Source organism: Pleurodeles waltl, chromosome 1_1 (assembly GCF_031143425.1).
Source record: "Pleurodeles waltl isolate 20211129_DDA chromosome 1_1, aPleWal1.hap1.20221129, whole genome shotgun sequence".
Taxonomy (NCBI): Eukaryota; Metazoa; Chordata; class Amphibia; order Caudata; family Salamandridae; genus Pleurodeles; species Pleurodeles waltl.
Genome location: NC_090436.1, coordinates 544,740,054 through 544,812,142, shown reverse-complemented (window position 1 = coordinate 544,812,142; position 72,089 = coordinate 544,740,054).

Below are 72,089 nucleotides of genomic sequence, written 5' to 3'. Positions count from 1 at the left end.
AGGAGCACTTGCATTTTAGCACTGGATAGCAGTGGTAAAGTGCCCACAATATAGAAAAACAGCAAAAACAGAGTCCAGCACACATCAACAACCTGGGAAACAGAGGCAAAAAGTTAGGGGAGACCACACCAAGGATGCCAAATCTAACATAGATTAATTGAGATTAATCATGAATAAGCAAAAAAAAAGTTTTTAATCCACACTCATTCAGACACTAATTAATTCACTCATACATGCACTCAGATACTCATGTGCCCACTCTTACACCCATCCAGACACTCATACACCCACTGAGACCCACTCATAGACTCCCACAACCACTTTCAGACTCACTCAGACACTCATGCACTCACTCACAAACCCACTCAGACCCTCATGCACCCACTTACAGACCCACTCAGACACTGACGCACACACTCACAGATCCACTCTGACACTGATGCACTCACCCACAGACCCGCTCACACCCTCCCGCACTCACTCAAAGACGCACACAGATACTCATGCACCCACTCAGTCCCTCATACACCCATCAGAGACCTACTCAGAGACTGAAGCACCTACTAACAGACCCACTCAGACACTCATACACCCACTCAAAAATCCACTCAGACCCTCATGCACCCACTCACTGACTCATTCAGACACTGATGCACCCACTCACAGACCCACTCAGACACTGACCACCAACTCACAGACCCACTTAGACCCTCATGGACTCGCTCACAAACCCAGCCAGACACTCTCACACCCAAAGAAACCCTCTCAGACCTACTCTTCCAGCAAGAAAAACAGACTGTTTGCCCGTGCATGGTGTTGGGTTGGGTAGTTAAAGAGGTTTGCCTGCTTGAGCCAGACCACAGGCCAGGCCATGTGGCCAACTCCTGCTGCGCACAGCCAAAGGCCATGCGCAGCGTGGGGTTGGGTGTTTTTTAGGGGTTGGTTGCCTTGAATTTACATATAGTAATGAAAATAACTTTATGTTAAAAAACCCTAGAAATTCAGTGAAAAAAACAAAGGTTACAGGGACGTCTTAGTTAGGAAATAGAATTGAAAAACCTTAGAAATTCACTTAAAAATCCAAAGGTTACAGGGACGTTATAGTTAGGCTCACAATTTAAAAACCATAGAAATTCACCAGTTATAGTTAGAGTTATCTCAAGTAACTATAACTCGTGCCCTAAGGAAACTATAACTTGCGTCCCAATCAGATATCTGCACGGGGACAGTCGGATCCACACAGGATCTGCGGCCCTATATATCTTTATTATTTATACACCAATTCCTCCAAAACTACTGAACGGATTAACACTATGGCCCTCATTCTGACTCTGGCGGGCGGCGGTAACCGGCATGGCGGCCAAAATACCGCTTCCCGCATTCGGACATTCCAGCTGGGCGGGCGGGCGCTAAACAAGTTAGCGCCGGCCGGCCCAGCGGGAACGGGGGCCGCAACACAGGAGCTGGCTCCGAATGGAGCCGCCGGTGTTGCGGCGGTGCGACGGGTGCAGTTGCACCCGTCGCGCTTTTCACTGTCTGCTAGGCAGACAGTGAAAAGCTTCATGGGGCCCTGTTAGGGGGCCCCTGCACTGCCCATGCCAGTGGCATGGGCAGTGCAGGGGCCCCCAGGGGCCCCAAGACACCCGTTCCCGCCAGCTTCTTCCTGGCGGTGACAACCGCCAGAAACAGGGTGGCGGGAAGGAGGTCAGAATCCCCATGGCAGCGCTGCTTGCAGCGCTGCCCTGGTGGATTCCCCCAGGCAGGGGAAAACTGGCGGGAAACCGCTGGAAAACCGGCGGGAAACCGCCGGTCCCGGTTTTTTGACCGCGGCTTTACCGCCGCGGTCAGACTGGGCATGGAAGCACTGCCAGCCTGTTGGCGGTGCTTCCGTCATTCGCAACCCTGGCGGTCAAAGACCGCAAGGGTCAGAATGCCTCCCTAAATGACAAAAATGTGCTTTTGGGACCAAGATCTAGCTTTCTGACAAATTTGGCGTAATTCAGTTTTTCAATAGCTGGGGCTGTAGTTTTGTTCATTTATTTGAAAAATCCCATTGAGAGAGAATGGGGAAAAAGTGTTTTGTGACCCACTTTTTCTCAGCCACCACTTGACAGACCACCCTGACACTTTCTAGACAGCACCTGAATTGACTTAAGTATGAGCTTTTAAACTTTTGTGAAGATTCATCAAACGGTGCCAAAGTTATAAAGTTATTGACAAAAAAACCTGTGTCTATGGTAACAACGGTCCTAACTATAACTACTTAGTGACAAACACCACTATGGGGGTCATTCTGACCTCGGCGGTAAAAGGCTCTTACCGCCGGTCAGAAGTCCGCCATTCTACCGCCGCAGCCGCGGTAAACCGCCATGGGCATTCTGACCCACAACTGCCAAACCGCCAAAAACCCGACATCCACGGAAGGCCGCCTCATCAGCGGTCAGCGATAAACTGGAGATGGCCAAACCTCCACCGTCACGCCAACACAAACACGCCCATGCCATTACGACCCACGAATCCACGCGGCGGTCTTTCAACCGCGGTATTCCTTTGGCGGTACACACCGCCGCAGTCAAAATAAACAGACCTTTACAAAACACAGCCACATTGGACAATTCGAAATACACACACCTGATACACATACATACACCACTCCCACACATCCAATCAACTATAAAACACACACCCTCATCACCCACAAACCCCCACTACTAGAATTTCGGAGAGAAGGCGAGAGAGAGAGAGAGAGAGAGAGAGCACAGCTATCGAAAAACCCAACACACACAGGAACACAACATCATCACCCACACTACATCCACACACAAAACACCACACACCACCACACACACCACACTCATCACCACAAACACCACCCCACCAAGAACTCAGGGTCATGGTGGAGGAAATAATAAGGGTAGAGCCCCAGGTATTCGGCACACAGGTGCAGCACACCACAATAGCTAGGAAGGCGGAGCTATGGCAAAGGATCGTCGACAGGGTCAACGCTGTGGGACAGCATCCCAGAAACCGGGAAGACATCCGAAAGCGCTGGAACGACCTACGGGGGAAGGTGCGGTCGATGGTGTCAAGACACAACATCGCTGTGCAGAAGACTGGCGGCGGACCCCCACCCACTCCACCCGAATTCACAGCATGGGAGCAAGAGGTCTTGAACATCCTGCATCCTGAGGGCCTCGCTGGAGTAGGTGGAGGAATGGACTCTGGTAAGTCTAATCTCAACTACCGTACCCCCCCAAACACCAGCATGCCAACCCACACCCCGCCCTCACCCCCAACCCCCCAGCACACATCCTCCCTGCCAATGTCTCACCAGCACAACCCACCCAACACAACCCCAATCCCTGAATGCCACCACAAACCATGGACACCCATCACCTAAGCATGACCACTGCACATACCCATCCCCCCTCACAAACCATCCTCACAACTCCTCCCACAAGGGAATGCCAGCACTGGGGGACAAGGGCACCCACAAATCGCACGCCATGGCACACACAGAAGCAATAACCATACTCTTTTACCCCTGCAGGGCCCGAACGCCAACACACCGGCCAGGAGGGTCCAGATTTGTCCATCCCGCCCCCAGAACAGGCCCCCAGTGATGACAGCAGCTCTGTCGACCTAGAACCTGATGACCAGCCCGGACCATCGGGGACCTCTGGACAGTCGGTTCCCCACACACAGACACTGGCCACAGCAGACCCAACCCCCTCTGGGAATACCAGCACAGCTCCCACCCAGCAGGCCCATGCCTCTGTCTCCAGGACGCGTCAATCAGCGGTGTGTCCGCCACTACAGGGAACCCAGGCTGACCCACCACCCCAATAACAACAGGGACCTGGGGGCAGTGGTAGTGGGCACACCGTCCAGGGGACAGAGGCCCGGGGAAACAGGGCAACTGGGAGGGCTGCTGTGCGAGAGGGGGTTGACCGGCCCAGGGAACCTACTCTCCAAGAGGCCCTCACCACCATCATGGGAGCATACCACCACTCCCAGGAGACGATGGCGACGGTACTGGCCAGGTTCCAGGAGATCCAGGCACAGCAGGAGGAACGGTACATGGGGTTTAGAGACGAACTCAGGAACATCGGTACCGCAATGGGGACCATCGTCCTGGCCCTCAACCAGATAGTCACCACATTGCGGGACCATGTGGCACCCCAAAGGGCCCCTGTCACCAGCCCGGACGACGAACAGCCTAACACCTCCGCAGGCGCTAGTGGACAGGAGGCCCCCACACCACGACAGGCCACCAGAACCCCACCTCCTGCTGAAGATCAACCACCCCGCAAGCGGATCACACAAGAAGACAGAGTAGGATGCCAAGACCCCCGCCAGCATAAGATACCCCCTGATGTCATCCCACTGTCCCACATTGTCACCCTGTTCAACCTTGAACTGCCCCTGCTCCATCCTTCCACAGGCATATGGGCAATGCACCTGTGCTACTGAGAACTGGACTCTGCCATGGACATTACTCCACCCCCACCCATCACCGTTTTACTATCATGGACCTATACGCAGCACTTTAAATAAATCACCAATTGCACTAAAAATGTCAGGAGTCTGCTTGTATTCTTTACAAATGTATTACACATAACGGTGCAATAATGTTCATTTACATTGTGAAGACAACATACCAGTGTCAATAAGCATAAGTTCATGGGCAAACAAAGCAAAAGTCACGCTGTGGGTCATACAGCTCTGAAAAGGGAAGGGAAAGTCAACAATCAGTGAAAAGGAACTAGGGGGAAACACAGAAAGTAGAGATGCAGGAGGCCAGAAGTAAATGTAAAATGGCGTGGGTGATTCTTACCTGTGTGCTACTGAAAATACTGTTGTATAACTGTGTCCCTGTTGTCCGTGTCGTCCCCGTTGTCTTCCTCCTCTTCACTCTCCACAGGCTCCACAGCTGCTACAACACCACCATCTGGACCATCCTCCTGCAGGAAAGGCACCTGGCGTCGCAAAGCCAGGTTGTGAAGCATACAGCAGGCCACGATGATCTGGCACACCTTCTTTGGTGAGTACATTAGGGATCCACCAGTCATATGGAGGCACCTAAACCTGGCCTTCAGGACCCCGAAGGTCCGTTCTATAATCCTCCTAGTTCGGCCATGTGCCTCATTGTACCGTTCCTCTGCCCTGGTCCGGGGATTCCTCACTGGGGTCAATAGCCAAGGCAGGTTGGGGTAACCAGAGTCACCTATTAGCCACACACGGTGTCTCTGTAGCTGTTCCATCACATAAGGGATGCTGCTATTTCGCATGACATACGCGTCATGCACTGACCCCGGGAACTTGGCATTTAGATGGGAGATGTACTGGTCAGCCAAACAGACCACCTGGACATTCATCGAATGGTATTTTTTTCTATTTCTGTACACCTGCTCATTGTCTTTTGGGGGTACTAAAGCCACATGGGTCCCATCAATGGCACCAATGATGTTGGGGATATGTCCAAGGGCATAGAAATCACCCTTCACAGTGGCCAAATCACCCTCCTCAGGGAAAACAATGTATCTCCGCATGTATTTCATCAGGGCAGACAACACTCTGGACAAAACCTTAGAAAACATAGGCTGAGACATCCCTGATGACATGGCCACTGTTGTCTGAAAAGACCCACTTGCCAAAAAATGGAGTACTGATAGAACCTGCACCAGAGGGGTAATCCCTGTGGGTTGGCAGATGGGGGACATCAGGTCATGCTCCAGTTGGGCACACAGTTCATGTATAGTGGCTCGGTCAAGTCGGTATCAAAGTATAATATGTCATTCTTTCATTGTCGACAGGTCCACCAGCGGTCAGTACATGGAAGGATTCATCCTTCTCCTCGCAAGTCCCAGCGGACGGTGCCTAGGAAGGACAACATGGAGTACAGAGTAAAGCAACCCACAGGTTCGTTCACACAGCTTGCACAGTACACGAATCGCTATGCATTGAAAGGCTTGTATGAGTGGCAATGCAAGGCCTAGGCCTGTGTGACGCAGTAGAAATTAAGATATGGGGGCCCTTGAAATGGCGGCTGCCTGACCTGTGAAGTGTGACAGTGGGATGTGAGGTCACTGCGCTGGCGTGGCACACCGTGGCGGTAGGCGGTCGAAGACCGCGGCGCAAAGCAGCATTGGTTAACATTGAACCCTATGGGTCTCAGGAGCCAATGACGATGTGCGCCGGCGGTACGCACCGCCGCGGTACGCACCGCCGCGGGCGTGACCGCCATTTTCTATCTGATTAATCACTCGAGACCTGATCATCCGCAGTAGAGGACCTATACTGAAAGTGCTGCTGTGACCTCGGTCTGGAAGAGACAATGGCTGCTGCGACTGGGGAAAGGGCCCCTGCCTTCACTTCAGAAGAGTTGGAGAAACTTGTGGATGGGGTCCTGCCCCAGTATGCGCTACCCTACGGTCCTCCAGACCAACAGGTAAGTACACTGGGTGCACGTTGAATGGGCTTTGCCTGGGTTGTGTATGGTGGATGTAAGATGGTGGGGTGGGGAGCAAATGATGAGTGCAAGGCACGACAGATGAGAGCATGTGCCACATGGCAGGGTTGGGGAGGGGGGGCAATCACATCTAACATGCAGAAAATGTTGACATTTTCTTTCCCACCCTGAACATGTCAAATAGGTCAGCGCCCATCAGAAAGTCGACATTTGGCGTGCCATCGCCAAGGAAGTCCGGGACCGGGGGGTCCACAACAGACGGGGCACCCACTGCCGAAAGAGGTGGGAGGACATCCGCCGCGGGACCAGGAAGACCGCCGAGTCACTGCTGGGGATGGCCTCCCAACGTAGGAGGGGTGCCAGTCGTACCTTGACCCCCCTGATGTCCCGGATCCTGGCGGTGGCCTACCCCGATTTGGATGGGCGCGTGAGGACATCACAGCAGACACAAGGGGGTGAGTACCAGCACATTCTGCTATCTTTACATGCAGTGGAGGCATCTGGGTGGGGCAGGAGGGCTGTGGGTGACATTAGGCCAGGGTGCTTTCTGTAGTGTAGTCCCCTCCTTTAGGCATGGCCCTGTGCCCCCGCCCCCCACCTCTGTAGGGTGCCAAGTACAGCAATCCATGGTCCAGCATCACCCATGTGCGCATTTGTTGTCCATAGACCTGTTGGCCTAGTCACAAGTACTGAGTAGTGTACCCCGATTGCGCGGCGTAGTGCATGAGGCTCCTGTGTCTGTCCTCTCCGCCAACAGTGTTGTCAATGCATGCACTCAAACTGTTTTTATTTCTCCCCCCACCCTTTTTCTTTATCTTCTTGTGCATGTGTGCATTAGCATCATCAGGCGGAGGAGAATTGGCATCGGAGCACGAGGGAGCTGCAAGTCACAAGGCCCCGGTGGGCCATGGTACAGACACCGAGGTCACCAGTGATACGGAGGGCGAGGGGAGCACCACAACGGGGACCCGTGGTGACACTAGCGACACCGACACGTCCTCGGAAGGGAGCTCCCTAGCGGTGGCGCCAACATCCGGGCCCCCCGCCTCTACAGGTACAGCCGCCACCCAGCGCACCAGCTCCGCCCTCCCAGCAACCCCTCAGCCTTCGCTCCGTGCCCGCTTGCCCAAGAAGGCGGGCATCTCCTTCGCCCCAGGCACCTCAGGCCCTGCCCCTGTTACCTCTGCTGCCCTCAGTGAGGAGGTCATTGACCTCCTACAGACCATCATTGTTGGGCAGTCTACCCTTTTGAATGCCATCCAGGGGGTAGAGAGGGAGGTGCATCGGAGCAAAGCATACCTGGAGGGCATTCATTTGGGTCAGGCTGCCCATCAACGATCGTTCAATGCTCTGGCCTCAGCACTGACGGCAGCCATTGTCCCTGTTTCCAGTCTACCTCTTCTGACTGCCTCCACCCTGTCTCTGTCTCCTGTTCCTCAGCCTATCCCATCCACACCATCAGACCAGCCTGCACACACCTCAACACCCAAGGGCAGCTCATCCATTAATAAGCACCACAGATCACACAAGCATTCACCCAAGCAGCACCCAGATGCAGACATGCCAACAGTCACTACCACCCCTGTGTCCCCCTCCTCCTCGTCTCCCTCCTCCCTCCCTGTGACGTCTCCACTCACACCTGCATGCACACCACCATCAGCCAGTACTTCCATCACCAGCACACCCTCCAGTACAGTCCGCACACGTGCAGTCACCACCCCCACTGCCATTTACACGTCCCCTGTGTCCTCTCCCACTGTGTCTGTCACCCCCTCTTCCAAGACACACAAACGCAGGCAGCCACCCACCCAACAGCCATCCACCTCACGCCAACCTCCGTCACAAGCACCTGCACCCAAAGACAGCACACCTGACTCTCCTACAACCACATCCTCTTCCTCCACTCCCATACCCACTACACCTACCCTTTACATTGGTCCTAAAAAACTTTACCTCTCAAAACTTAACCTCTTTGCCCCACCTGACCCACCCCCTCCATCTGGTAAGAGTCCCAAGAGCACCTCAGCCACCACCAGCCCTGCTTCAAGTGTCAGCATTGTGCACAGGTTTTGGAGTCCACCCTTTCCCAGCACTGATACATCGGCCAGCAGCAAGGGGACAGCCAGCCCCCCCCTGGAAAGAGGACCCGTAAAATCAAGGGCCGCCGCGAGAAGACTGACACGGCTGCCCCCAAGGAGCAAAGTCCTGGGCCGTCACCTGCCACAACATCCAGGGGAGGCAAGGGCCAGAGAGCCTCATCGAAGGAGGGCAAGGGCAGCAGGGCGGAGAAGACAGCCAGCAGGGGCGCGGACCAGGAGGGACCCACAAGCCCCATCCCGGGTGTGAGGGAGGACACCCACGGGCCCAGGACTCCGTCACAGAAGGGTCCAGCAACTGCACAGTCGGAGGGCGACTAAGCAGGGAGTCCTGGCCAGGTCTGGCTCCCCTGATTGACTGGACAAGGACCGCTGAAGAGGGCCCCGCCGTGCAGCAAGGCACCGCTGAAGAGGGCCCCACCGGGCAGAAAGGCACCGCTGAAGAGGGCCCCACCGTGCAGCAAGGCAGCGCTGAAAAGGGCCCCGCCGGTCAGCAAGGCACCGCTGAAGAGGGCCCCGCCGGGCAGAAAGGCACAGCTCCGCTGGGCCCCGCCGTCTCATGCACCGCTCCGCTGGGCCCTTCCTGTCAAGCACCGCTCCGCTGGGCCCTTCCTGTCAAGCACCGCTCCACTGGGCCCTTCCTGTCAAGCACCGCTCCGCTGGGCCCTTCATGTCAAGCACCGCTCCGCTGGGCCTCGCCGTCTCAAGCACCGCTCCGCTGGGCCCCACCGTCTCAAGCACCGCTCCGCTGGGCCCCGCCGTCTCAAGCACCGCTCCGCTGGGCCTCGCCGTCTCAAGCACCGCTCCGCTGGGCCCTTCCTGTCAAGCACCGCTCTGCTGGGCCTCGCAGTCTCAAGCACCGCTCCGCTGGGCCCCGCCGTCTCAATCACCGCTCCGCTGGGCCCTTCCTGTCAAGCACCGCTGGCCCATTGACAGTGCTGGTTCTGTGTCGAGCTAGTGTTCACGCTGCACTCGGGGCACCCTGCCTCCTCCATTACCTGTGGAGTCTGTAATCCACCTGATGGCCTGTGTCTCTGCATTCCCCAGGATGGCAGAGTGGGCAGACCACCCACTGTAGAGACTTGTGAGACTGTGGCTTTGCACTCCCCAGGATGGCAGAGTGGGCAGACCACCCACTGTAGAGACTTGTGAGACTGTGGCTTTGCACTCCCCAGGATGGCACAGTGGGCAGACCACCCACTGTAGAGACTTGTGAGACTGTGGCTTTGCACTCCCCAGGATGGCACAGTGGGCATGGTGGACCCTTCGTGGATCTGGCGTCGTGGACTCATGTGGCTGAGGTGCCCCCCCTTCCCTTCCCCCTGAGGTGCCTGTAGTTTTGTCATCTGATGCCCCAGCAGTGTTCTCTCCAACGGACTCAGGTCTCCTGTGTGGGCTTTGCCCATGTGTTGATACACTTTGGCCCACGGACAGTGGAAATTGAAGTGACTGTGCAGGACTTATTGCCTATGTTTATCGGTTTCGCAAGGTTCTTACTTGATTTTTTTGAATTCATATTGCTATTTTACCATGACTTCAATGACCCTCTTTTATACATAAATTTTGATTCTCACTTTAATTATGTCTTTGGATTATTCGGGGGGGTTTGGGTGGTGTCACTGTGACTTGGTGCTCTGCATTGGTGTGTAGATAGTTGGGGGGGGGTCGAATATGTGTGTGCCCGTAAGCTTTCCTCCTCCCCCCTCCCCTGTGTCGTAGGTGCAGTACTCACCGTTGTCGTCTGCGCCGGCGTTCGTACTCGTGGTAGATGAGCAGGTAGATAATAGCTGGTAGGATGTTTAATTCGGGTTCCATGCTGTTCTCCGTCCTCGTGGAGTGTGTATAGGTGAGCGTTTTCCCGTTCGTAGTCTGTTTCCGCCGTGTTTTTATCGGCGGGGCTCCCGCCCCGGAAAAGGTGGCGGATTGGTGGGTTGTGATAGTGTGGGCGGTACATTGTCTGCCGCCTGGCTGTTGGCGGTGACCGCCGCGCTGTTTGTTTGTGCCGCCGTGGCGGTCGGAGTGTTAAAGCGGCGGCCTGTGTTGGCGGTTCCCGCCAGGGACAGATTTCCATTTTTTGGACCGCCAGCCTGTTGGCGGGTTGGCCGCCGCTTTAACACTGACCGCCAGGGTCAGACTGACCGCCTATGTTTTTTAATACATATGTATTATTATATACATATGTGTGTGTGTTTTATCTATCTATTTACCTATCTATCTACATCAAAACACACACACTTACCTTATATGTTCTTACCTTGAGATATATAGGCATGCCTTGTAAAGACATACTTGTGGTAAAGGTTTGTATTGAAGAGGCAATGTGTGGTAAAGTCATTGCATGGTAACAGATGCATGGCAATGGTGTTACATTGTATTGCCTATGTTGTAAAGGCTGTTTCCCAAATGATGAGAACTGAATGTGAGTGATGATGATAAAATGAAATCAAATCAGTATAGGAAGATTAATCTATGCAATGGAGAACAGCCAATAAAGGAGGAGTTGTAGTAATTATAGAGTATGACAATTATTGTTGTTATTACTTCTATAAAACTCACTCATCTATCCCTGTAATTTTCTTTGTCACCTTGCTGTGCTGCGTGACAGGAAATAGGTATGAATGCACTGTTTTGTATCTGCACTGGCACCATGTTGTCTGCCTAGAGCCAATGCAGGCACCTTTGCACCATGGTACAAGGGTGCCTGCATTGTAAGGAGGATTGTTTTTGTGCAGGAAGGGGCACATTCCTGCACAATAACAATCCTCTGAGGAATTTTCTCTTGTATGTGTGCTACAGATATTTCTCCTTGTTATACCTCACCTGGGAAGGCGTAGTATTTTGGCACACTCACAGCTCTTCAACATCTGGTGAATCTGGGAATGCACACAATCTATAGATGTGTGTGTGGGAACCTCAATGCAACACCCATGGAATGCCTCCCTGGAGCAGAGTAAAGCAAAACACTGATTTACACTGCATTGCATTACTCCAAGCTTATAAAACAACTAAGGGCCACACAAAGTGGCCTTGCATGGCTTGATAAGTTGCATTTTGGGCTTGCGTCGCACAAGCATCACTTTGTGTGGTGCAGGAGTGGTGCAACTCGTTTTAAATGTGTGGCTTTGTACCTAAAATCTGCAAGAAACTACTTTCACCAATCAAACTCAGAAAGTGTCAGAGTTTTTCACTTCTTTTTGTTGATTATTTTCAAATACAAATGTAACAAAAACACACACACACTCACACTCCCCACACCTGCAGCCCTATGGGGAGATGATAACCAATAAGCCCCACCCCTCTCTCAATCATTCTGTTCGCACCCCAGTGAGTACAACACTTTCATTCTCCACAAGACGGAATAAGTGTTTATCCATATGGTTATAGCTCTAAGCAATAGAGTTCGTTCAACCCCCATCCTCAGTCCGTCATTACTTAGAACACGAGTCCTGATATCATCTCAGCAGCGGTATCGTACATGAGCAGGACAGGGCTAGTACAGAACTTTGGAAACGATCCATCAAAGGCGTCCATGTAGCCTCAAATCATCCCTGTAAGTCCCACAGATCATGAGTGATCATTTCTTTGCTATAAGTGACCAAAGTAATATGGACCACTATATGATGTATGATGCACATACATTTTTCCAATTGAGTGCCAATTTTTGTTTTTCCACCAGCAACATGGGAACAATGGCTAACCATGTGCTCAGCATATCTGTGTCTTTCACGTTCTTTCACTCCAAATTTCATTACAGGACTGGAGGCTTCCATTACACTTAAATCCTTTTAATGCCACTCCAATGCAGCACTTCAAACTACATTACATAATAATATAAACATTCCAGAGCAACACCATAGCCATAAAAGATGTGTGCGTGGAACAATCATCCTCTTTTGAATGCTGCTTCTCAACTAGGTAAGTAACACTTTCTATTTCCCTCATTCACTTTAAATGCCCCCCAAAAAAATTGCGGACTTGTGTTAGATTTGAGCTTTTGTGGGCATTTGTGTGTTTCCTCCTATCTCCTATTTATGGAGATACATATTTATTTAACCATATCAATTTAATTTCATAGCAGCTACTATACCCAGATCCTGATCAAGTTTCGGGCCGTCGGTGCCTCCTGACACGGAGACAGCCGCAGCAGGATCGCACCGCGAGCTCAGCTTTTGGCAGGCCACCTGTCTTGGTGGTGTGCCCCAGTCCAGCGGTATCGAACCAGGGGGATCCTCTTCGGAGCACTATACTTCCAGTGCGTCTGTTGGTGCGCCCTCCAGGTGGGCTCGGCCATCGGCTAGCAGTCTGTCACGGAACGTGTAACCTTTACAGTCCACTTTTCCAGCTAGGTATCTCTGGTAACGACTGAGAGCAGGAGCCATCTTGCTTTGGTCCTTCTCTGAAGGCCTCCTTTACCCCGCGTGGATGCACTCTCCAACCCATGTGAGGAGGAAGTATTTATTAAATTCTCGTGAGCTAATGCAATAGAGGGAGCCATTTTCCTTTGGAAGAATAGCCCTTTCTTTATTTCTACCTACGCTAGCATGATGTGAACGCAAAATCAGCTGTTAGTTGACAGTAAAAAAAATTAAAGCTTTCGCGTTAAGAATTTTCAATTCTATTAAGGACACGGAGGCGAGGATTATGCTTCTCTTTCTATGCTTTAATAAAACACAGCAGCCAATCAGAGAAGATGTTTTTGAACCAAAACATATCCCGGAGTTAAAAGGATACACAACAAACATAGATAACACATTGTCTATATAAGCTACAGAGGCAATGGAACTTCCTCTTTCTTTGCAAAATTCAGTCAGTAAAGTCCGTGAAGACAAATAAAATCGAACCGAGCCACGGAAAACATCCAAAGTTCAAGAAGAAACAACGATCAGACATCGGAAGGCCAATTTCAAAGGAATGAAGAGCTTCAACTCTGATCGAAACCTGAGAGAAAGGAAGAAACGAGAACTAATCATAGCATATGCCATAAAATTGACATCCACAAATTACATGCATTGATACAATCACTGGGAGGGTAAGACAATGAGACATAATAGTAAAACAAAATACTTAACTCGTAAGCAGAGGTCTTATTGTCACCTAAGGGGGGGGATAATCCTCGCCTCCGTGTCCTTAATAGAATTGAAAATTCTTAACGCGTAAGCTTGGAATTTTTTTATTCTATGTCAGGACCGGAGGCTCAGATTATGCTAGTTCAAAGCTGATCAACCACAATTGATGCAATGTCTAAAATGGGTATATAATAGGAGGTCTCAAAGGTAGATTCCGAAGACCAGTCTGCTGCCTTCATAATGTCTTCTGATCTCATGACTATATTAAAGGATGTTGAAGCCATAGCTCCATGTACTGAATGAGCCCCAAACAAGGAGACATTAATTCCTGCTTCAGAAAGAAGCCATCTGATCCATCTGGCTAAGGTAGCAGACAAGACTGGCCTGAAAGGCTTCTGCAGAGCAATCAACAATTGACCTCTAGGGTCTGTACGAAATTCGCCAGTGGCCGCTTCATAGGCCTTCAAACAAAGAACCACACACAGTTTGGGGTTATGCGGAAAAGAAGGGTAAGACACTGACTTGGTACCTGTCTTAGTGCGTTTGGAGATCAAAAAGGAAACTCCTGTAGGAGAAAATATCCTGCCCGCCAGGTCAAGGGAACGGACATCAGATACTCTTTTGCAAGAAATGAGCCATAATAACAAGGATAACTTGGCCGAGAGTTGTTTGCGTGACAGGAATCTACTGTCTGGCCAAGAAGAAAGGAAAGACAGAACTACGTTCACATCCCAAAAGGAAGAAAATCTAGGACAAGGAGGGTTCAAAAGACGATTGCCCTTCATTAATTTGCAGACGATAAGGTGTTCACCAATAGGTTTGCCTAAAACTGACAAGTTACCTGCTGAGATGGAGGATCTATAATTATTGATAGATCTGTAAGCTAGGCCCCCAGCGGCCAGTGAAGCCAGAAAATTGACTACTAAACTGACATCAGCATTAAAGGGATCGGAATCCCGTTCCTCACACCAATGAACCCATCGCTTCCAGGCGGAGGCATATCGTTTGTGAGTATTGGAAGACCAGGCTTGTTGGATGAGACTGGAAGCCTGTTCCAAAAGGCCTGGCAAGAACCATTGATGCCTGAAATTCTCCAGGCCACCAGGTGTAATTTGCCCTGTACAATCAAGGGATGTGGAGACCCCAGAGGGTCCAGGAGAAGGTTGTGAAGAGGAGGGATCAGGAGAGGAAAATCGCACAGAAGTTCTAGTGCCAATGGGAACCAGGCTTGAGCTCTCCAAAGGGGGGTTAGCAGCACAATTTCCGTTCTCAGACGGCAGACCTGGGACAGGACACGAGGAATCATGCTGAACGGGGGAAACGCATAACCCCGATGGGGAGACCAGTCCTGGAGAAAAGCATTGGTGCCAATTGCTTCCGGATCTGGTCTCCAACTGAAGAAGAGAGAAGCTGGCGATTCAATCTTGAGGCAAAAAGGTCTATCGAGAAAGGGTCCCATTTCTGATTCAGAGTGGCAAATACTACTGGGAGGAGCATCCAATCGCTGGAGTCCCGAAGGAATCTGGAATTCCAATCTGCCACTGAGTTGAGAGTCCCTGGAAGGTACTCCGCCATTACCAAAATGCGATGCTGGAGGCAATACTGCCAGAAATCCATGGCAATGCGAGCTAAGGTCTGAGATCTTGTGCCCCCCCAGCTTGTTTACATATCTGACGGCGGAAATGTTGTCCATTCTCAAGAGAATGCAACAATCCGATTTCAGAGGAGAGACGTTCCGATTGCAGAGGATCCGGCTAATAGCTCCAGGCAGTTGATGTGGAGGTGGAGTTCCTCCTCTGACCAACGGCCTCCCGTGGTCAGATCCCCACAAGGGGCTCCCCAGCCCCATCTGCTGGCATCTGACTCCAAAATCACATCCGGGGACGTGCCGAAAATCGCCCGTACATTCCAGGCCTCCATGTGCTCTAAACACCACGTTATCTCCGAGCGGACCTCTGGAGTCAGAGGTACCATGTCCGTATAAGACAAACCCTTCTGGAGATGGGATATCTTGAGCCGTTGGAGGGCCCTGTAGTGTAGGGGGCCCAGTAAAATAGCCTGGATTGAGGATGATAAAAGACCCACCATCCTGGCTAAGCTCCTCAAGGACACTTTCTGTCTGGACAAGAGAAGGCGCAATTCTTTCTTGATATTGCGCACCTTCAGCGGAGGGAGGATCAATTGAGCTTTCACGGAGTCTATCCTGAAGCCCAGACATTCGATCTGCTGAGATGGACGGAGACAAGACTTGGGCTGATTGATTATGAAGCCCAGATTCTGAAGAAGTTGGATCGTCCAAGTCAATTGGACCTGAAGGAGAAGTGGGTCTTGAGCCATAATGATCAGATTGTCTAGGTAGACTATCAGGCGCACGCCTCGGGCTCGAAGGGATTCCACCACAGGCCTCATTACCTTGGTAAAGCACCAAGGAGCGGAGAAAAGCCGAAAGGTAGTACCGGAAACTCGAAACATTGGTCTCGCCAGAGAAACTGAAGGAAACGTAGATGAGGCGGGAAGATAGGAATGCTTAGATAAGCGTCCTTTAGGTCTAGTCGAACCAACCAATCTGCTTCTTGCACTATATCTCTGAGGAGATGGATTCCCTCCATCTTGAAATGTCGATAGACTAGCCAGATATTGAATTCCCTGAGATTTAGGACCAAACGTGATCCCCCACCTCTCTTGTCTACCAGAAAAACGGGGCTTAGGAAGCCCCGGGGATGGGGGACAGCCTGACAAATAGCCCCTTTCTTGAGGAGGGCCTGAATCTCCAGGTCTATGATGTCTTGATAGGGACGGGAAAAATGGAGAAGGAGAGGGGGGATTGCTGATGAGGGGTCTGATAAAATTCCAAACGGAACCCTTGAACGGTTTGTAACACCCAGGGGTCCCTGGATAATTTTTTCCATTCCATCAAACAAGTCTGAACCCTGCCCCCAAGAATCAACTCTGAGGGGTTGATCATTCTCACCTGAATTGGTGGAGTCCTGGACGGCTCCTTGTTGACCTTTAAATGAGTTCTGGCGGTAACGGCCCCTGCCTCCTCTGGGACGTGAAGGATAGAAGGTTGTGTTTGCTTGCTGATCTCTGTAATAGCCACGGCCCCTGGAAAGGGCATCTCGCCTGGGGCCTTGATAATAGGGCCGGCCGGACGCGTGACCCCGCAGACGTCCGGCTCTCCGAAAAAGAGTCTCCCTGAAGACTTTCTTAAGCGACAGTTGGGCCTTATCCATTGTAATGAAAGTCGCAGCAAATTTGGCTAGGTCCTTAATGAAGGGGGCTCCAAAAATGAGGCCCTGAGCCACCGGGCCCGCTTCAGAGGGGGCGAGTTCAGTGAGTTGAGGGTCAATTCTCATTAAAATAGAGCGTCTTCTTTCCGTAGAAACGGCTACGTTGGCATTGCCCAGGTGACAAATGGCTCGCTGAGCCCACCCTACTGGAATGTCCGGATTGATAGGTGACTTAGATTCCTTAGCTGTGTAAGCCATCTCTAATATCTTTGCCAACGGGCCGGAAAGGTCCAGAAGTTTGTCGTGGCATGAGCGCCAAGCGCGGTCAAGGCTCTTCTTGGGTCTTTAGCCCATTTCTTTAAGAAGGTGACCATAGTAGGGTCAATGTCTGGGGTTTCGGTGACTTTACCCTCTAAGTCTGGATGCGGGCACTCAGCGCGAAGCCTGGCCCTCACATCTTTGTCGAAACCCTCTCTAATATGATTCTGGAGGTACTCTGCCACCTCCGGAGGTGGAGCCCAGCTTGAGGAGGGGGGGTGAATGATCTCCTCGGGGCTGAAGGACAAGACACGTGGTGCTTTGGGAGGTGGGGCTTTAGCTGTCTCAGTCTTTTTGCGCTTGCTCGAGCCCGGCCAGTCCCAGAGGTCCACCTCTGAATCAGATTTGGATGACAGTTTAGAGGAAGATTGGTCTGAATCAGAACCGTAAGCGTCTTGCGCTTGAGAGGAGCTATATCCGTGTTCATTTTGAATGGAGGACAGCAGTTTTTTAAAAAGATCGGAGTGAGCCCCGGTCTTGGCTTTTGATTATACATTGGAAGTGGAGGGCTGGTCAGAGTGAGCCTCATCAGATGGCGTAATGTGGGGAAGCCAACCTTTTTGGCGCGCAAAGCTCTCAAAATGATGGGTGAGGGGGCCCAGAGCTTTTGCCAGCGCTTTGTTTACTGATAACTGCACAGTATTGTTGAGTGCGCCCACCAAATTAACCTCAAGAATGGGAGATTCACCTCCAAAATATTCATCATCATCATAGGCATATGATTGGGCCATAATATCACTGGCACGTTGAAAACGTGGATTCAGGATAGTCCAAGACTACAATCAGGGGGAGTGCAAGCCCCAGCAGGCCAAAAAGCAGATATGTAAAATGCTTTAAAATGTTTTAGAATGTGGAGGGAGCAGCCTGCAGCACTCTAGGCAGCGCCTAATCAAATTTATCCAACCCTGTTCACAACGTGAAGACAGGGCGTCTGGGAGCGAGGTAGAGGTGATTATGAAATTCCACTAAGTAGCAGCCTGGCGCGAGTGCTCCACGCTAGAAGGCTGAAATAACGCTGTAAATATGGACTCCGGGAGGGACAAAGGTGTGCAGCACCCGCGCTGTCTCGTCTTCTGGCCGCGCCCGTTGAAATTTTGAAAACAGGCGCCAGAACAAAACAAGCAAGCGCGAGCGTGTGAATACCAGAGAACGCACGTGCATGCGAGCGCGTGAAAAGCCCAATAATAAACAAACACTGAATCAATAACCCGACAATGCTCCCGCTCCCACTCCACTTAAACACTGCGCAACGACAACACAAGCGCGAAATATAAACTTGGCAATAACAGTATTGAAGGGAAATAAACGGAGCAATGTACTTAACTGGCTGCGGAAGCAGCAAATAAAGAGGAAGTTCCATTGCCTCTGTAGCTTATATAGACTATGGCCCTCATTCTGACCTTGGCGGGCGGCGGAGGCCGCCCGCCAAAGTCCCGCCGTCAGGTTACCGTTCCGCGGTCGAAAGACCGCGGCGGTAATTCTGACTTTCCCGCTGGGCTGGCGGGCGGTCTCGTTCAGACCGCCAGCCAGCCCAGCGGGAAAGACGCTTCCACGATGAAGCCGGCTCGGAATCGAGCCGGCGGAGTGGAAGCTGTGCGACGGGTGCAGTTGCACCCGTCGCGTATTTCACTGTCTGCGCAGCAGACAGTGAAATACATGTAGGGGCCCTCTTACGGGGGCCCCTGCAATGCCCATGCCAGTGGCATGGGCACTGCAGGGGCCCCCAGGGGCCCCGCGACCCCCCCTACCGCCATCCGGATCTCGGCGGTCCGACCGCCGGGATCTGGATGGCGGTAGGGGGGGTCAGAATCCCCGCGGCGGTGCAGCAAGCTGCGCCGCCGCGGAGGATTCAATGGGGCCGCGGTACACTGGCGGGACCCCGCCAGTGGTGCCGGTCCGACCGCGGCTTTACCGCCGCGGTCGGAATCCCCATTGAAGCACCGCCGGCTTGTCGGCGGTGCTCCCGCGGTCCTCCGCCCTGGCGGTCAAAGACCGCCAGGGTCAGAATGAGGGCCTATGTGTTATCTATGGTTGTTGTGTATCCTTTGAACTCTGGGATATGTTTTGGTTCAATAACATCTTCTCTGATTGGCTACTGTGTTTTATTAAAGCATAGAAATAGAAGCATAATCTGAGCCTCCGGTCCTGACATAGAATTTATTGCAAGTTGCACAACATTATACAGTCACCTTTCCTCCATAAATGTTACAATTGAAGGGAAGTCAAAGAAATACAAATTTCATATTCAAAGTTTTTGCACTGATCTGTACTTATTTTATTAGCAATCATATGTATCAAAAGGGTAAATCATTTAATATTTCCATATTGTCAAACAATTTATGAGTTGCTTTAAAAAACTTTTGATTATGTGTAGCACATACAGTACTAAAAAACATCATTTATACACAATCATAAATAAGATCTTGAATTACAAAAACCTGAAAGATAATCAGTATTGCATTGATGAATACAATGCTTAATCCAAGAATTGAAAAGTTCTATTGCATAACAGTTTCATTGCTCCCTTAAGGGCCTTTATAAGTCCTTCTGTAATTCTGAAGGGTTGTATTCAAAGAGACCAATGTAAACAGGAATTGATTAATTTAAAAGATAATAGAACAGTCAACACGTATTTTGCGTTTTTTTGTCACCCAAGTCTGTCAAAAAAAAATGAATACACAATGATAAGGGCAAAAATTACCTTTAAAATCACATTTATGTTTTAACACTATGATACATTTTAAGATGTTCGAAAATGCACTTCAAATATAGCAGTAGAGTTTCCTCATACTCAGAAGTTTTCTTTCATTATAACTGCATAAATCTTGAAAATGTATTCATGTACATGCACGCTAGTTTGGACAAATTCTAATTAAAGTCAATACTCCTATTATAATTAGAAACATATAAAAGGATTGTACATTCCTTTCTCTCACAAAATGCTCTTGAATAAGGAATTTCTTATTATTGTATATGTTGTTTATTAAGGAAATTGACACACCAATGCGTTAGAGCTGCAGTAAATCCACTGATATTGTTATGTCTTTAACTGCCTCCAAGAATTCTCTTTTTTGTATAACTAACGCCCCTCCTCTATGTAGCAAATTGCTTCTCATCTAGAGCCAGACTAAATTTGACAGTGCAGTGGGGTGAAATGGGAAGGGAACCTCGTAAGGTCTCCTGTTCTAGTTATTGTATCCCATACCTCTGGCGTTGGACTACGGTTGTCTGAGACATACTCTACCACTTGTCGAGCTTATTTAGACAATCATAACATCTCCCATGAAGGCCTCCCAAACGTTTGCCACTCCATAAAGGCCCAGTGTTTCTCTGCTTCCCTAAGAGACGATTCACTGACCACTCTTAACTGTGCCACCGTAGTATTTATCGTCGTCTGGAAGACACAGCTCCCCCCGACCTCAACCAGCTCTAGAGGACATTTCTCGAAATCTGTGGTTTGCCCTTATGCCACATGAATGTATCACACGCTTTCTGCAGATGGGATCATTCTAAATTGGTAAATGCCTCCAGCTGGTGTCTGAAAAAAATTGCATTAGGATATTCATTTTCAGTACAGCCAGCCTGTCCATCCATGAAATGAAGAAGGGGGCAACTTCTACGTAGATTGCTTGATGTGGTCCGGGTCTGGGTAGTTAGTGAGCATGTAATGTAGATGTTCTTCAGACTCCCAGATACCTGATACTACCCTTTGCCCACTGAAATGAAGTTGGGCTTTTGTGTACATGTTTGACTCCTTGACTAATGTGGATGCCTGTCATGTTTCACCTGGAAGCCCTAGACCTCTTCAGATCGTTGCATAATCTGTTGCATCATGGTAGAAAGACTACAGGATCTGTTAGAGTTCGTAGAATGTAATCTGCAAATAGGTGCATTTTGTGAGAGAAGCCCCTGAAAGTCCAGCCCACAGACTTCTTATGTTTGTCTAATTAGCTGCACTAAGGGTTCCACCAAGGGGGCAAACCGTAGAGGATATAGAGAGCATCCGTGCCTTGTGCCAAGGAATAGTTTTAATTCCTCTGACTTATCACCATTAACTAAAATTCTCACTGAAGAGGATGAATATCCTGACCAGATGCAATATTACAAACTGATTCAGGACCTGCCGTTAAAATGCTCATTCCACTCAGTCAAATGCCATTTCTGCGTAATTCCCAAGAATTAGTAATGGCATAGAACGTCTGTTGGATTTTTCCATAAAATCGAGATCATACCAGGGGAGCTAGAGTGCCTGAGTCCAAGATGGCCCTGCTCCTTGTGGCAGAGCACAGATCCATCACAACCAGAACAGCATGAGATACTGAGCAATGTGACCTACCGATCAGAGTCCGAGAGGTGGACCTTGTGCCGCGCCGCTGGAAATACCATCGGCTAGCAGAAGTGAAAATGGTGGCATATGCCCGTTAGCCACAGAAACTGGCCCTACAGAGATTGATGTGGGCACCTGTGGGGAGCTGTGATACAATGGACCAGCTGGGGTCTGGTTGCAGATGAGGGGGACAAATGGTGTCCTGTGTCTGCCTGAGGTTGTCGTGGAGGAGACCAGTGGCTCTGAGGCATTTTGAACAACAGCAGCAGGCCCCTTACAGGTATCGGCAAAGAATTGTAAAACTCTCCCAGATTACATTTGTGGGTCCCTGGAGGGACACTGAGCTATCTCTGGACTGCTTATGGTGACCGGGAACCAATCTCTGTGGGAAGGATTGCTGTTCTTTCTGGATTCCGGCGCTGATCCAAGGTGGCAGATGGGGATTGCTGGCTTCACTGCTGCTGTGTGACCACCAAGGCAGTTTCAACATCCCTGAGGAACCACCTGCACGCCTGCTTGTTCACACTGTGAATATTTGGAGCATTTCTCAGTTGTTGCTGTGGCCTGCTTGTCTGGCTGAGCCTGTGCACCACTCTGATACTCAGTGAGCAAGGCCAGAGATAATTAGTGTGACAGAGTTTGGCAGTGCTGGATAGACTTAGGGGCCGTCGCCCTGGAGGTGGCTCCCCAACTACATAGACACCAACTACAGACGAGATCAGATGGAACAGATGACCTGGAGATTTAGCTGTTATTGCCCATTATGCAAAGAAGCCTCACCTCTATTGACAGTAAGATAGGCACGCTTATTATGAGAGTCTTGATTGTTGCTGTGGCCTGCTTGTCTGGCTGGGCCCTTGCACCCCTCTGATGCTTAGTGAGCAGGGCCAGATAGATACAGAGTGACAGAGTTTTGCTGTGCTTATGGAGTCGCAGGTTCTCCACACACTTAGCGACTGGGGTCTGAGCTGGGTGTGGTACCTGTATCCTAATGGAGAATTCCTGGCCAAAGGATCTCTGTACGACACCTGAAGGAATCTGGACAGATTCACATATCTCAGACTACATGTACTTTGCAAAACACATTATCCATCTTTCCTACGGGAATCCTCCTTGTGTAATGCCTTAGAGACGCACATCAGAAGCAAGTCCAATAAACAAGCAGGGCCTCATTTAGAGTTTGGTGGACAGGGTTATTCCAATACAAGCATGACCAATATCCTGTACGCCATATTAGGATTCCATATTATCCTATGGAAATCATAATACTCTAGACAGGCTATCTGTCATGTTTGTGACGGAGTAAACCATCTGCCAAACTCTAAATTAAGCCCTTAGCAACTGTGCTTTACATGAACCTGCAGACTGAGGCCCCTGTTGTGCTTGCCAGGGCCAGACAGGCTTGGTAGCAGACACTGGGGGACCAGTCTGGGTCATTATCTGGGCTATTGCATCTCATTCACTTTAATTAACTCGGGGGAGGGACAAGGCTGCCACAGTTTTATAATGGCTACCTCAACAAAGTCTACTTTAATGAGCAACTGGAACTGTGCTATACTACCATGCCCAAGCCAACTGACTTAAAGACATCTGGGGACAACTGCAATCGTATTTGTTAAGGATAATAACACTGACAACGTGGTTGTGAATGGACTAAGGCATAAAGCCTGTGGCGGCCCAAGGCCTGCTGAGACAGTGTCACTGGGTTGATAATGGCCTGGTCTGCTTTGAGGTTGTGGTTGTAGCCTGAATGTGAGTTCTTAGCTGTGGATGATCAACCTCTGATTGTAGACCTTGGGTGGTTACCAACAACCTGGCCTCAGTTCCATCCTGACATGTACTCTGGTGACTATCTAATGTACATCATAGATGAATGAAACTCACAATTATTACAGGCTTTGTCCTCCATTTCATTTACCACTCTGTATTATACAACACTTCACCAGGCTGTTGATAACATGTGTTGTGTTGTAAGAAAAATGCTTTAATAAAAAACAAAATAGGGAACACACCTGATATTATCAAACTTCTGCTTTTTCCTAATAAATCCCGACTGATGAACATCCACTAGGAGGGTAATGTAACTTTCCATGCTGTTGGCAAGAACTTTGAAATCCATGTTAAGTAAAGTTATTGGCTGTTAGAAATTGAGTCTCTAGTTGGCTGAGGTATGCAACCAGTCCAAGTAGGGACAACAGTCCTAGTCAGGGTAAGTCAGATATGCAACCTAAATTAACCTATGCTCACCCTCTGTTAGCTTGCCCCAGAGCAGGTAGACTTAACTTAGAAGGCACAGTAACACAGTACAAGCACCACAAAAAGGCTCAATACCAGTTTAGAAAAATAGGTAATCTTTATCTGCATTAAACAAGACAAAAACAACAAAATCCAATAGGTTTTGAAATCATTAATCACTCTTCCAGGGTTCAGCGTTAGCAGCGCTAGAGAGGACTTCCTTCTTAGATCGGAGGGGTTTGGCCAAACGTCGTCAGGTTATTGTTTTGAGTGTCCCTTGAGTAGCAGTGTGATCATGCGCTCATTAAAGATAGTGCGTATTCACAAACTCTTCCCTGCGTAGGGGGTGCATTATTGGCTGTGACAATGGGGAGAAGGGTCTCCTGAAGTGTCCAGGGACAGGGAATTACAGGAGACTCATCATCCCTACCAGCCAGGCCCCCGCCTACCTTTGTACTTGGAGTCCGGTGTAGTTTGGTATGCTTGTCACGCCGCAGCATTAGCCCAAGGTTGCTGCGGATCCTCAGGGGATGAGCTGTTAGGAATGCCTAAGTCTGTGGCAGTGGCTCCTTTTGTCTTGGCTGACGGCAATTGCAGAACAGGTCAGCACAAGCGTGCAGGATCACAGAGGCTGTGGAATTTCCTTGGCAACACGAGCAGTTGCAGTCGCCAGTTTCCCTCAGCACTACAGCATCCCCATCATCAAGGAACAGAAGCAGTCGGACAGCAGAGCTAGGGCAACTTGGCAGCAATGAGCTGCAGGTGGCAGGGTCTGGGAAAGTTATGGCTGGCAATTACCCTGTAGCAGGTGCTGTAGTACAGCAAGTGTTTCTTGTGGTTTAATGTAGTAGTAGTTCCACAGCAGTAGTCATCATGTTTCTAGCACTTTTTGATGTCCCTGAGGCTGTGGGAAAACATTGGCCAAGTCAACAAGCCCTTGGAGACTTTTTAGTTTGAAGATATAGAGAGCGAGTCGAGCACTTCTCACTGCAGGACAGAAGCATCAGGCAGCAGGGCAACTCAGCAGAGCAAGCAGCACAGTGGTGGTCCCTCCTACAGCAGCAGACGTAGTAGGCCAACACAGCAATGCTTTGCAGATTGACAGTCCCTCCTGGCAGCACAGCAGTTCTTCTTCCTGGCACAGTACCCTTGGTTTCAGTAGAGATATGATTTACAGTGGCTTGGGGTCCGGAATTCATACCCAAAAAGGCCTTCATGTGGGGGAGATTTCAAAGTAGTTCTCTGAAGTGCATTATGGCCCCTTTCATCCCAGCCCTGTCTGCCAGGCTATCTATGGGGGGTGATCAGTCCTTTGTGGGGAGACAGGACACCATCTATTGAGATGTAAGTGTCAAGCCCTCCTATTCATTCTGCCCACATGAACGCAGATGAGTGTCCTGTGTTTGTTCCTGTCTAGAGAGATTTCACAAAGCATAGCTGTCACCCAGCCCAACTCAGATGTGTATTCAGAGACAGGCCAAGGCACAGAATGGTTTAAGGTAAGAAAATTCCAACTTTCTAAAAGTATCTTTTTCAGACTTACAATTTAAAATCCAACTTCACCATAAGTTGTGATTTTAAATTGTGAGTCCAGGGACACACAACTTCATACCTCTATGTCTTCCAAATTGGAAATTACAGTTAAAAGGTTTTTTTGGTAATCCCAATTCTATCCTATGGGAGAGATAGTCATTGCAACAGTGAAAAATGAATGTAAAAGTTTTTCACTATCTGGACATGTTTAACTTAAACATTCATGTCCAACCTTTTAGTAAACTGCACCCTAACCTTGGGGCTAAGTAGGGCCTACCATAGGGGTGACTTACATGTAATAAAAAGGAAGGTGTAGACCTTCCAAGTGGGTACACTTGCCAGGTCGAAATCGCAGTTTAAATTGCACACAGGCTCTGCCGTGGAAGGCCTGAGACATGTTTGAAAGGCTAATGTAGTGGGTGGAACAATCAGTGCTGCAATCCACTAGTAGCATTTAATTTATAGGCCCTAGGCACATGTAGTGCACTTTACAAGGGACTTACAGATGAATATGCCAATTGTGGAGACGCCAATGTTACCTTGGTTTGGAGTATAAAGCACCTGCGCTCTAGCACTGGTCAGCAGTGATAAAGTGCACAGACTCCTAAAAGCCAGCAAAACTGAGTCAGAAAAACAGAAGGCCGGAGGGCTAATGGTTAGGGAAAATAACAACAAGGATGCCAGGTCTAAAATCGGTCTGTATGAGGAGCATTTCCTCTAGCAGTATCCCTAGTTTATGGATTAATATAGCTGCTTCCCCCATGGTGTCTGTGACTTTGCATGTTTCCTGGAATGCAGTAGGGAAACAGTTCAACGTAAATTTTATCAAGGCCATCAGTGCCTGGCATCTTGTTGGGTGAAAGGTTTTTAGGTGTTTGGATAAAATATCAATTTAAAAATATCGAGAGACAGAAATATTGAAAGTTAAGTATCGTGACGCACAAGTATTGTGATGCACAAATATCATTGACAAGAATATTGTTTTATGAGGTAACATCGTTGTAAATAATATCAAGGTTTTTAATATTGTTTTCACTAATATAGTGGTTAAAAATATTGCTTTTTAATCATGTTAATGTGTTTTAGTTGATATACAATTTAATGTGTTATTGTTTATATACATGCTATTACTTGCTTTTCAAATATAGCATGTACTTTTAAGTGATTTACAATTTCTCATTAACTATCAATTATTATTTGTCAATTATATTATTCAATTGAATTTTAAATATGTAAATTGTGGAATGCATATTTAATTTCATCGTATTTTAGTTAGAACAGTTTGGAAGAGTGGCAATAGAATGAAGATGTTTTCTCTCTTATGACTTTCTCTTTATAGGATCATATCATAGAGATTGGCTGGAACACTTGATCTTTAGAAATTTGACAATAATGTTCTAGGATAAAAAATAATGTTCTCCTTTCAAAATGATGTGTGTATTATTCTAAAAGAAACAGAACAAGAAGTTTAAAGTTTCATAAACTGCGGAAATACATCAGTTTGTAAATGTAATCCATGTTTAGTTACACGACATCGGAAATTTGATTTCTGGACTGTGAAATGTTCATGTATGAACATATAGTACTCAGCAAACTATACAGAAAGGATATGGCAATGAATAGTTTTGCTTCATGCTACTTAGGCTCATTTGAAACTTCAAATTTAGAATATTCCTTATTGGAAGTTTGTGAGCCCAAGAAAACTACGCAGTTAGGATTTAGATTGTGATACTGAAGCAACATCGATTCAACAAATATTTACAGAGACAAGACATGAAAACGGTACGAAAATGGCTCCATGTCGAGTAAAAATATCTGATCTATCAGGCTTTTACAAATGTAGTAATTGTTTATGTTATGCCTGTATTGTCAATAAACAAAATATCTTTAAGGATGCCAGACATGATAAGAGTTATACTACTGGAAAGTCTATTTATTATAATAGCTCATATTGTGTGTATATAAGTGTCCTTGTTCTAAAATATATGTGCATTCCACAATTCGACCTGTGAAGTAGCACTAAAAGGAACATCGCAGAGCATTTAAAAATGTGGATACAAGCTATCCAATTTATAAACATGTAAAGAGACTGAGGGGCACATTTATCAAACATATGACAAATTCCTGCCTTTTCCTGATACTGGAGTGCAATGTGCTGCCTAGCACCAACCCAGGCGAAAAACTAGGAGAAATATACATATTTCTCCTCGCTATGCCTCACCTGGAAAGGTGTAGTAGTATTGGCACATTCTAAGGTCTACCACTTATGGTAAATCTGGGAATGAGTCAAAATCCACTCACAAGCCACCCATGGAATGCCTCCCTGCGGCAGAGTAATGCAACGCCGTGCTTTGTGCTGCATTGTATTACTCTGGATTTATCAGCCTATTCAGGGCCACACAAGGTGCGTGACTTCAAAAATAGCACTTCAGGGTTGCATCATGCTTGCACCCCTTTGTTTCCTCTAAAGGCAACCAACCCGTACATAAATCTGCCACTGAATGTTAAACGAGAATTGATAGGATTTATGTCTAATTGTACATTAAGTGCAGATAGTAAGGGTTGGAATAGTGAACAATTTATGTGAGAAATAATGCTTCTGAATCTGTAATATTAGGATCAGCAAAAGATGGGTGCAACAAAGATAAAAAATACATATATTTTTAAGATCATCCTCCATCTGTGATGGTTTTCATTTGGGACAAAGGGCCCCAAAATGTGATGATGCAATATATACATTGTGTACACAATTTTTAAGCGCTCAAACGAAAGACTGTGAACTGGATAAGATATGCTGTAAAGAGGATTTGTAGAAGGAAAATTACATGTTTTAAATCTTGAGGTCAAAAGTGTGGATCTTAACTATTAAGGTAAAGCCAAACACTAAAAATGAAAATGTGCACTAAATTACAACATGAAAACAGTTCCTCAATATGAAAAAATAGAATGCAGTTCCAACAGTGGCCAGGATTATAGATTTTTTACATCAATTAAAATAAATGCATCTATGTTAGCTCTGGCCAAAATAATTTATTACTCTGAGGTGCTTTAAGATTCAGGAGGTTAGAGTGGCAAGTGTAAACTGTACTATGTATTGTAAATGACTGACTGCAATGTTTAAATCACAGAAATCCACATTTATATATTTTTTAATGTTGACAAAATTTGCTTTTGATTGCCATCACTGGATTTTTAGTTTAATTGTCACTACCAACATTTATATTAATTTACTCTCAGTGGTAAAACGATTTAAGTTACAATCAGAATAACTCCTCTGTCTTTTTGGCTTTTAAAGTTAAAAAATAGAGAGATTACGGGCAGATTTAGTAAGATTTAACATTGGGGGTTGCATCACTGTTGTGGTGCAGTCCCGACACGTAATCACTTTTGTTACTTACTAAGCCATGTAAAGCCATTTCTTGTGGCTTTTCATGGTTTAGCAAACACAAAATAATGCAAAGCAAAGTAAAGGTTGAGTATGGGCATTCCCATGCACCTACCAAAGAATTTTGGCGCATTCACAGATTTACAAAGACTTGTAAACCTGGGAGTGCATCAAAATGCTACACATGCCCCATTTAGGGATAACGAGTAGAAATAGCTTTAGTTCTAATCATTATTTTCTCTTTCCACATGTGCTGAATTTTGTAGTAAGAATGGAAGGAGGAAAACATTGTTAAGGATTGTTTTTGTGCAGGAAGGTGTCCATTCCTGCACAAAAACAATTCTGCCTGTGCCACAGGCACAATTGCACCATAGTGTGAAGGTGCCTGCATTGGTGCTGGGCAGTACACAGGGCCCCGTGCTGAGAAGCAGCAGAAATGTGTCATATCTTAGTTGATATTGCACGTTGCTGCAGGCCCCCTTCTGTGCAACGCAGCACAGTGCAGCATGTTGCCTGCCTTCGTTGCGTTGCATGAAATGTAAGTAAATCTGCCCCCCTGTGTGCTATTCCACAAGTCTATGCAATTGAAATATTGACCACATAGAGACTCGGAACGCCACTGTCCATGCAGTCATGAAGTTAGCATGGCTGATGTTATATAAATTAACTTATTTAGGTACACGGTTAATTTAACATTCATGTGGTGTGTAAGGCTTCTGCACCTGACAGCAAAGGGAAAAGTCATCATGAGATATGCTTATCCTCTTTTTTGTAGAAAGTCTAGAAATATATTCTAAATATTAGGAAACATATTACTGTTTCTTTACAATTCAACCATAAACTGAATATAAATTGCGCCTCATTAATCCTATACATAATAATATAAATATCTAGTACTAAAGTTTGAGCTTTCCATTCTTGAGGTCAATTTCCTAGCCCATAATTATTTAATTTAATTATTTAAAAGATGATATAGTGGTCCTAAGCTTACATTAGCAGTTAATCGCTATATGAATCACTGGCATGAGAGAAATGACCTCGCTGTTGTCCGAAATGTGCTAGATGTGTATGTGGAATTGATCACCGAATCACATCTTTCTAAATCTGGGATTTAATCACAGAAAAAACAGTTTGTGATCTATACCCTTTGTTACAATATGTTGTGCTACATGACGCACACGTTTATGTCAAGTACATATGATGGTGAGTGTAACTGAAGCACTGTTGCAAAGTTAAGATAGTATAATGAGTCACGTGTACGGACGTCTACCACGCTATTCTTTCGCCATTAATTGATCAAAACTAGTTATGAGCAGTGACGGCCGCCAGCTTTAGGAGGGAGGGGGGCGGGCGGGGCACACCCACACACACAAATTCATTCTTTCACACAGACACGCACGCACGCACATCCATTAACAACATTCATACCATTAAAACATGCATGCACGCACCAAACATTCAATTTGAAAAATCAAACACATACACACACACACTTACCTTCGGCTTCCAGGTCCCAGGAGGGTTGAGACTGCTGCCTTCCCTCAGGTCAGCCAATGAGGGAAGGCAGCAGTCCCAGCCTCGTCACAGAGTGGGATGGGGTCAGTGAGACTGCTGACCCCACCCCACTCTGTGATGAAGTGTCACTGATTGACACTCGCCCTGGGCACTTCAGGGCTTAAACTGAAGTGCCCAGGGAGAGGGTCAATTGGTTACGCTTTCCTTGTCACCCAGGGGAGGGCCTCGAGGCACCTTTGCTGGGCCGAGGAGGTCACGCCCATATGAGCTGTGATCTCCTCAGCCCAGCAAAGCTCAGCTCAGGCAGCCAGGAGTCTGAGCAAATCGCGCATGTCTGCTCCTGGCTGCCTGACCTGAACATGAAGAGTGTCTGTCAGGCTGACCTTTGTTCAGCCTGACAGACACTCTTCATGGGGGGAAAAAGGTGGGGGGAGCGTGGCCCCTCCGTCCTAAAGGACGGGCTGCCACTGGTTATGAGCAAGTTATTTTCTCCAAATGGACTCTGTTTGTTCTTTTTGTACTTTTACTTCGACTAATACTTTGAGAAGCCTTGTAAGTTCCTCTAGAAACCAAGCATGTGTCGGCTGTTATTTTACTGTGCTTACCCACATGGTCACAGGTCACTCAGGCATCATTCAGACATTTCCACTTATGAGCAACACAAAGAGTACACACTTTGTTTTGAACTAGTGACCAGCTTTTATGTGATCTCATGTCACTGAGTTCCACAATTTGGGCATCAGCTAAATTATACACCTTTAACTGCTAAAAACGATTCTTCTAAGTTTCAAAAGTTGTACAAAAGAGCTACTTAGGCTACTCTTCAAAACTGTTGACACCCTAATAAACTTGTATCATAACATCTATGGGTTTTTACTAAATGTCATTGACTGTATTTCTTTGTTGGCTCATCAAATACATCTTCTATTTTGAACCTAGCAAGATTTGTGTTAAAAAGCCGAATTCGTTTGCTAATAGGTGTGCAACTACACATTTGTTTTAGAAGAATGTGCGGAACCAGGAGCACGCTTGACCCACTTAGGGACAGATAGCACAATAGTCTCAGCGGATAATTCAGCAACCCTGGTGTTTGGGCAGGGTGAGCTAATCTGTGCAGCTACAGATTCCACAAATGCGATCCCATTCAACAGAAAAATAAACTGTTCATGTACATGGCCTTTTCTACCTACTTTCGAAATTCCGTGCTTGATATTTATCACATAACCAAGACAAGCTTCTTTTTTTATACCTCGTTGTAATAAAAACCAACCCTGTCATGAGAGCCACTTTTGCAATATAATGCAGCTATAAAGCGGTAACTGCTTTGCTGAGAGGACGTTTTATTGAACAAGTGTTTCCTGGGGCTAAAGAAGCAATTCCCATTAAAATAAACTATTGCAACATTATAAATTACTTTGGCACAAAAATATATACTGACACAAACAAGGTTTCAACTAAGGTAGTCAATTGGGACACTTTTAAAGACTCCCAAATTGCCTGTTCAGTAATTTATGTATCCTGAACGTGATCAAAAGTGTTCTCTGCATTAGAAGGTTTTATGATATTTCTACATCTTTTCATTTCTCAAATGACTCCTTCGGTAAAAAGTCATATAGAATGCTAATAGTACCAAGACTGTCGTGAGAATGTGGCATAAAGGCAGAGATTCTCGAGTCCTGGAGTCAACTACCCATCCCATGATTCTTGGCAAGTCAATTAGGCCCAGATTTTAAAAAAGTGGAGCTTCATCACATGAAGCACCACTTTTCTTGCGCCCCATTGTGCCCCCCTAATGTCACCATGTGTGCTCCGTATTAATGATACGTATTAATGATACGGAGCACCATGGCCCATGTTAGGATCAATAACGTCTTAATTTCTGATGCTATTGTGGTACTTTTCAGGATTAGCGCCAAAACTCTTGGCGGTATTCCTACAAAGTACATAAAAGTCCATTATAAACAATGGAGCGCCTCAATGTAACACCTGCACTGAGAAGGCTTTAAAAATGTTGAGAAAAATGGCACAGTAGAATCTCATAGATTCCACTGCGCCATTTTTCTGGGCCTCCTAACGGAGTAACGTCCACCTTGCATACATTATACCTGGCGCAGGCATAATGCGGCACAAAGATTTACAAAGTGGCACAGTGCATGCATTGCACCACTTTATAAATTTGGCACAGCGTTTTTGCTGACCTAACGCCACATTAGCATAAAAAAATTACCCTAATGTGGCACTAGGTGGCACTAGGCTCTTCTTAAATTTGGGCCTTAATCTCCCAGTGCCATAAATACAACAAAAAACATAAAAGAACATGACCTTTTGTAATACCACTGGTGCTCATGTAAAAGGTTTGCGCTGCAGAAAACCTACAAAATAGAATGCCAGTATTTTACAAGATATGGTCTACTACAAAATAGTTAAACTCACACAATCACATAACTTGCAAATTTTAACTTTTTAACTATGTTTCTTTAGTGAATTTTATTGTTTTTTCATAATGTCTTTTATTCTCAACCACTGCTGCACACTGCTTTAAGCCATTTGCAGCGGTGTCTGCAATACACCGAGTGCTGTGTGGGTTAGTCAAAAAGCATGGCCATTGGTCAGACCTTGTTCCCAATCGCCATGGCCACCCAACCAGTCTGTGCACGGCGGAAGGGGTTAGCCCCTACCTGGCATTCCAAGCTGAGCCACCTATTTTAGTGGTTGGCTTTGCTTGTGCTTTTTTTTTACACTTGCCTGAAGCTTGTGATTCAGAAGTGACTCATGAGTCCTGAGCCTAACATGGCCACTGACAAGCTCTCATCAGCGTTGACGTCAGCTATTACCTACTGGCCACTGCCAGTAGGTAGTTATAGTTAGGACCCAGTTTCCATAGGAAAAACATTTTTTTCCAATAACTTTGACACCATTGGATGAATATTCATGACATTTTCAAAATCAGTATGCCACTCACTTCTGCTGCTGTTTTGAAAGTTTTGGGGTGATTTGTCAAGTGGCGGCCAAGAAAAAAGGGATGTCCCAAAATGCATTCTTCCCATGCACTTTTGTTTGTGGTTTTTGTGATTTAATGTAAACCCATCAAGTAGTTTTGAAGTTATTAAAGGAAAAATAAATGTGTATTTTTAGGGATGCAGAGGTCCCCCGATCCCAGAGATCTCATGCCGAGATCTGATTGGCTGCCAACACTTCAACCAGGAAGTATGGGCAGCTATTTTGGTACTCAAACTCAGGCGAGTCTAAAAAAAAAAATTGAAAAAATACAAGGAGGCAGGATAGGAGTACCCTGACCCCCTAGCCCAGGTGCTGGGGACCCCTGGGGTCCCTGACAGGGCAAAAGAACATTTCTTTGACATTTTTGCTAAAATTTGCACAGCCCTCCCCAACAAATGGTTTTTGTACACTGTTGGGGTGAAAAACTTTAACTGGAGGTTGTATTGATTAGGCATTTTGTTCTCCTGTCACACCTCTCATGTCTACCAGCTCCTCAGGGGACATACAATGGAAGGGCACAATGTTCTCTGCCCAGCAAGGAGCTCCATTCCTGGGGACAAGTTGGCCTCTTCCTCTCTGTGCTGCAGCTCAGGACCTATGTACAGGGCTTTTTCATGCTAGTCCATACCCTCCTCTTCATTCTGGACCTCTGTTTATGCCAGCAACTGGTGAGCCTCCACCCAGACCCTCATCCCCTTCTGGAGCTCAAGCTTCTTGGTGCTCTTCCTGGTAGGAAGCCCCCTTTCCTTACAGAACTCCTTGAGCTCAGTCACAGTGTAGCTCTCCAGGTAGATGAGCTCAAATTACAGGCATGGTCACAGTCAAGTAGAATGAGAGTCATGGGTCTTAGTCAACTAGAATGAGAGTATATTTTGAAAAAGCAAAAGGCGCAATCAAGAAGAAATTAAAAACAAACTCAAATTTGTATTAAATTATTTGTATGGGATTTTAGTTTTACATAAACTCACTGTATGGCACTGCACTTTGAAGTGGGAGAGAATTCTAGAGTTTCCCCCTACAGAGGTGTCTGGAATTTCCTGCCTCCCTGCCCTGGTCCCTGTCTGTCTGGGCACAAGAGGCTACTGTGAAATCCTTTGTGTGTGAGCTAAACCAGTGCCTTTGAAGTGCAAGTGTAGTAGGTGACGGCTACTCCAGATCCACCAGAAACTTCCAGAGATGGCCAACCCTGCCACCACCCAGATTCTCTATTGTGAAGCTGTCTGGGACAAATACACAAAGGCCAACTGCCAACTACACCTAGGCAGGTGACCCAGGAAACAGGCTGCAGGCGTAAAATGGCTAGGACAAGAAAATGGCAACTTTCTGAAAGTGGCATTTTGAGAATCATGATTTAAAATCTGACTTTGTCATGAAAGAAAGTTTTAAATCACAATTCTTCAGACACTAAACATGACTTTTTACCTGCTCCCAAATTGAAAGTTATCACTCATTAATTGTAATAAGTTAAACCAAAGTAAAACATAAAAGTACATGTCCAACTTCTTAAATACAATGCACTCTGCCTTATGGGCTGTTTAGGCATACTGTAGGAGTGCCTTATATGTATTAAATAGGAACATTTTCATCCTGTTATTTTTTTACCTGGTAGAAATTGTAGTTTACAACTGCACACAGACTGCAAATTTTTGGAAGGCTACTTAAGTGAGTGACCCTATCAGTGCTGCAGTCCCACTTGTAACTTTTAATTTACAGTCCCTGGGTACCTGTAGAATCATTTTGCTAGGGACGTACAAGCAAATTAAATGTGTTAAGTGGGTGTATGCCATATTTATCATGCTTAAAGGGGAGCACACAAGCACTTTAGCACTTGTTGGCAGTGGTAAAGTGTGTAGAGTCCTAAGGCTACCAAAAATGAGTTCAGCAAAACAGAAGGAGTGAGGGCAAAACGTTTAAGGGAAGATCACCCAAAGCCTGGCAGGTGCAGCACATGAATTCCAATTTAAAAAAAAACAAAGGCTATGGGATGAGGGACCTTTTTTTCCTATCATCCTTTTGGGTCTTCCGTTGTAAATCTGGAACTGATGATTCTAGTGATCTAATTGGTTGGCTGCAGGAAAGCAATTTGTCCTGCGGCTGTCATTTCTGGGTGTAGGGATCAGTCTCCATGCCCCCCCTCCCAAGGAGGATGGTTGAGAACATCTTGAGCCTAGGCAATACAGGGGCAGACCCTCAAATAGGCCTCTTGTGGGTTTAAATAAAAAAAACATTAAAAAGTAGACCAGGTTTCCGGGATCTTTATTCAAAATAGCAGTACCATGCCACCTAAACTGGCACCGACGAAAGGTAGCACATCCCAGGATCAATTAAAGGATTTCAGGTACTGCAAATCCTGAAAAGGACCTGCAGACAGGGCTTTATGCCCAAATATCATGAGCCAAGGGCAAGATTCACCAGTCCATTCAGGTTCATGTACATGGGTTCTACACTGCAGACCTGCAGAAGGAGAGGCACTGCCATGCATAGCCACAGTTAGAAATTAGGTACATCATAAAATTACAATTTCATTATTAGAAAAAGCAGGGTTAAAAACAAAGTTATGATTGTGGCTAAAATGCAGAAAAACACTGAAATTGGCCAGTTTTGGTATGTAACACATATAACTCATGCCACAATTAATCATTATTGGTATGTAGGTTATAGTCTCCACTGTGTTAAAAAATGTTACATCATCTTCTACTGTGAGATCATTCTGCCGCCTGAGACTTGTAATGTGCAATTGAGTCTCTTTGTATAATAATGCACCACACTTACAACTAAAATGAATAAAAAGTTCAATAAATAAAGTTGGGTACAAAATGCATACGTTGGTTCAGCTTTCGGGAAGGGTTTGTGGTCTTCTTGCTTCAAACCTACATTGCTCATTTTCTGGGTCTGACTGGTAGGTTACACTTCTAGCTCTAAATTAAAGAGGATATACACTTTTTATTGTAAGGAACGTGAGATGAGCAGAGAATATGGCATAGGTCTCAGGCCAGGGGATGAGGCTGGAAATCTAGCATTTGAATCCCACAATAGAGAACAGATTACATGTATTGCTCATAACATCGCCGATCCACTACATCCAGAACTGTGACAACAAAATGTATACAGAAGAGAGAAAAAAGCATGAATATTGATTTAACTTAAATAAAATTTAGGCTATTTTTGCAAAGTACTACATTATTGGAGCCCAAGATGCAAACAGAACCTACATATATTAAATGAACAAAAATACAAACATACAAACAAAGAGGGAGAAGACGGTTTTTATAGGGCTGGGTCTGTCCTCCTTAGAACCCACGTAATTATACAAAAAGGCCCAGCATCAGCATCCCCATTTGATGACCCACCTACATCTGGGAATGTGTGTGGCAGTAAGAATTGGGATGAACTCAACACCCTAAAACGGAATCAGGTAAAAACCATGATCCATGGAATCATGAAGACGGAGTACCTGACGGCGAATGCAGCACCACAGGGCCTAATAGTGAGAAATTAACCCTTCATTTTCTAAAATGATAAGATTTTAAAGAAAGATTGGCCACTCATATCGTGGCATTATACTCGTAATTGGCTGATTTTAATTATAAAAACAGCCATGTGACTTGTGGTGGAACTTAAGGGCGAAATCCTCACTATAGAGGTTCGCCTAAAAGCAGATATGTCCACAGGGGCCCTTAGAAAATGTTAAAAGGAACTAAACCTATCCATCAATGAATATGATGTGAATTTACAACAGACCAAGTATCTGAAACTCAAAAAAGATGTAAAATAATTCTCCCATGAGAAGGTGTACCCCTACATTAGAGAAGACTATGCATCTTCAGGAAGAAACCCAGGGTATAACACTGACACTGACTCATCTGCTCAGGCTCTAGAAACTCCAACTCCAATACAAGATCACATTATCCAGGTAGAGGGAACAATAGAAGAAACAGGAGGACAGATTTCAGATCTGGGAGAGGGTGGCCTATGTATCCCATGTACCCACCCCTCTTTACACAAGGCCCTTTTACACAAGGTCCCAGGCCACCTCAGGTATATCCTCCACCTTTTGATCATTGAGGTCCCTAGGGAGACCATTATTCACAGTACTATAATTTTTGAGGGCCAGGCCAAGGATGCCTGAGGGGCAAAACAAAGAAACAATCTCAGGTCCATTGGGCATCTGACCCAGAGCAGGGGAGAATGCTGACTAGGAGCATGACAATGGAGAACACACAGGGTCAGGACATCTAAGCTGGCCCAAGCAACCACACAGTCTAGTGGTGAACTTGAGTGAACTAACACTTAACCCCGCACAAACATGTGTCCTGGAGAAGGGATTAGGTTTTGTTCCAACTGCCTCCCTAGACAAATTCAGATTATGTATGAAGTCAAATAATTCCTTAGGAAGATTAAGTTTAGATCCTATTTTTGGGACCGGCCATCTACTATGGGCTCTACTATGGGTGACACGGGCCTACGTAATTCATCTTTTTTTACACCACCAAGTGCATCCATCCCAGTAGAAATCCTGGCTTTTGAACAAGCAGTCCTAAAAGACATCAATGAGATTGATCCTGGTTCTCTGACTGTATTCCGTAACATGACAAGGGATGAAAAGAAAGCTCTACAAGAACTAGCCAACAATACATATATTGGGGGACATTACAACCCTGGCAGACGGTGTTAAAGCGGCGGTAAGACCGCAAACAGGCCGGCGGTAAAAAAATGGGAATTATGACCGTGGTGGAAACCGCCAACAAAGACAGCCACTTTAACACACCGACCGCCACGGCGGTAGAGACAAACAGCGCGGCGGTCACCGCCAACAGACAGGCGGGAGACAATGTACCGCCCACAGTATCACAACCTACCAATCCGCCACCTTTTCCGGGGTGGATTCACCGTGGATAAAAACAAGGCGGAAACAGCCATTTCAAAGGGATAACGCTCACCTCGACACACTCCAAGAGGAATCAGGACACCATGGAGCCGGAACTCCAAATACTCCCTGCGATAGTGTTCCTGCTCCTGTACGAACATCAGCAACGCCAGCGCCGAAGACAACGGTGAGTACTGCACCTACGACATGGGGGAGGCAAAAGTCAGGGACATACACACGCAACACCCCCACCCCCACCCTCACCCACTACAACACACACACCAATGCATATCCAAACATCACAGTAACAACCCCCAACCCCACCGGAAGAATGCAAAGACAAAAGGAAATGAGTGCAACCATTGTAATGTATAGAAATACAGTAAGCTAATATATACAGATATATATACACATTCAACAAAATATACATAAGTAGTACAGGTATGCACCATTCAATGTCCGTGGACCGCTGGCCCCAAAATGCATGGGCGAGGCCCACATCAAATACCTGAGCAAAACGGAGAGAACACTGCCGGGGCATCAGATAGAAATACAACAGGCACCTCAGGGGCAAGGGAAGGGGGGGCACCTCAGCCAGATGACAGCACCACGCCAGATCCACAAGGGGGCACCATGCCCATTGATGTATCCTGGGCAGTGCAAAGCCACAGTCTCACAAGTCTTTTCAGTGGGTGGTTTGCCCACTGCTTTATCCTGGGGAGTGCAAAGCCACAGTCTCTCAAGTGGATGACAGTCTCCACTGGTTCTGGAGGGGGACTGGTGCCCAGAGAGCTTCATCCTGTTAAGGACTGAGGTAGTGGATGCTGTTCTCCACTGGTTCTGGAAGGGGACTGGTGCCCAGAGTGCATCACTCTCCCCGTGACGGTCCCAGTTCCGTCACTGCCCCTGCCGCACATGGGCTACCAGTGCTTGAGTTGGCGGTGCTTGCCCTGTTCAGCGGTGCTTGCCCTGTTTAGCGGTGCTTGACTTTGCAGTTTCTGACCTGTTCAGCGGTGCTTGCCATGGCGGTCTTTGCCCTGTTCAGCGGTGCTTGCCCTGTTCAGTGGTGCTTGACTTTGCTGTCTCTGACATGTTCAGCGGTGCTTGCCATGGCGATCTTTGCCCTGTTCAGCGGTGCTTGCCCTGTTCAGCGGTGCTTGACTTTGCTGTCTCTGACCTGTGCAGCAGTGTTTGCCATGGCGGGCCCTCATTGGCCAGCGGGGCTGTGGCTGCCGGGGCCCTCCTGGGCACTGACTCTGGCAGTGGTCTCCTGACCACTGAAGATGGGACTGCCCTCCTGGGCACTGACTCTGCCGGTGGTCTCCTGACCACTGACGATGGGACTGCCCTCCTGGGCACTGACTCTGGCGGTGATCTCCTGACCAGTGACAATGGGACTGCCCTCCTGGGCACTGACTCTGGCGGTGGTCTCCTGACCACTGACGATGGGACTGCCCTCCTGGGCACTGACTCTGGCGGTGGTCTCCTGACCACTGACGATCTGGCTGGCGGAGACCTCCTGGGCAGCGGGGATGATGGCGGCCTTCTCCGCCGTGCTGCTCCTCCCAGACTTTGGCGCTTTCTTCTGCCCCTTCCCTACCTTGGGAGGAGTCACAGCTGAGTCGACACTCCCCCCGGGACCCTTGTGAGTGGCTTTGCCGGCTGGAGTCTTCCCCCTATCCCGTCGGGCATTGTCCAACTTCTGGTGCTTCACAGGGGGGGGACTGGCTGTGCTTTGGCTCTGTGTCACACTGGCTGCCCTGGTGCCCGGTGCACTCCACATTCCTCTAACAGGCACCACTGGTACCGGAGATTTTTCGGCTGAGGTGCTTGTACGGGACCTATGAATTGGGGGGGGGTGGTGGGAAAGAGGTCAACGTTGCTCAGGAAAAGTTTCTGACGAACACTGTGACGGGTAGCTGGAAGGGGTCTGGGAGTGGAGGAAGAGGAGGTGGTTGTAGGAGGTGTAACTTTTGATGATTTGGGTGCAGGTGCATGTTCTGGAGGCTGTCGTGAGGTGGATGGATGTTGGGTGTGTGTGTGCCCGTGTTTGTGTACCTTGGGAGGGGGCGTCACAGACACACTGGGAGAGGACACAGGGGACGTGTAAATGGTAGTGGGGGTGGTGAGTGCATCACACATACCTAGGCCTGGACTCAACACTCTTTCAGACAACTTTTTGGATTATGTTTCGTGTTCTGTGTAGCTGTGGGTACATACCTCTGAGTTGCTTGACTCTGGTCACTTTTGTCCTTTTGCTGTATGCTTCACAATCTTGCTTTGCGACGCCAGGTGCCTTTTCTGCAGGAGGATGGTCCAGATGACGGTGTTGTGGCAGCTGTGGAGCCTGTGGACAGTGATGACGAGGAAGCAGAGGAAGAAGACATTGACAACAGGGACTCAGTCATACAGCAATATTTCCAGTGACACACAGGTGAGAACACTTTCTTGACTACTACAAGTACTTTCACACTTCTACCTCTATCCTGTCTGTCAATTTCTACCAGTATTTGGTAACTGAGTTGTACATTTCCATTACGGTTTCACAGGTGTGGTTACCAACGTGTGTCATCTGCATGCATCCTTCATGGACTTGTGATGTGTGACATAGGTATGTTGACATTACTATTGAGAACGGATTTTGTCACTGTCATAGCTAATACACATTTTCTAAATCACAGACTGACTCCAGATTGTTTTGTGGTTCAAGGGTGTTTATTGAAGTGCTAATTATTGGAGGGGAAGGTAAAATGGTGAGGGGTGATGGTGGGGGAATGTCCATGGCAGAGTCCAGTCTATTAGTCTCACAGGTGCACTGCCCATATGGGCATAGGAAGTGGAGCTGGGGCAGTTCCAATACGGACAGGGTTACAAAGTGGGACAGTGGTTTGACAATCAGGGTGGTCTCATTTCTTGGCGGGGGTCTTGCCATCGTGCTCTGTCATGTTCCTGGATCTCAGGGACCGCTTGCAGGGTGGTTCTCCGTCTGCAGGGAGTGGGGTGCTGGTGTGGTGGTCCTGTGGCGGGGCGTCCTGTCCAATACCGCCGGCGGAGGTGGTGGGCAGTTCATAGTCCATGCTAGTGTCAGGGGCCCCTTGGTGGGCCACGGTGTCCCTCATGGTGTTCTGTATGTCCTTCAGCACCCCTACGATGGTGCCCGGGGCGGAGCTGATGGTTCTGAATTCCTCCCTGAACCCCAAATACTGTTCCTCCTGCAGGTGCTGGGTCCCTGAAACTTGGCCAGGACAGTAGCCATCGTCTCCTGGGAGTGGTGGTATGCTCCCATGATGGAGGAGAGGGCCTCGTGGAGAGTGGGTTCCCTTGGCCTGTCCGCCCCCTGTCGCACGGCAGCCCTCCCAGTTCCCCTGTGTTCCTGTGCCTCCGTCCCCTGGACCGTGTGCCCACTACCACTGTCCCCAGGTCCCTGTTGTTGTTGGGGTGGTGGGTTATCCTGGGTTCCCTGTAGTGGTGGACACACAGCTGCTTGACGTGTCTTGGGTACGGAGGTATGAGCCCGCTAGGTGGGTGCTGTGCTGATGTTTCCAGAGGGTGGAAGGTCTGTGTTGGGCTGTCCCTGTGCGAGGGGAACCGACTGTCCCGAGGCCCAGGATGGTCAGGGCTGGTCATCTGGATCCAGTTGGCCAGAGCTGCTGTCATCACTGTGGGCCTCTTCTGTGGGTGGGGTGGAGATGTCTGGACCCTCCTGTCTGGTGACATTGGGTAGTGGTCCTGCAGGGGTGTAAAAGTATGATTAGTGCATGTGTGTGTGTGTCATGGTGTGCAATGGGTGGGTGACCGTGTACCCCAGTGCTAGCATTCCTGTGTGTGGGCTTGTGTGATGATGGTTGGGGGGGTGTTATGGGTATGTGCAGTGGGCATGCTTTAGTGAGGGGTGTCCATGCTTTGTTGTGTCATGCAGGGCTTGGTGTTGGGATGTGTGGTTTGTGTTATTAGTACATTAGTGAGGAGTTGGAGTGATAGGGGAGGGGGTGAGGGTGGGGGGGTGTGATAGCATGCAGGTAGGGTGGGTGATATGGTAGTTAAGATTTGACTTACCAGTGTCCATTCCTCCACCGACTCCTGCGAGGCCCTCAGGATGCATGATGGTCAAGACCTGCTCCTCCCATGTTGTTAGTTGTGGGGGAGGAGGTGGGGATCCGCCGCCAGTCCGCTGTACCGCGATGTTGTGCCTGGAGACGACGGAACGCACCTTCCCCCGTAGGTCGTTCCACCACTTCCTGATGTCATCCCTATTTCTTGGGTGCTGTCCCACTGCGTTGACCCTGTCGACTATTCTTCGCCATAGCTCCATCTTCCTAGCTATGGAGGTGTGCTGCACCTGTGATCCAAATAGCTGTGGCTCTACCCGTACAATTTCCTTCACCATGACCCTGAGCTCCTCCTCGGAGAACCTGGGGTGTCTTTGCCGTGCCATGTGGTGGTGTAGGTGATGTGTGGGGTGGTGTATGTGGTGATGAGTGTGGTGATGTGTAGTGGTGTGTGGTGTTTTGTGCATGGATGTTGTGTGGGTGATGGTGTTGTGTGCCTCTGTGTGGTGGGGTTGTCTATTCTGTGCTCTCTCTCTGGCCTTCGTCATTCAGTTTTGATCATAGGGGTTTGTGGGTGATGTGGGTGTGTGTTTTATATTGTGTTGGGTGTGTGGTAGTGGTGTTTGTATGTGTATCAGGTGTGTGTATTTGGAATTGTCCAATGTGGTGGTGTTTTAGAGATGTGTGTGTATTTTGAGCGCGGCGGTGTGTACCGCCAATGGAATACCGCGGTTGAAAGACCGCCACGTGGATTCGTGGGTCGTGATAGCATGGGCGTGTTTCTGTTGGCGTGTTGGTTTTGTTTTCGCCAGTTTATCACTGACCTTTGGTGTGGCGGACTTGTGTGGGTGTCTGAATTTTGCCAGATTCCGAGATGTGGGTCATAAAAGCTGTGGTGGATTTCCGCGGGCGTGGCGGTGGATTGGCGGTCTTCTGCACAGCGGTAAGCGGCTTTTACCGCCAATGTTGTAATGACCCCCATAGTCATTAAACCAACGGATAAGGTGGGTGCCCTCGTCATTCAGACCGCAGACAACTATAGGAAAGAACGTCTGAGACTACTAGGCGATACATGTAATTATGAGAGAATACAGGAAGACCCACTGATTTCCTGAAAAATAGGATCAGCAATATGGTAGATCAAGTGCTAGCACATGACTGGATTTCTCAGAAAGAGGGTGACTTTCGAATGAACAAGAATCCAGTGACCCCATATTTTTATATCATTCCCAGGATTCAAAAAAACCTGGAAGCAACTCCAGGCAGACTTATTCTATCTGGCATCAATTCAGTGTTGGAATCCTTGTCCTGTTTTGCTGATGCCTTCCTGAGACCCATTGTCCAGAACACGGACACCTACCAGAAGGACACAAAATATGTCCTGTGTCTCTTAAAAGCTAGGGCTTTCAACCCTACCAATGAAACACTGCTAGGTTTGGATGTGGCAAGCCTCTACACAAGTCACCCTCACTCTGACACTTTACACATAATAGAGGATGTCATCTTTGATATAGACTGGGAATACCACACACCATGTAAGGTGGTTATGGAATGCTGCTTCCAGTCTTTAACCAAAAACGTTTTTGGCTTTGAAGGCAACCTGTACCTTCAAAAACATGGGACCAGTATAGCTGATCTCTACGTTCACCATCTTGAGAAGGAGACAATTCTAAAAACCACCAACCAATATAGAGAAAACATTGCACTATGGATAGATACATTGATGACATTCTGGTCATCTGGAAAGGGGAAGAAACACAAGTGGTCCCTTTTTTGGAGTGGCTCAACATACAAGATCAGTTCCTTAGATTTACTCTGACAAACAGTAAGGAAAAGTTGTTTCTTCTGGATCTTAACATCATAGCAACCAATGACAACTTAAAAACTACCACCCATGAGAAACTGAAAGCAAAGAACTGTTTGTTACTTTTTGACAGTGCCCACCCAGCCATTTGAGGAAGAATCTCCCTTTTGGACAGTTCCTCAGACTGAGGAGGAATTGTTCTGAGGTGTCCGACTACAAACAACAAGCCCAGAGCATTAAAATTGGAGGCAAGGAAATACGTACCCAGAATCATCAATCGAGCCATGAAACGAGCATGCAACATTAACAGAGAGGCTCTCTTGGATACCCCTCCCCGAAAAGGGAAAGAAGAAGGACCGATCTGTATTATGACATTCAATGTAGCCTCTAACCAAATGAACAAAATTATAAACAAGCATTGGCTCATTTTGAATAACTTACCCAAACCTATGTTTTCCCGCAAGCGTTGCAAAAGTATAAAGGTCATGCTATTACACACCCGGCCATGCCCACCCAAGAGAAGATTGAACACTACCAACCTCTTACCACCACCCACAGGACACTACCCATGTAGGAATTGCAGAGTGTGCCATTTGACAAACGCAATCAATAGGGTCATTTTCAATGACAATACCACATGGGAAATCAAGGCTTTCACCAACTGCAACACCCAACGAGTAGTCAATATGATTACATGCCCATGTAATTTACATTACAAAGGAATGACTACCTGTAAAGTGAAAACTCGCATTGGTGAACATCGTAGCAATTTGAGATGTGGCCGTGCCACCAAAAAATGTCCTCTCACTACATTAACAGTGCACACACATTGGAGAATTACCAATGGGTTATCCTTGAATACCACAAGGAGATCAGGAGCGAATCCTTCCTACTAGAAAGAGAACAACGTTGGGTCTTTAAATTATGCACTCACCAATGTGGCCTTAATGAAAATATCCTCTGGGGACAGTTAATGCAACACTAACATCTGGTTTACCCTAACTAGTGTGACACCAACACATCCAGCAGGTCACCACTCCGTTTGTTAAGGCACTACCCACAAGTCCATTAGAGCCATCTGTCACCACTTATAAATTCACATTCGGGAGTGCTATCTTTCCTCCAGCATTGATACATTTGAGCTATTTGTCTTTTTTATCTTAATTTTCTTTCCCTTCTGTCCGTTCCTCCCCTCTTTCCTGTGTCTCCCCCCCTTGCTTTCTAGTGCCTGCGCTTTTTCAGGCATTCTGAGGGACATCCATGATCAGGGGCCCTAGCAGCCCCCCTTGGGCACACCGACGACTGCCATTTTGGAAGTCATCAGTCTAGTGCCTGATGCTCCCACCAGCAGGAATGCGTGAGCAGCATTACACATAAATACTGGAGCCCAATAGGGACCGTGGTGTCTTTCGGACCCTGGGGAGGTGAGAATTAGGCTGAAAGTGGAAGTGTTGCTTTGACAAAGTAAGTGCACGCAATGCTTCCGACCACTCGCAATGGTGGTGGCGCGCTTGGTGAGTCTAACATTGCTGCCTTTGTATTTTTCAGTGTGTGACTACAAGCACATCCCCCTCCCGGAGGATCTGTGAGATTAATAGCGTAGACACTAACTGGCATATTTATACTCTGTGTGCGCTGAATTAGCATCATTTTTTTTACTCTAATTCGGTGCAAAACTAACTCCATATTTATAGTCCTGTGCAAAAATGGAGGAGGGGTCAAAAAATGGTGCAAAGCTTGCTTTGCCCCATTTTTAAATGCCTGGGTCAGGGCAGGCGTTAGGGGGCCTGTGGGCCTATTTCCATGTAATAAGCCCACAGGTGCTCTCCCCAGGCCCCAGGGACAACCCCCCACACACACCAGAGGCACTGTGGAGGATGGGGGACCCCATACCAGGTAAGTACAGGTAAGTATTGCATTTTATTTTTTAAAGTGCCTGAAATGGGGCCGCCTTACATGGACCTGGGTGAAATGGCCATGCCCAGCTGGCCATTGGGGTGGTGGGCATGAGTCCTGTCTTTTCTAAGACAGGAATCATGTGGGCCCTGATTTCTACTTTTGGTGGAAATCTGCACTAACGCAGTTTTGCACCAAACTGCTTAGCACCGGCTCGCTCCATTTCTGTGCACCAGCCGGGCACCATATTTTTGGAATAGTGCAAGCCGGTGCAAAGGGTAGGCTACCGTAAAAAAAAAAATGATGTTAGTCGGATGGGGCTGGCAGTATGGAAGAAGGGGGTTTTGCACCAAAAAATGGCATTAGGCAGGTTAGAGTAAAAAAAAAATGACTCTAACCTACCTAGAGTCATTTTCTGGTAGGAGGTAAGATACATAAAATACCCCCTCCAATGCCCCTTTTAAACCATACCACCCGTGTGAGACACATTAAATTAGTAATACCATCCAGAGTTAGGTATTTTTAACTCACATAGGACACCACCATTCCTATCCCTCTTAGTATTCACATTGATGAAACCATAACAAGTGCTCCCACATATTTTGTTGGTTGCAGAACGCCTCGTTCTGCAGCAGAACAGGAGGAGACCCTATGATAAAGCTTACCACCAAGGGGTAACCTTGGTGGGTGACGGTTTTTCATACAAAAAAACAACCTTTTTTTCACCCTGTGGAAGTTCCTTTGGACTGGGCCTTTTTGTATAAAACCAAAATGCAAACAGACTTCACATATATTAAATGACTATGCACAGATGAACAATTGCAAGTACCTAATGGATTCCTGTCAATTACAACTCAGCACATCTACAGGTACCACAACAACTGACTTATTTTTTATTCTGACACCAGATATTCTTCAAAACTGTGAGTAATGTTCTAATGCCAAAAGATAAAACTATACAAACGTGTTTTCTTTTCTTGTCTTGTAGGAGTAGTTACCTAATTTGTTTACTGAGGAGCCTCAAATTCTATTTTTAGACAAAAAAGCGGAGAGCTAGAGGAATTTCTGTTTATTAGCTATACCTGTTTTCTGCTTGGTAATCAGGTTTTGCAACTCCAGATAAGGTGAATAGAGCATTTAGCAATCAGTGAGCCATGCCTTCATTCATTACATAGGACAATTACCAGCCATGGAGAATTATTGCAAGGTTAGCTCATAATCGGTCGTAATAAAAACTTCAAAGGATGGCAAAAAGACAGTTTTTTTCCTGGAAGCAAGTGGAAATGGAGAAGCAGTAAGAAAATGACAGAAAATCACCCTAAACGCTATTGAAGTACTGAGTTTCTTTGATACTAAATTATTATGCTATGCCACAACATAAATGTAGGAGGCTTGTACTTCTCCAGATTGTATCGTGTTAAGAAAATACTTAAAGGTTACTGGCCGCCAACATAGATGGCAGTCATTGGTAGACATTATTTATTTTATTTTTTGTATGTTTTATGTCGCGCAAACCAGACCTTTGAGTGAACCAGAGTACGTTAGTTAGGTATGGACATTCAACTGAGAATATATAAAGATGTAGCTATCAGAAGTAAATAGTGGAAGATATTAAACAGCAATTCATAGTTGGCCTTGAAAGTATCAAGTTCAGAATCAAATACATAGAGTAATAAAATAGTCTATTAGGACAAGGAGTTTTTATTGTATTTCATAGGCTTGCTCAAGGTTTGTGACTCAGGCTTGCAGCCTATCACAGTTGGAAGTGTGATTAGTAAAGTTGGTAATTGTAATTGTATTTATATATTGCTTACTACCCCTGATGAGACATCAAAGTGCCTTTCGGTGAGTAGCATGCTGTTCTGGAACACAAAAAGGATTAGTGGTTGATTAGTATATGGAAATGTGAGTTATTTGAGTGGTGGGTTGGATTGAATAGGATATTGGGATAGAGGAGGGAAGAGTCTAGAAAGTGTTATTTGGGTGATCATCATAGTAAGATGAGGTTATGGGGTAAGCAAAGGACGGATTGAGGTGGAAAGAGTCTATAAAGTGTTATTTTGGATATCATAGTGGTAAAACTAGGTTTGGGTTGAGTCAGAGAGCAGAAGTAGATGATTCATTGAGCGAGCTATTGGATGAGACATAGAGTAGTGCATTAAAGAGGGTCAAGTTTTTTTTTCTTCTACTGTAGGAGTAAAGCAATTAAAATATAGATAGATAGCTACATTAAAAGAATATGCATGTATAAGATAATATAATTAGGCATAAAGTAGCATTGTATAAACTCAAAATGTCAAGTGCTGTTTTACTTAAAGCTAATATATTCATGTATTCTTACAAATAATGTATTTATTATTTTTTCATATTTTATTTTAATTTTATATATTCCTTAATAGTTAAATAGTGAAATGATTTTGTGTGCCTTTTTTTAATCTTCTGGAAAGATTCTTGTAGTTAAAGAATTATTGATTCTTCTTCTTAATGGTGTGGCAGCATAGGTAGTTAAAAGAATGTTCTTGAAGATTTGTGGTAGAACGGGTCAGAAGGAAAGCCCACTGGCCTGCTTGTTGTGACAAGATCCATAAATTCACTTTGTGACAGTTGTTTGAAGGAATGCAGAAGCTGGGTTAGCCTACTCTTGGAGGGAATTGGTGGAAGTGGGTTGGTGCTGGTGGTTTTTCTTTCATTCTGAAATAGGAGTCCAACATGTTTGCTTCAGTTGTGGAATGATTTGCCAGTTTGTCTGTAACTTTTTGAGTTATGGGAAGAGTTGCTTCTGTGAATTTAGGTTTATGAAATTTTGTGTAAATTTTATTAAACTCTTTATTTGCACATTTAACATTTTGAATTCTGTTTGATTAGTACCTTTATTTAGCTTTTTTGGGTGTTGACGTGAATATTTTCATAAGTTTGTTTGGGGGAACTTTGTCTTGATTGCTGTTTGTTTTGAGCCAGGTATGTTGCAGCTTTGTAGTTTGTTGTTTCATCTTTTTTAGTTCTGTATTTCTCCCAGGTGCTTGTTTTCTTTTGTCCTGTTTTGTTGTTCTTAGTGGTATAAAGCATCAAAAGTTTTCTGTAGCCACTCATAAAGTTTTTTAACTGAATTGATTGTGTCTAGATCTGTGTTGGACGTTAGTTGTGTTTCTAAGTATTCAAGACTGAGGACCTGATTTAGATACTGATGGATGGGTTACTCTGTCACAACTGTCCTATGAAATTTAGGTTTTGTCTGGTGGGATATCCATCACCATTGTGACGGAGTAACCCATCCGCCGATATCTAAATCAGGCCCTGAGTTTGTTCCATGGTTGACAGGTGGATACATGTAAGGTGTCCTTAGATGTATTGATTTGTGTTTTTGTATTGGAAAGCTACCAAATGGTGGTCTGACCATTGGACTGGAGTATTCATTTGAAAGATAACTACTTCTGGGTTTTCAAAAATAACATCTAGGATGTGTCCAGTGATGTGTGTGAGTGTGTGGACAATCTGATGTAGGTTCAGTGTGACTAGGCCAGTGATGATACTTTTTGGATAGGGCAAATTGGGTTTGCCAAACCAAATGTTTATGTCACTAAGAATGCAGAGGTTGGAGTGAAAAGCTGAAACTGTGGCTAGGAATGTGTTTGGTAATATTGCATTACTAGGGGTGGTCTGTAAAGGAGAAAGAAGTTACAGGAAGAAATTAGTGTAGGGCTGCGTCTGGTGACAAGGGCCACATAACCTTGAATGCAAATGTTGTTCCCTTTGCTGTGATTTATAGTTTGCTTGAATAAAACAGCTAGTCCACCTTCTCTTTTGCCTATACTACTTTGTGTGACAGTGTGCTAACTTGGAGGAATGGCTTCATGCAACACTAGAGCCATGTTATCTCCCAACCATGATTCATTTATGAAGAGTAAGCCAAGTTGTATGTCAGTGAGTAGGTTGTAGATGTGGTGTGTGTTTTTAGAGAGTGATTGAGCATTTATTAGTAAGCAGTTTAGAGATTGTGTTTTATGGTGATCTGACTTTGTTTTCTGGAAGAGTGAGCAGCATTCTTTGAACCTGTAGAAGGTGTGTCATTAGTGCTGGTATCAATAATATGAGGATACAAATAGTGTTGTTTTTCAATATAGTGTTCCTCAACCAGCAGGCTTAGAGGCATTTTGTTGGGTCTAGATGTGTAGATGGTAGAGATGGTGGTTAAACGTGAATTGGTGAGCTGTGTTGTTTTTAAAGAGTAGTGTAATAGACATGGAAATGCAAATTTGCAAAGAGTGGCATGTTTATTTTGTTTGCGCCTGTTTTTGGTGGAAGATGTGAAGGTGTATGAGTTAGGGGTGGTGGTGGAGCAAGTGGGTCATGTTTTAAGGCTTGAAATTGTGCAAAGGATGAGAGGCAAGTTAATGAGAGTTGTTGTGTTGGGATATTTGTAGTAGGTGTTGGTGAAGAGAGAAAATGTTGGAGTATAGATGGTTTAGGATGGTATAGGATGTGTATTATTTGTGTAGTCATGAGTAAGTGTATGTTGCAATTTTGTGGTGGAATGTATTATGAAATTGTGTGAGATTTTGATGTGCAGGTGTGTCTGTTATGTTATGTGAAGGATTTGCATGTAAAGTATTGTGGTGAGTGGAAGTTGAATGGTAAAGGGGGTGGTGATGTGTTTTGGAAAAGAAGGTATGTGGTGTGTGTGAGAGGGAAGAGTTGTGAGTGTTTGTGTTAGATTTGATAGCTGGAAGAGGCAAAATGCAGGGTAGAGTAGAGGCTAGGGATTGTTTGGTTGTGTGTTTTTAGTGTAGAAATAGGAGGAGGGTGTTGGTGAATGATATGAGGAAGGGCTGAGTAGAGGTTTGGTAGTGACAGAAAAGGGTCTGCTAGGAGCAAGTAGAAGGGAGAGCTAGTGTTGTGTATGACCAGGGATTGTGTGTCTGGATGGATTATTTTATGCATCATGTCGCTTTATCTTGTGTTGGTCATGTGTGGATTTGTTAGTGTTATAGGACAGAGTGGTGGTTTGTGTGAGAGTGAAGGTGCCATTTTGTGGCAGTAGGAGTAGAAGGATGTTTGTTTGTGTTTTGTGGGGATTTGTAGTGGTTGTTGAGCAATTGAAATTTGGATGGGGTTTATTTGTAGTAAATGGGTAGAGGCCATTCACAAGGAAAGTACAATGGCCAATGGGGGAGGGAATATAATTATTAGCACAAAACCCTACTTCAATAAAATAGAAGTCATTTCAAAAATGTTAAATACATTTACATAGTACAGACATCCATACAAAGCATTTTTACAAAAAAAGTAGGACATATTTCAAAAATATTCAAAAACATTGCTAACACTCTTAAAAAGGATATTCTGTATTTCTGTAAATGTACACATAGCCGAAGCACATACTTAGAAAAATTCACAAACAACTCTAACATCAGTTACAGCTCCTGATACACACACAAACACACACCCTACAAACACACACACCTACCCACACACATATACAATTCACTGAAAGAACAAAGGTTAAAGTGATGTTATAGTTTGATAAAATTATCAGTTAAAAAGTTACATTTTAACCTAAAACAACACTGAAATTCACCACGAATAGTTTTTACAAGTATCTATAACCTGTGCCCTAAAGTCACTATAACTCATACCCCAGCCATGCACAGTGTTGTTATCAATAATGTAATTTCAGATGTGATTAGGAATGTTATCAATGCAGTCTTTGAACATGTCACAAGTGATGTAATATGTAAGGTACATGGTGAGGGTGCAAGTTATAGTTATTTTAGGGCATGTGTTATAGTTACTTGCGATAACTATAACTGGTGAACATCAGTAGATTTTTGAGTTTTATATGTTATATTTTATCTGCCATTTGACCTAACTATAACGTAATTTTAACCTTTGTTTTTTTCAATGAATTTCTGTGGTTTGTGTGGTATTGCTTTTCAATTTTACAGATTAAGAAATTAAAGCAAAAATGCCTTGTGGGACCCCTCCCCTTTTTTTTGGCCCCTTCTTGATGGATCACCCCCAAACGTTTCCAGGAGGGAGCTAAGGTGGCTGAGAATTTTGTGAAGATTCGTCAAAGGGCCAAAGTTACAAATAAACCAAAAAGTGCAAATGAAACACAATTCTAACTATAGCTTTCCAGTAGTGACTGCCACTGTGTAATATAGATAATGTATGAATACATATGAAAAAACATAAGTTAAAGTGAAGTTATAGTTAGCTATGGAAATAACATCTTATGTTTGAAAGAAATCCTATACATTTACTGAAAAGTGACGTTACAGTTAGGAGTTGAAATAACACAAATGCTAATGGTGAAGACCCAAAAGAACTTTATTCATTATAGTTTTCTGAGCTTACTATATATTGTACCTCCTCCATGCACTGCTTATGAACTCATGCATTACATCACGCATGAAATGTCTAATGACAGCATTGATGACAGCATAGATGACATCATCCAACCTACTGCTTCACAAAGTGCGCACAGTAGATGCCTCTACATCACGCTCCGTGGATCCCAATTCTTACACTTCTCCTCATGTTTTTGTGTTTTGAAAAGGTGTTTGCTGTACCGCAGCACTCCCAATGTACCAGCACTGATGTTTCACCCCCACCGCAAGCAACCCTCACTGGAGTTCAACCCCCTGCCGTACAGTCAACCGTCAATAGCGGGGATGAATAGACCCTGCACCCAATACCCCAAGGACAAAAATCCCTCACAGGCCCCCACGCTACATTTCATCACCCAATGAAGTTTGTACTGTCCCATGGTGAAGCTTGGGTGGCGGTTCCAGCTGGAGTCCAGCAATATCACATGGGAGGTCCATACTGGGTCCTGCCCAAGTACTGGTGTCCCTAAGGACCCCTAAGAGCTAGGAAATCAGGGTAATCTACACTGTCCCTAATACCTTTTTTTTTTTCTTCAGGACATTGGGACAGAGTCCTGATATGGCAGCTGAAAAGGCTGCAGCTATATAGTCAGATTTCTCTCTATTGCAGGGCGGATACCAGTTCAGTTTCTCAGTACCAAAAAGACCAATAGGAGAAGAAGCTCGCTTGGCCTATCGGAGGGCCCTATTTTTTAAAATCACTATTAAGTGCAATTGCTGTGAGACTCCTGTGGGACCAAACGTCTAGCTGTACCAAACTTTTTAACCCCTTCATAACGACCTGAACACCTTTATAAACACAAATGTCTCTAAAATGCCTGAATGGATTAACACCAAATAACAAAAAGCACCCTTTGTGAGTAACATTTCTGCCAAATTAGTTTTAATTTTGTTCAGTCAGTTTTTTTTAATAACTTTCAAAATTTTCCTATTTGAACTAACATGGGAAATCAAATTTTCAGACACCCCTTTTCTCTTGTCTACCCGATACAGATAATGCAATCTAGTGCTAAATTTACATCTTTTGCTGCAAATAGCAGTGTGATGCAGTCTTGGGTCTCCTAATTTACCAAACAGTTTAATCCTGATCAAATAAAACTATCACTGTGCCTCTGTCCACTGATGTTAGACTACTTTGAAACAGGATTAATGGGGTAAAACAACACAAAGGACATACTCTCAGGACAGATCCTCAAAATTATTTTGTAAGAAATTGGGTTAGTAGTGTGATGGGGGCCCACTCAAATAATAAATACAATTCTTCTCATGGTGAACCACACTAAATAAACCTATACTTAACCCATTGGCAGTTTGCAAGAAAAGTAGCCAAGCTTAACTTAGAGGCAATGAATAAAGTATACCAGCATCACTCAACATTAATAAAGTGAAAGCACAACACAGCAAAAATCCCAAAGCATCCTAGAATAATACAGTAAATTTGAATAAAATAAAACCAAAGTGGCAGAATGACCAAATTCCATTCAGTTGAATTTGAGTTATGATTTTTTGAGCAGGTCATGGCTGGAGCTTCACATTGGCGGGAGATGTGGAGATTGTTGCTGATGCAAGGAAGAGACCCAAGCTTCTCTATTTTAATCTGCATCTCAGTTTTTAAGCAGGAGGAGTACACTCTGATATCAGCAAAGGGTCAGGAGCTCAGCCATTGGAGTCAATCACGAACCATCACGTGTAATTATTTCTGGGGATCCTTAGTTCAAGGCAAACAGGTCCATTATTCCTGCTTCAGACAGCAGTGCAATCCTTCTTCTGAATCTTTCAAGTGTCCAGGAGTGTTCTGATAATAGGATCGAATAACTTTTATACCCAGTGGCAGCCTGTGGGTGAGGGATACCCACTTTGTCTAACCTTCTCCCTTTCCTGGGTTTGGCTCTGTTCTGTCTAGGGGGACTAGGCAGGCATACCTAACCTAGGTGTGAGCTACATCAGTCTGTGGCAGGGCAGGCAGCATTAGAAGTCAGGAAGGTGGTGGGCACAGCCCTCAGGTTACAATTTAAGACAAGGAAGGGCTGAGTACAGTACATCCAGTACAGGAGAGGAACACTCTTCCCCACACTGAAGGCTCTTTTGTGACAATGGCCGGAAGTCGTACACAACACACCAAGGGAGAGTCAATCACAGTCATGCGATGCTGGATACTGGCAGATGGCCCATTTGGTTAATGCAGAAAAATGCCAACTTTCTAAAAGTGGCATTTTCAAAAAAGCAACTTAAAATCCAACTTTACTCTTAAAGAGTATTTTAAAATATAATTTGAGGAGAAGCAACATTTGCTTATCTGTACCTACCTAAAGTATTTACTTACAGAGTAAATAAGGCAACTGGGTGTTAGTCTATGGGGTAGATAGTCTTGCCACAGTAAAAACAACTTTAGGAGTTTCCACTGTCAGTACATGTGAAACTTAGGCATACACGTCCTAATTTTTATATATCATACACTCTGCCCTATGACTCTTGGGGCCTACCTTATGAAGTGACATAATTAATAAAAAAGGATGGTTTAGGCCTGTCAGAAGGTTTATTTTGCCAGGTCAAAATAGCAGTTTAAAACTACACTACAGGCTTTGGTGACAGCCATGGGACATGGTTTTACAGGGCGACTTTAGTGGGTGGCACAATGAGTGCTGCTGCCCATTAGTACAATTTACTTTACAGGCCCTGGGTACATGTAATACCAGTTACATTATTAGGAATGTGGAAGTAAATTAAAGAGCACAATCAGGTTTATATCAACTGTGCCATGTTTAGAAAGGACAGCACAAGCTCCTTACAACAGATTAGCAGGAGTAAAGTGCACAGAGTCCTGAAAACCAACAAAAAACAGGTTCTCTAAAGGAGACCAAAAACCTGGGGTGACCATGCAGAAAGAACCAGGTCCAACATGTTCCTCTTCCTGCCAAAAGCTAGGGTAGTCTAAATATTACCTTTTTAGGGTTCAAGTTTCCTGCTCAGGTAATAGAATATGGACAGTTGGCTTCTGCATGGCACTTGTCAGTTCCATGCCCCTCTGATCCTAATCAGCCCCCTCAGTCAACATCTTCCTGAGAAAATGCACTGATCCATGGGGAACCCTTCCCCTCATCCGTGGACCCAATCTGTGAGGCTTCTCTCCTTAGTTTGCTCACAGATGCATCCCAGTAGACAGAAAACACCACCATGTCCAATAGGGTGATGTGGCCCATTCTGCCCTTGGATCAGACTTCTGTCCCCAAACGAGGGAAAACTCTGCCCAAAGGGACAACAACCAACAAAGGCCAGCTGTCAGTATCAAAAGTCAGGCCCCAGGCTAATTCACTGGCAGGAAGAGGCTCAGAGAGGGATCCTTGGACATGCCTCACTTCCTGTGTTGGGGTTGGCAAGAAATCACCTACTTGCAACTGAGGTTATTTTGCTCTCTTAGGCTTCTCAGAGTGAGGGGCACCACAGGATGTTGGGCACCCTACATGCCATTTCAGGGGTAGTATTCTGACACTGCCCTCTCAGTCCAGGTTCTGCAACCTGTGACTAAACAGGTGTCTCATAAGCCACAGCTTACAGGATGGAACCACTACACCCTCCCCCTCATGGAGAGGTCTGCATGGTGCAGGTCTCCTGTCTTATGTCTCTGGAACAGCACAGCGAAAACCTCTCAGTCAGCAGTGGCCTTACCAGGGTCAGTATTGGAGTGCTCTTCTCTCAGAATTGATTACCCGTGCTATACTGGTCCTCTCACTGTGGATTCTCCCCACCTCCTACCTTTGTTGTCCATCTCGGCCTCTGTACTCTCCATTGGGAGTAGTACTCACAGAAATCTGACCTTTCGAGTCACCCTGGGCAGTCGCCCCATCAAGCTTTTCTATCACTAGTGACAATTAATTTCCCAGGACGTATTCAATGGGCAAATAGGAACTGACTATGATCCACCTCTGGATCACATCCTCGCCCCATTCCAGGAACACCAGGGCCACTGGGGGAATAAGTCCTAGCTATGGCCTGGGTTATCCTAAACACATGTTGTTGTAGCAGGTACAGATCAGGCAAAATCAGTCTTTCCACCACCATGGTCTGTCTGGCTCAGCTATCTTTCAGAGCAGTGACAGGGACCCTATTCACTGTGATATAGTGGAATTAAAGGCTCCCACCCTCCAGAAACACAAACTTTCCTTTTTAATCTTTCTCCCAACTAAGGGACTCTAAGGTCTGTTCTAACTTCTACTCTCGGGTACTACATTCCATGAAGGCCATATTGTCCACCCTTGTGGAGTTTCCACCAGTGGCGGGTCTTTTGGTACAGAGAGAATCACCCCTGCTTTTGGCTTAACTGAGAGCAGTCAAAACATTGAGCCTTTGAGAAATGGCACCTTGGACTTCGGTCCACAGGAACCCCCCTCCCCTATTTTTACCAGGGACATGGGAATCTTTCTCCATCACACTAGGTTGTATTGCATGACTCTCTAACGTTTGAGACCTCTTGAGACTTCAACCAAACCACATGTTTTGGTGGACATCTTCGAGGCACAGTTATAAAAACCATGCACCAACTGCAAGACGATGCTTAGCTTTGTATTGTCTTGAACTGGCAACACCCTGAGATGCTCTCGTGGAAAATCTTGATCCCCACAAGAAAGGACTTACCTGCTCATCTTCTACAATCCACAGCTCCTCCTTGTCTTGGAGAGAACACCCAAATTGAAGCAGAGCCCTGAAAAAGAAAATAAGGAACAGGTATTACAAGGAATACAAGCGTCACACCCAAGGTATGGGCATCGTACGTATGCACCACAGTTAATATATTATAATTTTTCAAGACTATCAGTAAAAAGAGTTGAACTGGTTAGAGACTTTGGCAAACAAGTAGGGTGTTGGACATACTACAATTTGTTGGGACATTGTTGATAGGTGCAAACATTATGGGGGTGATTCAGACCTTGGCGGACGGCGGAGGCCGTCCGTCAAGGTTCCGCCACCGAATGACCGCACCGCGGTCAAAAGACCGCGGCGGCCATTCAGACATTTCCGCTGGGCCGCCGGGCGCTCTCCAAAAGAGCGCCCGCCGGCCCAGCAGAAATGCCCCTGCAACGAGGACGCCGGCTCAGAATTGAGCCGGCGTAGTTGCAGGGGTGCGACGGGTGCAGTTGCACCCGTCGCGTATTTCAGTGTCTGCAAAGCAGACACTGAAATACTTTGCGGCGCCCTCTTACGGGGGCCCCTGCAGTGCCCATGCCATTGGCATGGGCACTGCAGGGGCCCCCAGGGGCCCCGCGGCACCTCCTACCGCCATCCTCTTCATGGCGGGTTTCCCGCCATGAACAGGATGGCGGTAGGGGGTGTCTGAATCAATGGGGCAGCGGTAAACCGGCGGGAGACCGCCGGTTTACCCTTTCTGACCGCGGCTGAACCGCCGCGGTCAGAATGCCCTCGGGAGCACCGCCAGCCTGTTGGCGGTGCTCCCGTGGTCGGTGACCCTGGCGGTCACCGGCCGCCAGGGTCAGAATGACCCCCTATATTGTTAGATATACTTCTTATTCTAAAGCACAACCAGCCCCACCAGTGAAAAACAATCTTGAGCAGAGTAACCAAGAGGCTCATATCTCTTTAATATGTTTTGACAGTAACAATCTTTTCATATCTTATCCAGGTACTGATGTACATTGTTTGAATATAACTGTGCTTTTGACAATACGTTCAGCTCTTATACAGGAACTAGTGATCTCATGTCATTATGCAGGCATAGTATGCTCCAGAAGTCTTGGTCAAGATCCCGTGAGAGTAACTGTGATACCCGCAATCTGCCTACCAATCCCACACGTGAGGCAAAGCTCAGAGAACAGCTATTGATGTCTCTCTTTTTCTCATTGCAGTCTCCTTCCCGTCAGGAACCTATTGCCAGTTATAGTCTGTTTAAGCATGTAGAGAGTGGCTGAAATGCATTCTCGAGAGATGTGGTGAAATAGCATCTCCCAGTTGGAATCACATGGATTTCAGGTGAGTGTTGTATGGGGAACTCCAAAAATATAAGCTGAAATATGCCTTTTGGGGTGAGGTGATTGCTACCCCAAAAGAACCGTGTCCTCTCCTCCAACCACCCAAATTTCGAGAGGCTTTTATTAAATCAGCATCTCACACTGAAACTCCTGGGGCAAAGGCTCTCAATCCAACAGTAACAACTCCAACACCCATTCCCATAGCAGCAACTGAAAGATTTTATGGAGACAGATCCAAATTCAACATTTTCATGAGTCAATGCCAGCTACACTTTCTATGTAAACCTGATGCGTTTCCAAATGACGCTGCCAAGGTGGCATTCATAATTTCTTATCTAGGATGGACAACTGCTAATTGGTCCATACCTTTAGTAGACAATAATGACCACTTATTATATGATCTTGACAGGTGATGAAGAAATTGTTTGCCAAACGTATTTTCCTACAATCTAGTGATATCAAATTACTAAATCAAAAGCAGTGGTCTTAAAACTTCTGTAACTACATCACAACATTTAACCAACTAGATGCTGAATCTCATTGATCCAATGAAAAGGACTTCCCTATTTGACCACGGACTGAGGGATCACCTCACAGATTCTCTATCTCACATTGTGGACTTGCCTGACACGTGTGCAGAGTTCATTAACTTGTTTCGGAGGTTGGATTATCATCACGGTAAGAGAAAAGAGGACCTTCCTCATGGTGAAACTTGAGTAGTAGTTTTAAAAACAGAAATAAAAGATATAGAGGCAAGGAAGTCTGATTGAACCAATTCAAATTGGTGTAATGCAAGGCCCAAGAACCCAATAAGAACAGGAGTAAAGAAGGAAATCAAACATATGTTTGTATTGCAGTAAACCAGGGCATTTCGTCAGAGAATATTTTGTTAAGCCCAAGCCAAGAAAGTTGGGGCTATTGCTACCATATAAGAAGGTAATCAGGAAAACTAGACCTCTTGGTGAGGAACAGCATTGTCTCATCAATAAAAAGTCAAGACTAAGGCCCTCATTATGAACATGGTGGTCCATTCCGCTCCGCTGGCGGTGCAGGTAGAAACCGGCAACAGAGGAACGGTCCGGACCGCCAATTAATGAACCAAATGAAACACACGCATCCCTCGCACCACCCACGGCCAGGAAAGGAGACCTGCTGATGATGGCAGAGTCCGCCCACAGGCCGTCGGAAAGCTCCAACCCGCCCATCAAATTATGAACCAGCATTCCGCCGCCAGTGCCGGGGCGGGAACAACCGCCACACAAAGCCAGGCGGAAATGAAACAAATAAAAGGAAAATCTCACCGGAGTTCCACAAAACTTGCAGCGGCAGCCATGGACAGAGAGCTGCTGATCATGCCAGCCTTGCTCCTTGCCATATACCTACACAACTGAGACTGCCGACAAAGATGACAATGGTAAGTACCGCAACCTACGACACAAGGGAGGAAAGGGCATAGTTACATACCCACCCACTCCACCCACTCTGCAATGCCCCCCTAACCTTCCCAGCAGCACAAGTCAGACGCCCCACACCAAGAGGTACGTATCTGACCGCCAACAGGGCCAATGGTCAGTTCATAAAATGCAAACTGTCCTTGCCACAACTGGCCACACCTGACTCCCACAAGTGCTGGGTACTCCACTGAACGGTGCACCATATGGGGATCAAGGCACCTCACGGAAGGGGGGCAGGTGGGGGTAGGGGTGGGGATTTCCGAAGGGGGTGGGACTTTGACTTGTGTGAGGAGGTTGGAGTGGGGTGGGCTTCTCCTTTGAAGGGGGTGGGGGCTGTTTGGCTCAGGTGGATCTGGATGGCCTAGGCTCTGACCGGGCCTTCTTCTTCACTGGGGTAGGGGCACAGGAATGGGAAGGCTGGACTGGGGTGGGCTGTGATGTGGAAGGAGCGGAAAGGGCAAGGAGGTGGGGACAAGACGGGGTGGGCCAGTGGGTTGGAACAAGTCTGCACAGGAGAGGAAAAGTTTCTTGGAGCAATTGGGGTGGGCGTGGATGAGCGCGTGGGAGTGGAGGCAGCGGGAGTTGATGTATGGGGTGTAGGTGTGCGTGTAGTGGGTGCAGGTGACTGCTCAGTATGCTGTGGTGTGGTGGATGTCTGATGGGTGGGTGTCTTGGTGTGTTTGTGTGTTTTGGGAGGTGGGGGTGGACACAGTGGGAGAAAACTGACAGCTAGTGTGGATGTGTGTTGGGTGGGTGTCTGCAAGTCTGGTGAGTGTGCTGCATGTGTCAACTACAGTAGAGGTGTTGAGTGCAGGTGTGGTGTATGGGGTGCATGTATGCCTGTCTGCTATCGTGGTGAGTGCAGGAAGAGGAGCAGTAACAGTGAGTGAAGGTGCAGTGCATGAGGGTGTGGATGTAGAGGGGACAGACAGGGAGGTGGAAGAGGAAGGCACACTGGAGGAAGTGGACGTTGTTGTGTGTGCAGGTGTCTGTTGGCTGTGTGAATGCTTGTGGTGGGAGGTGTGGTGCATGTGTTTGGAAGTGTGCTTCTTGTGTGTTGATGTGCCTGTAAGCGGGTCTGATTGTGTGCTTTGGACGGGTAAAGGGAGTGGGGTGCTGGAAGTGGTAGAGGAGGTTGGAGGGGGGACAGAATGGCCAGGGAAACTGGCTGCCATCCAAGAGGAGGCCAGAGCCTGAAAAGATCTCTGTAGGGCAGACACGGCACCGTGAATGCCATCCAGATAGGCATTGGTCTGCTGCACCTCAGATGCCAGAGCCAGGATGGCATTGACGATGGTTGTCTGCCCTACAGAGATGGTTCTCAGGAGGTCAATAGCCTTCTCTGTGAGGGCAGCAGGGCTGACTGGGGCAGGGGAGGAGGTGCCTGGGGCAAAGGAGACGCCCACCTTTCTGGGTGGGTTGGCACGGGCAACTCGGTGGGGAGCAGAAGGGAGGACGCTGATGGTATGGGGGTGGCGGAAGATCTCACGGTAGTGGTGTGTCCACTAGGGTCCTCCAGCGCCAGAGGACCCCCATTGGAGGAGGTCTCAGAGTTACTACCTCCTGTGGTAGTAGCCTCCCCATGGAAGTCCCCTCGCCCTACCACCCACTGGTCCCCTGGGCATCCGTTGTCTCTGCCTCAGAGGATCCGTGGGCCGCTGCATCCCCACTTGCTGGTGCCCCAGCTCCCTTGCCTGATGTTGATGCTGTACCAAACCAACACAAGAGAACAAGGATGGGGAGACAAAACAGGAAAGACACTTGTAAATAGCTGAATACTGATACACAATGGCCAGACATACACCTACCCAGCAGACACACCCAACAGGCAGCACTGTGCACTAAGTCCATGTCCATGCCCCTAACTACTGAGCAATATACTGACCTACACCCATCCCCTGAAATAGCATTGGAGCTGAGGTAGGTGAAACCTGACAGGGACACCCCTACACCCTTTGGGGAACATACAGTAGATGGACACCAGTCAAATTCCCTGCTCTAAGCACCATGAGCCCTATCGCACACACACTGATCCTTCCAGGCTGAAGTATGGTCTGTGAGTACGCAACCCCTTGTGACTGCTGTGCAGCCTTCAAGTGCCTATCCAGGTCTGGGTACGCCACTACCAGAATCCTTCGCATAAGGGGGGTCAGTGCCCGACGGGCACCCCTTCCACATTGGGAGGACTTCCCCAGCTGGGCCTCAGTGATCTTTCGCGCCCTGCACCGCAGGTCCTCCCACCTCTTTCGACAGTGGGTGCTCCGCCGGTTGTAGACCCCCGGGGTCCGTACCTCCTTGGTGATGGCATGCCAATGTGCCCTCTTCTGGTGGGCGCTGATCTAGTAGGGTGACACAGAAATGGAACACAGAGGTCAGGCACCTGCACGGTGGGAACAGCTGGCAGATTGTCAAACATAGGACTGACAGTACTCCCGGACATGCAGGACAGTGGCACGCAGCATTCCATGCAACATGGCCCATCCTGGCTCACAGGAGCACACATATGTGCAATCTACTCCATCCATTACTCACACAGTGCCCCCCAAACCCGGACTCACCTGTACCTCTGGCCAGCCGTAGAGTCTGTCGTGCAGGGGCAGGACCCCTTCCACTAGTTTCTCCAGTTCTTCCTGGGTGAAGGCCGGGGCCCTTTCCCCTGCACCACGTGGAACATCCATAGCCAGAGGCAGGTGACAGCAGTACACAGAGTGGAGTATCTGTCCGCACGAGATCAGGGAGTCAAGTGATCAAACGATGACAAACGCGCGTACGTTCTGCTGCGGTATGCACCGTCACTGCCGGCGGTGATCATGATACACCAGGATTCTCTGATTGGCATCCATGTTAGCCAATGAGGGTGCGAACAGTGGTCAACACCGCTGTACGCTGTGACGTCAACCGCTAGTGGTATTGGGTTACTTCCACAAGGAAGGGGCAGAACTACAGTTGGCAGACATTTTGCCATCACCTATGCATCTTGAAATTCATAATACTCACAAAGCAGGGCCTACTAGCCATATGAAGCACCTAGGCCTCTATCCATTGTGTATATTAGCACACATTAATTACTCTGTTCCCTCCTAGTGATGTACATGTACATCTGTCATGTTGCAGTTATTGTACAGACACTACTATGAACAATGCACTGCATGCATTTAGCAAATATGCCAATGTATGTGTGCACATCACTCCTTTTTTTACCCCTCATAGGTACCGACCCTTGTGGCGAGGAAGGGCGTCATCAGTGTACAGACCACTTGTGGATATGGTGACCATGGTAAAGGGTCATATCATTATCACTTACAGACTCATACATGCAACTATTCAGGACCTATGTGCATTACTGGATCCTGCACTGACTCCCAGAAATCGTAATCAGCATGCCATTCCAACTGAGGTGCAGGTGCTCTCCGCACTCCATTTCCTGGCCACAGGCTCATTTCGAGTGACAGTGGGCATGGGTGCTGGTTTCTCACAGCCAATGTTCAGCCAGGTACTGACAAGGTTTCTGAATGCATTTGTACAACATCTGCAGTCCTATGTGCAATTCCCCCAAAGTGCTGACCTTCCTGCCATCAAGTCTGACATCTATGCCTTTGCAAACATTCCCCATGTCATAGGTGCCATCAATGGCACCCATATAGCTATCATCCCCCCAAGAGTGAGTGAACAGGTGTACATAAACAGGAAGAACTTTAACTCTATGAACATCCAATTGGTATGTACTGCAGACCAGTACATTTCCCATGTGAATGCCATGTTTCCGGGTTCAGTCCATGATTCATTTGTTTTGAGGAACAGTAGTGTGCCACAGAAGATGGAACAACTACAAGAGGACTGAGGGTGGATCATAGGTAAGTTGGACTGTCACTAACTGACACATTGCAGAAAACATGCATGTCTGCATAAGGGACATTACAATAACGACTCTGTATTGACCATTTTTCTAGGTGATTCTGGCTACCCAAACTTGCGTTGGCTCCTGACACGAGTGAGGAATCCCAGGAAGGATGCAGAGAGGAACTACAATGAGGCCCATGGACGTACTAGGAGGGTGATGGAGCGTACTATAGGTCTCTTGAAGGCTAGATTCCAATGTCTACATATCTCTGGGGGGTCCCTGGCCTATGGGTCTGGTAAGGTGTGTAGAATAGTGGTGGCCTGCTGCATGCTGCACAACGTGGCTGTGGGGCATTGTATCCCCCTTTTGGAGGTGGAGGGTGCAATAGGTCCTGATCAGTTACCTCAGAGAGGTGAGGAGAATGATGGTGGGTGAGGATGAGGAAGGGGAAGATGTAAATTCCAGGAACCAACTGATACAACTCTACTTCCAATAATTGTCTGGGACTTCAGCCTGTAATTGTGGTTAGTGACTGATACTGTCAGTGTGCCTTGTCATAAAGGGGGGATTGGTCATGATAGGCAAGACATGGACATCTTCAGCATGGTACTGACAGACAATATATGCATTCCCTCCTTGCTTAATTTGAGACACACATTACCACCATCAAGCACAAATTGACAATAAAGTTGTTCTCTGCCAGTTGCATCCATACTCCACTTTGTTCAACATTGAAGACGGGCACAATGTGACAGGTGAGAAATGTGTTTTATTGGTCTAATACAGTGAAATTTGCTATATACAGTGATGGAAGTCGGAAGGGTTGGGTGTCCTCAAAACCGACTTGGTGGCAGCCCTGTTGGATGTCATAGGTGGGTCCTATTTGTAGTTTAATACTTCATTTTGCCCTCAGCTAAATGTATTTGGTGAATGGGTGGGATGGTTGCTTTGCAGTAGTAGCAGTGTCAATTGTTGGAGTGGGGCTTGTTCTTAGCTGAGTTTCCAGTGCCATATCTTGGCCTGGGACTACGTTTGGACGCCTGCTGTGGAGCCTCTTGGGGTGGCATGGTTGGCCCTTGTGATTCCTGGGAGGGTACTTCCTGTGCTGTTTCTGCTGCTTGGAAACAATGACAAAAGAGGTTTACTCAAAGACCCTACCTGACCTGGGTAAGGAAACATGTATACATCAAACATTGGTCAAAAGGCTGGGATAAATTATTTCAATTTTCTCGAATGAGCTCAGAACCAGCTTTTTGACAGCAAACCGTGCTGTCCTCATAACGCCAGGAATGTCTAGCTAAATGATCACACTGGGCTTCACGCAGATTCCACACGCGGAGCCATTTAAGGATGTTAAATGTTTGAACTTTTGTAACTTATGCCTTGGCCCTAAGAGAACGGTAAGTCGGGTCTCTTCGGCAATTCTTTTCAGACACAAAAGCGGCAACAGGCATGATTGACAGTGTATTCTTTCTTTTCATATGTAGGACTTCCCTCATTGAATTTCTTACGGAGGATAACTCATGTTTTAGGTACAATCTGATAAGGTGTTGCACCTTTAAACCACATGATCAATGCATTCAGAAGTGTGCCTTTTTCACCAAAAACAGGCTTTTACCTTTTTAAAAAAACTTTTTGTATTAGCACATTCTTTTGTGCATGTGCGAACGCATTCACGCTGAGGTGAACCATGACGTTTGTGCCACAGAGCTTGCACCAGGTGTTTCCAAAAGTGGTTTTAATGTATTGGATAGATTTGTTTTTAGAATATTCATTTTGATTTTTGATTTTATTATTTAGGTTAAGTTGTCCCATTCTAGTCCTGATGAGGCCCAGAATTGGAGGGGCCAAAACACGTCAACACCATGCGGATAACAGCATAATTGATTGCTTAGAAGCACATCGTACAGTGCAAGTAACCCCAGGAAGTAACGGATCAGGGTACAGCACTCGTTTGCAGAATTTTCCACAACCATTGTTAGGAAGTGCATTACGTCCTTAAGCTCTATTCGTACCACAACCTCCAAAGGAAGTGATTTAATCTGGACAATTCCTAGATATTATGGTGGATCACATTAGTTGTATTGTTAGATTTTTTGTTAGATGTGATACAAATATATACATTTTGTGTTTGTGTTGATGTGAGTCATAATTGTTTGATGTTTTAAGGGACAGTTCGCCTCCCAGAAGATTCTTTTTGTCCTATTTGATTGTACAAAATTTGATAAAGAAATGATTCCTCCAAGAAAGTATGTAGCACTTCGCTTGTCAGAAAATTGAAATAATTTATCCCAGCCTTTTGACCAATGTTTGATGTATACATGTTTCTGCTGCTTGGGTAATCTGTTGCTGGTTGTCCAGGGCTGTTGTGGGGGCCTCTTGTCCAGTGTGGGTGTTTGACTGTTTATTGACCAACTGCAGCAGTGCTCCAGGAATGGTGGCCATAGTGGCATTGTGTTCTTTCCACTGCTCCATGGCCTTTTGGAGTTGTTGCTGCTGCATCCTCTGACTTTGCACCAGGGTCGACACAACCTGGGCCAACCTGTCTTGGGTATGTTGGTAGGCCCCCAATACCTCTGCAATGACGTCTTGAGCTGCTGCATCCATCCAGTCCCCTACCCCTGACCCACTGAGGCACTTGAACTTGCCCTAGCCCTCTTTGCCTGTGTCCCATGCGCACGTGCCACTTGTACTGGGGCCCTCGCCTTCCTGCATGTTGGGAGTGGGAGACTGTGGCCTCTGTAGCTGTGTTCCACCTGTCTGTGCCCTAGGTCCACTGGTGTGGGTGAGCCTCCCCTGGCCTGCTGGTCTTGACTTGGTGTTAGGGGTGACAGTGGTTTCCTGGGTGGGGCTGCTGCATGGTGAGCATTCATGGCTGTGTGAGGGGCCTGCCTGCTCGTCAGTTTCCAGGGGTCCTCCGCCAAAGTCTTTTGATGTGATTCTGTCTCCCTGGAATGCTGTGGCTCTCCTTGTCCCCTCCATTAGGGTTGCATGGGAGAGGGTGCCTGTTGGGGGACATAGACATGTCTGTTACATATGCCTGAGCGTTTTAGGTGTACAGAGCTGTGAAATTTTGTGCTGGTGTGACTTTCAGTGGCCTTCCAGGGTGCCTTTGTGATGTGGACTTTGCATCTAGTGGCAGTGGTGGGGTTACATTGTGGTGGGGGGTATTATTCCATTGTGGGTACGTGCAGGGGTGGGTGGCTGTGCACAGCGGGAGTGATGTGGGCCTGGTAGTGGGTTGTGGGTAATGCAAGGTGGTGGATGTGGTGGGTAATGTCTGGGTGGGGTGTGGGTCGAGGTGGGTGTGGGTGGGGTGGGGTGGTGCATGCATTGCAGATGTGTTGTATATGGGGTACTTGTAGATGACTTACCCGAGTCCATTCCTCCAGTGAGTCCAGTGAGGCCCTCTGGGTGCAGGATGGCGAGTACCTTCTCCTCCCAGTCAGTGTAGTCGAGTGGTGTTGGTGGCGGTCCTCCCCCAGTCTTCTGCACTGCAATGTGGTGCCTGGATGCCATGGCCCTGACCTTCCCCTGCAGGTCGTTCCATCTCTTACGGCTGTCGTCCCTGGTGCGTGGATGGTGTCCCACTGCATTCACCTTGTTGACAATGGTCTGCCACAGCTCCAATTTCCGCGCAATGGGTTTGTGCTGCACCTCTGACCCGAATATTTGTGGCTCCACCTTCAGGATCTCATCCACCATGGTCCTTAGCTCCCTTTCAGTGAAGCATGGGTTTTTGGGGGGGGACATGGTGAGGGTGGTGGATGGCGTCTGGACTGGGGACATGGTATGGGTGCTCCTGTGTGGGTCGCTATGCGTGTCCTGTGTGCTGGCGTTCTCTGGCTCTGGTGCTCTCCATCTTCTGGTCCTGGTTTCGTTGCAAGGGATTGTGGGGTGTGTATGGGGGTGTTTTATGGTGTTCTGGATGTGTGTCAGGTGTGTGGGTGATAGGCCTAGCCAATGTGTGCACTTGTTGCTGTTGTGTCCACTTGCCGCCCGTGGCGGTCGCAGCCGCCAATGGTCATCCGGCCTCCACTGTCCGCTGAGGTGATTTGTGCTTCATTATTTGGAGGGTGGGATGTGGGTGTGCTTGGCAGTGGCGGGGTGGGCCGGGATTCCCGCCGACAGGGTCCTGGCTGGGAGTGGTGGTCTGGGAATTTTTGGCGGGGTTGGGTTTTTCAATCATTATATGGTGGGTTTCCATTCGCTGCCACCGGCGGGATTCTGTTCACCGCCGTCACGGCAGTCGGCGGTCTTTCCCGCCATGTTAATAATGACTGCCTAAGATCTCTCAGTATTTAGGAAATACCTGTTGCAGAATACCTGACATCTCACCATCTCAGTGACACTTGTATTGCCCCCGCCTAAAAAGAGAAATCCTTTTAATGCTTATTGGCTCAGGAGCTACAGGGAATTATCTGGATCTTTCTCTAGCAGCCAGTCTGGGGATTTCTTGAATTCTGAAAGAAGAGCCAGAACTGGGACGAGTTGCAGACTATGCGGAGCTTTCCCAAGGATTGATCACATTCTGTATTGAAACTCTTGCCCTATTGTGTGAAAACGGTCACACAGAGCAGATGATGTTTGCATTAATTCATACTCCCACATTTGGGGTCATTCTAGGGGCTCCTTGGATGGAGTATTACAATGCTAAAATAGACTAGGTCCTCCCAAAGGTATTGTTGGAATCCCACAATTGCATAACCTCTTGCTATAAGGAGTTGTCTGATCTAGTCATTCCTCTGAGCTGTCGAGACACACCTCCTTAGGCCCTGCTGGATATCTACTAAGATTACCAGGATGTATTTAATGCTCAGAAAGCTACTAAGCTACACCCTCACAGAACATTCGGGCGCAGGTTAGACTTCATTCAGTGTGCCAGGCTCCCCTGGAGCAGAATATATACTCTTACTGAGCCTGAAACACACTACCTAACACACTACTTAGATAAACTACTTGCTTTAGGTTTTAGTCACCATTCAAGGTCGCCTGTATCTTCCCTATCATTTTTTACCTCAAGGAGAATTGGGAATTTCAGGCATGTATTGATTACAGGGCAGTAAATGAAGCCACAGTTAAAAAACGGTATCCACTCCAATGGATTCCGGTTTTACTCGATTAAGTCAGAAAATCCACCATTTACATTAAATTCAACATCCATAGGGCCTTTTAACTCATTTGTGATAAGGGAGGTGATGAGTAGAAAACGGCCTTTAGGACCAAGTTCAGCTTATTCAAATACACAGATATGCAATTTGGTCTCTGCAACACTCTGTAGCTTTTCCATATTTTATCAAGAAGGTCCTACATGATTTTATTGATGTCTGTGCAATAGTCCACATAGACAATATACTCATTTACTGACACTTAGAAGACAAGCATGTTCAACTTGTCAGAACAATTCTCCAGGCTCTGTGACATCATAACCTCTTCATTAAACAAGGAAAATTGGCCTTTCACATGAAGTCAGTTGAATTCCTAGCATGCCTCTTATCACCTGAGGTAATAACTATGGATCCAAAAAATAGTGAAGCAGTCCTGAAATGGACTGACCCAACCACAGTTAAGGAGGTGCTGAACCTGTTAGACTTCGCTAACTTCTACAGAAAGTTAATTACTCACTGTTGTGATATTGTAGTACCCATTACATAACTCCTATGTTAAGATAAAACCTTCCATTGGACATACTGTGCCAATCAAGCATTTAAGACATTAAAACATAGCTTTACAACTGCATCATTATTACGGCACCCATACATTGATCAACCTTCCTTCATAGAAACAAATGTTTCACAATTGACTGTTGGGGGGTGTTCTGTCCCAGGAAGACCTACATTCAAGGGACTTACACCCAATTGCATCCACCTCTAAGAAAACTCCTTTCTGCTGAACAGAATTACACAGTGGCAGAAAAAGGGAGTAGTTGGTGCTCAATCTGTTATTCACAGGGTGGAGGAATTACTTGCTAGGTGCCAAGCATACTGTCACAATTCATTCAGACCATAAGAACATGCAGTTCTTTGGATCTTTTAAGGCCTTGACTCCAAGACAGATGAGGTGGTTACACCTTTTTAGTGAATTTAATCTTGTCACTTACAGACCCAGTTCTAACCAAGTCAAAGCTGATGTTTCATCTAGATTTGCATATTCTTCTCTGTCACGGCTACAATTTGGCCCCCCGATAGTGTAATCCCACAAACTAAAATTGTTGTCTTTTGTGAAACTGAAAGATTGTTAACTAAAATGGCCCATTGCATTCCTTTAAACAAAATCTCCTCCTCCACAGAGTTGAGCACTATTTGTGTACAACACAGAGTATGTCTTCATAGACTCCCCTCTTAGATCATTACACACGTGGTATTCCAGTTTGCATCTAAGTTCTGGAATACTGTTTGTACATCACTGTTCATTGAGACTGTTTTGTTGTCTGCCTACCATCTCCACGCTGATGAGCAGACAGAGTGAGTCAACCAATCCATGGAGCACATTGTACTTTGTTTATTGTCCACTGCAACTAGTCAATGGGATCGAGCCCTGCCTTTGGCTGAGTTTGTTTATAACAACAGTGTGCACTCACCAACTGGTTAGTTGCCTTTCTTTTTTTATAACCGATTGGCACACCACGTTTATTACATTGGCTGATTCAATTGTTCCATCTTTTGTGCCATCCGTAACAGCATCTGAATGAGTTACAAGCCATCCAAAAGCAAGCAATTGAAAATCTTGCTAAAACATAAGCAAGAATGCAGATAAGCATTGTTTCCCAGAACCACAGCTCAAACAGTGTGACTTGGTTTGGCTCTCCCACTACCATTTGGAAATAGAAAACACTCATAAATTCCAGTCAAAATATATTGGCCTCTTCCCGATTTAGAACATCCTTAATTTTGTGTTCACCAAGTCGCAAATTCCATTACATGACACCATGCTTCTGGTATTTCATGAATCCCTACTTAAACCCTATCATCCTAACACTCACACTGGCAGACCCTCCTCCACCTGCCCTTATCAATGAATACCTGGTGTGTGAGGTCCACTTCTCTCCTCTCAGGCCATGATCATAAGGGTCACTCCTACTCCCCGGTTTCATCCTTCCCTTCCACATCATCATCATCATCCTGTGCTGTCAGTGGGCCTCCTCCAATGCTCTGAGGGCTTTCTGGTACTCATGTTTCTGAGAGCCTTTTGCCATTTGCAGCTCCCTCTCCCTACAAAAGTGTTTCAGCTCCACCACAGTGTAGCGTTCACTGTTGCTGAGATCTATTTCTATGCTTACAAAAACATAGAGGGGCAAAAATATAAGGCAGGAATTTAGTAAAATGAAACAATGGCCAATCAGAAATCAAATAGAATTAAAAATAATGATTCTGATATCATACTATCACAAGGGATTTTTTATTTTACACAAATCACTGAGAGGCACTGCACAAATACAAGTCCTGGATACCACCATTGTAAGCAATTGGGTTATTAGTTCAGAGGGGTGGATGCCCCACTCAAATAATAAACACAGTCCTTGTCAGGATTATTCACAAAACTCATGAAATAAACCTGTGCTTAACATTGTTGTAGCTTGCGAGAAAAGCAGTCACACTGAACTTCGGCACTATGTAAAGTATTTACACAGCACCCAAATAGTAATAAAGTGAAACCACAACACAAGAAAAATCCCATACCAACTTAGAAAATTATAGTAAATATTAATAAATGACGCAAACATTAAAAAGTCAGTAGAATCGGAGTCACAAACTTTTAATGTTTTGGTGAAAATAGCACCAAGAAGGACAAAGCACCACTCACGGTTATCTGATTTTGCTTGAGAGGGTCATATTCACAAATGCAGGCCGACCACAATGGAACCCCTCTTGGATATAGGGACCAGGTTCATTCTAGTGAAGAGATTACCTTCTCTCAGTCCAATTCCATGCAAAGAGCACCAGTTTCAGTGCTTCACCCTGGTAGGGGACGTAAGATTGTTGTTGGTGCAAGGCTGTCATGGGAGATTTACATTGGCAGGAGATGTGGCCAGTCACTGCTTGGCACAAATAGCAGGTTGCTATTGGAACTTCACATAGGTAGGAGATGTGGCTATGATTGGCGATGGTAGGTGACCTCTTGCAGTCACAAAGAGACGCAAATGTCTGGATTTTCACATGCAGCTCAAATTTGAAGCAAGGGGACTACAATCTAATATCAGCCAGGGGTCAATGACCTGGCGTGCACCTCTTCAGGATCCAGCATAGGCCAGCAGCAGCAGCGTTAAGGCAGGTCTAGATGGCTCTGATTAGCTGGGCCATGCAGAAAGAAGGCCTCTGGAAGTTTGTTGTGTCCCTGAAGCTCAATCAGGAGCTCAGCCAACTGACCCTTTTAGTCACTTCTGATGATCTTGGGTTCCAGGCAAGCAGATTCAGTCTTTCTTATTCTGATAGCGTAGCAGTCCTTCTTCTGAATTGTCCACAGGTTCAGGAGTGTTCTGATAAGAGGTTCTGAAGGTGTCACTTTTACACCCAGTACCAGCCTGTGGTGAGCGTGTCTCCTTTGTATAACCTTCTCCCTTTCCATTGTTAGGCGCTAATCTGTCTAACGGAACAAAGGGAGGCAGGCCTAGGTGTGAGCTGCATTTGTCAGGGC